General features: G+C 38.1%; 1 protein-coding gene across 1 annotated transcript; it reads left to right on the forward strand.

The window, feature by feature from the left end:
* Positions 1-2,737: 2,737 nt before the first annotated feature.
* Positions 2,738-35,078, forward strand: si:ch1073-358c10.1 (mitochondrial peptide methionine sulfoxide reductase). Its single transcript, XM_027143052.2, has 6 exons — positions 2,738-2,933; positions 13,357-13,425; positions 14,104-14,223; positions 14,794-14,898; positions 28,569-28,675; positions 34,639-35,078. Exons 1-6 carry the CDS (start codon positions 2,780-2,782, stop codon positions 34,810-34,812), a joined length of 729 nt encoding a protein of 242 aa, XP_026998853.2. The 5' UTR covers positions 2,738-2,779; the 3' UTR covers positions 34,813-35,078.
* Positions 35,079-68,588: the final 33,510 nt, after the last annotated feature.

Below are 68,588 nucleotides of genomic sequence, written 5' to 3' on the forward strand. Positions count from 1 at the left end.
CACAATGGAGCAGAATGGTGTGTAAGTATGCGATTTGGGACGCACCTCTAGCCTGGCAAGTATTACCATAAAAAAATTAATTTGACCAGGGGATATGCTCTATAAACACATTTGTTGATGCTTTAGAGGCTTTAGATCAGTGGGTGAGGGAAAGAGACAAAATGAGTGAGACAGAAAGAAGGAGTGTTGTATAGGAATGAAGCGTGATTTATAATTTTAATTAAAGTCCTCACTCAAGTGAGACCACCGCTGTTACAATTACGCTAAAACACAGAGCAGTCCACTGCCTCTTTTTTGTGTCATCCTAATCAAAAATGTGAATATCACAGTAAAAGCTTTTGTAAACAGACCAGCATAAAAAGATCATCAAATTTAATTTCTTTACTTTTTACTTTTAAGCTATAATCAGCACATTTTTAGAAATCAGAGTTATTGGTGTCATGGCCAGAGTCATGACATTTGATGCTTTGAATATAGGTCTGGATTTTACTGCAGGCATTTTAATATAGGTCAAAGACGAGATGTGTCTTTTTTGTGTCTGAAGGCTATTCATTTTCACAGAAAATAATTAATGTGCATAAATAATGTATGGTATAAGTCCACTCTTACTTTTCTGCTGTTTCATAAAAGATTTACAGAAGGAAATGACCCATTATGGGAGAAGTAATGTTCTTCAGGTTAATGGGCTGCATTACAATAATAACATCAAATGTATTATAGAAAACGACATTAAAGGTTCCATTTAAATATTTTTGTTACTTCTAGATTTTTTTTTTTGCCTCTTAATCCATAATACTGTGAACACAGAGTAATGCTGGTTAGTTATTAACAGGGTTGCCAGGGCCACTGTTTTTATGGCACATTAGGCTAGTTTGGGGACAATGCTGTGGGAGGACAAAGCAAGCCCATGTGGTGGAATTAAATGTAATCCATTTCTTCAAACATGGGGTTATAGCAAACAAAGGGAAACTGTAAGTGCAAATACTGTATCTATAAGTTCTGATGTCAAATATATTGCCAAGATTGCAAAAGGGAAAGTGGGATTATGGCGACGATAATGACTGTACAAGGTCCTTTTTTCCCATTTTAATTATTTACAGATACAGACAAATCAGAAGAGAGTGCACACCATCATGGGCATGTTTCCCACACAAAGACTGGGCAAAAGAGGCAAAATCTCTCCCCCAAATAAGACCAGTATTGGGGGATAGTTTCTATTCTTGCTGTGTTGTTTTACACATTTAGTTGAGCAGGAAATTTGCTGAGACCTGGCATCCTGGATAATCAGGACGTCTACAGGGTGTCACAAAAGTCACAATACACAGGGGAAATTAACACCTTTTAGCAATCTGTATTTATTATTATTATTATTATTATTATTATTATTATTATTATTATTATTATTATTATTATTAGTTAGCATTTGCACTTGTTGTATATGATCTTTGTGCTTTATCGCCTTCTTTTCCTATTACACTCATGTGCCCGACAGGTGAAAATAAAAATCTTTTGTCATTCTCAAAGGCTACATATACATATATATATATATGCACAGATACAAACATATATAAAAACACACACACACACGCACACACACACACACACACACACACACACACACACACACACACACACACACACACACACACACACACACATAGTAGAAGTGAATTACTGTATACCAGGGTGTTCCAAAGTCTCCATATACACACACATGTGCTATATGCTATAGCCTCATATATATATATATATATATATATATATATATATATATATATATATATATATATATATATATATATATATATATATATATATGTGTGTGTGTAGACTTTTGGAAAACCCTTGTATAATTCACTTCCACTAAGCTTGGGTTACATCTCAACACACACTCAGCATAATATGCATTTAAATTTCACAGCTGAGTATGTTATATTTTAGAAACCAGAATCACTTCCTAGCCTGCTATAGTGCTCTTTGCTAATAATTTATAGCACCAAAATGGCAACGTGTAGGCCTTCACACACGACTTAAACGCCTACAGAGGCCTAAAAGCTCATTTAGCCTCTTCACGATTTGATGAATATTCTAATATTCTAATTAGCATTAATTCACACACTTGTGCATATATATTAAGTGCTTTGCAGAGCTGCAGTTAAGTGCTGCACAAAATTCTGTTCTGTTTTTGCCTTTTCTGGCATTTTGAGACTTTGATGATAATCTGTTATCGTGTATAGTGCAAACCTTACAGTTTTCCGACTGATGCAAATTAGGAAATGCATGCAAATATTTACATGCAGATAAATAATAATGATTAATTGCCTCTTCATGCAAATTGTCAATGTCTGCAGTCAGTATTATTAATTAAAAATGTTTTTTTTTTTTGATGGGGTGGTGGTCTGCAAGTTAATTTGCATTCTGAACGCCTTTCTTAATGTGGCTATTTATTTTAATTTAATTTCATAGCCGCACCAACAGCAAGGGAGGCTTTTTGTGTCAAAGTCGCATTAACCTCTGCCTGTTTAATATGCAGCTCGCTGCATCGCTCTCGACGTCATGAATATTCATCTTTTCATCATTCCGCTCTTCCCACAATGCAGCGCGTTACATCCATAGCAAAGAACTATAACTATCTGAGTTATTACACACAGAGTGCACTACATAGGGCACTAGATAGGGCGCGTGTGTAATGATCTTTCTGAGGATATAGTGCGCTCGTGCAGGCAGTGTGACGTAATTCGGGACGTAGCAAACGGTTCGCCTTGACAACCAGGAAGTCATGCTTTTTCATCTCGGGAAAAGTGTAAGCAAGACAATTGCGCGTTTTTTTATTCTAAGGATCTCGGTAGCGAGCTTAAGCATGGGAAGCAAGTCGGTTTTGCCCACAAAAGACCAAGCTTTGAAAGGCAGAGAGGAGAAAATGGTGGTGGCAGGTAAATGATTATAGTGTCACAAAAACACAACACTTTATACTGAAATACAAGATAAATACCTTTGCTGATTGAACCAGAAGTTTCTAATTCTAGTTTTTTATTTATTAATATCCTGATTAAGTTGTTTCTACACACCATGCTTTTATAATACATATATAATACAAGTGCCTTACCAAAATAAATAAATAAATAATGCAAAAATATTCACAAAAATATTAACTTAAGCCAAATCATGGTTTATTATCTGACACTAAATTCAGTAGCTAATAAACAATGTCTTATAGAAACTATATAGATAGATAGATAGATAGATACATACATACATACATACATACATACATACATACATACATATATATAAATTTTAATAACCATAAATTTTAATAACCATTATCGTAAACAAGGATAAACAGTCATCTTATCATGAATCTAACTGCAGCATTTTTCAATTCAATTCAAATTTCTATTGCGCTTTTTACGATTGACATTGTCTCAAAGCAGCTTTCCAGAACATAAACATAGAATAAAAGGTTATTATAAGAATAATATAAAGATTAATATAATACAAAATTCAAGATTAATATTATATATATATATATATATATATATATATATATATATATATATATATATATATATATATATATATATATGTTTGTATTTATCCCCAATGAGCAAGTCTAAGGTGACAGGTGATTGTGGTGAGGAAAAACTCCCTTGAATGGTAAAGGAAGAAACCTTGAGAGGAACCAGTCGTGTCTTGTATCACGATACAAGACATTTCTAAAATTTAGACTTGTGTGGTTTAACATGATTGATTTATGTGTTAAGGCTTTCCGCTCTAGTATGAGACGATAGGATTCAGCTTCCTTGTGTTTCAGGTGTCTTTGTCAACTCAGAGGGAGCCTATTAGTTTAAAGGCCTATGAGATTGAATCAGCGACTGTAGACTTGCACCTTCTCAACCTTCTCAATTGCTAAAATAAAAAAAAAAGAATTACACATTTACTTTGCTGTATTTTGGAATTCACGTGACCTGTGCAAAACTTTTGGAATTCGCGTTTCTGTGCAAAACTAAAAAGTTGGCAAACATGTTTGATGACTTCTAGACCATGGACAATGCAAAATTATCTTGTTTTCTCACCAGTGTGGTTCATCTGAGATTCCTTTAGTACTCTTTGAACACAAAATTATGACATATCATTTTTCAATCCAACATCTGTCTTTCTCTGAAAATTCGTATTGCATCATCATGATTAAAGTTTGCATTTCCTAATGGTAAGAAGTAGGACGAGCCAATCAGATCAAACATGAAGACGGTGTAGTGTCTTGTCTCGCTGTCACTGTGACCCTTGTAGTAATTTTTTAATTTGGTCGACAATAAATTGACTTACTCCCAACTCCAGCTAGTTGGAGAACAGTTCCCAGAATGCATCTGGGTGCACACATGCTGTTTTCCCCAGAGATCGCTGTGACTTGTTTTCACAGACACACTGGCACACATCACATGCACTACAGTCTGAATACTGTAAGTAGACTGTTTATATTTTACTAGAGGAAACCTAAAGAATGCAAATTTGTATTGCATTTATTCAAAATGCTTTCATTTTTTTTTTATTATTTATTATTTTTGCTATTAACTATAGCTGTGACAATTTAAAAGCTAACACCTGCTAATGGCTAAGTTACTAAGCTTCTCCATGTGTTGTTCATCATCATTGCTACTGTTTTAGTGAAAATGCACATTTTTAGCATCGTTTCACGTTGTTTAGAGCTGAGCAATGCATTGTGGGAGTTTTAGTACCATGGCACTATTAGAGGACCATCTGTGCATTTTGCGCATGAAAGCTCCACCCACGTCGTAAATTCCTGCTCCGTCTGTCGAAGCAGCTCATTGTCACAGCATGGCGGAAGTTCCCGGGCCTCCACCTCCCATGAGGGGGTGTGGCAGGAGCTCTGGTCTCTGATGGAGGCAGTACCTGCTGTTCTTTTTATGGCTAGCTATTACAGTCTGATTCTGGATAACCCATATGCTTAGTGGCTTTAAAGCTCCAGAACAGTAGTGCAGATTTGTTCGCAGTGGTCAAGGTCTTTAAACCAAGTGCTAACATCATAACGACACAACCCGAGGTTGTGCATTCAGACCTCACCCCAAGACTTTATGCTCTAGTGGTTTGTCTAGAGCACTACATGCTATTCTAAAAGTCTTGCAATAATGAGACAGATATCAGAATATCAGTTTTTATTTGGCTTAATTCTCTGTCCTCCGCATTTTATGCATATAGTTACAAAATCTTGATGTAGCATAGTACAATGGAAGGACAAATCATTTCCCCAGGAGACTGAGACAAGCAGATTTATATTCTGTCTATTCATTTTTGTCATTCACAGTTGTTCGGCTTGTCATATCACCTGTGTGTGTGTTTAGCTTCTCTCAGCTAGCAACTCTAAAAGTCTTGGAATTAAAATATGACCCAAATGTCCCTCAATGCTACGGCACATGATGTGCTAGTTTTACAAATCCGCCCACCTGCTGTACAACACGTATGAAACAAGGATGTGGTGCGGTGTCAGCAGGGAATATTTTTGCTAGGCGTACTAATTACCTCGGACAGATTATATTTCCAATTTTAGGATGTAGGAACAGTTACAAAACTGAAAACACAGTACAGAAAAAAAAAAACACAACCAAAAAAACTGTCATGTAACTAGCCTTCACTTGCCATTTAACACTTCAGGTTGAAGCCACTTGTCGGGTTGATGAAGAACGCCACAGCTCAAAGCTGACATGATGGCTGGAGACCTTCTGTCTCTTTCCTGTCGTCGAGGGTGTAAACACAATGCTTCATCAGCAGAGAGCGGATTATCAGGACAGGATAAAGATAACTACGTAAACTTACCCTAGTGATGGATTTACGTACCTGATTGTTTTCCATCCCGATCACTTATGCTGGTTGTAGTCTTTTTTCTTACTTTTTTTTTTTAATTAGGCAGGAATAGCCTGCATTAAATTAGAGCTTTGAATTGTCTGGTAAGCTAATAGATTTATGATTTTTTTTTTCAAGCCGGACATCGCCTCCACAACCCTTCATATGGTTCTTGTCAGAGCTCAGGAAAAAAGTCTTGATGGTGTTGTTCTTGTCTTGTAATTGGTGGTGCTGAGATGCATCTTCATTGTATTAGGTCCCCAGTTGTGCTTTTTTTAAAATAATCATAAGATAAAATAGTTTCTTAGAGCTGTAATCAAAATTATTTCTCTATAGATTGAACAGGAAAAGACAAAATCGGTCCTGACTTTAAAAAAAAAAAAAACAAGTGGTGGAAATTGAATTCACTCACTCATCACTCAATCATTTTCTACCGCTTATCCGAACTACTCGGGTCACGGGGAGCCTGTGCCTATCTCAGGCGTCATCGGGCATTGAGACAGGATACACCCTGGACAGAGTGCCAACCCATCACAGGGCACACACACACTCATTCATTCACACACACACACTACGGACAAGTTTCCAGAGATGCCAATCAACCTACCATGCATGTCTTTGGACCGGGGGAGGAAACCGGAGTACCCGGAGGAAACCCCCGAGACACGGGGAGAACATGCAAACTCGGCACACACAAGGGAATCAAACCCCCAATCCTGGAGGTGTGAGGCTAAACGCGCTAACTAAGCCACCGTGCCCCCGAAATTGAATTAAAATTAAAAAATATATATATATTGGTTACATTCACAATTATACACAGCGTGACATGCACTGAAATTTCTTTTTGTTTCTTTTTGATGGTCTGTGACATATCATAAATAAAATGCAAACAAACACAACACCATAAATGTACTTATCTAGCATATAGCAGTGTGCACACGATAGTCACGTCTTGATATACCAGTGACATTATTGCACAATCTAGTTTGAGTGCAAAATCGCTGTCGAGACAAGTTCAAATGGATGCATGTCTCCATTCTAGACAGCCTCAGGATAGAAAGACCTGCAAAAGCTTTAGTACTGCAGGAGCATTTTGATGCAGCGCATGCTCCACTGGACATCGATTGTCTCATGGAGCGGATAGGAGGAATTGCTCGTGATGGGGAAGAGCTTGGCCTTTCAGACTCTCAAGGCTGAGCTCCAAAACTGCTCCAGCTTTCTTGATGATCGTTCACCTCGATGCTTCTTTAGCAAACAATGGCATGGAGCAGAACAGATGACTGACTCTATAAAGGCTTTAATGCCAAAGAGCCTTATCAGAAAATGAAGCGGCCTATGTCCCTTTCTGTATAGAATGTCTGGGCTCATCATTGCGGGTGTTAATAATTAATGCATCTCATATACACACATGTGGCACGGTACTAATGTTTTTTTTACTTAATTAAAAAAAGCACTTGTGTTTGAGTTAATAACAGGGTGATATTCCCCAAAAATTATAAGCAGCCATGATGAGCTAAAAAAAAATATTTATTTGGTGTTTAAATTCATACAGATTTTAATTTTATTATGGGTCGCATACATAACCGCAGTGTGAAATTCATGCATTATTTTTTATTTTTTTTGGACATTTTTTATGCATTAAAAATAGAATTTAAACAGTCAAAACACATATACAGCAGTGTTCGTGTACGATAGTCTTGTCAGTTTCCATCCACAGAGCCTTCATTTATTAAAATTGTCATTAGAATCCTCTTGAGGATATGTAAAACTTGGTTTATATAAAAACTTGGTGAGTTAGAATAATTAGTAATAAAGGTGAATTTGAGAGGTAACCAAATGGCTGTCCTCCTGGCTGGACTGCACAAACCATGGATCTACAGTATCTGATAGTGAGAGCAACGGGATCCAGGGTTCAAGGTTTCATCAAGTGGTTGGATAGCTGTACACTGTAATGACACAGATACAAGCCTATTCAGCTAGTAATCAGATAAAGCTAATGGGAATGTTGAACTATATATATAGTACTTAAATCTCAAAAAAAATGTACCTTGTGAAGGAAATTTCACTATTCTCAGGACTCACATATGCTTATAATTATACCTAGACTGTATCTTGGTTATTAATCTTATAAGATTTGAGTTTATTTATTATAATAAAAGACTCTTCATCTGATGGCAGAGTATTTAATTTAGCCTCTGTGTCAAACTATAAAGTGGTAAAGCAACACAATACAAGGCCACATCCTTTCTGTCGTCTTCGTTTATGAAGCTGTGTGTGCTTTGTGGAAGGGTGTAATTGAATGCAAGACTGAGGCCCATCAGAATTCTGCTGCAGTTCCTCCAGACCTGCATGCCTCCATCTTGCCAGCAGTAGCTGAGGATGTTTGTGTTGGCGGGGTGGGGTGATTGGAGAGGGAGGGGGTTCTCTCCATGGCAACCGGAAAGGGTTGCCTGGATACGGGTGTGAACAGAACGTGTGGTGTGTGTGTGTGGCCTGAGAAGGCTGGGATGATCTTTGCTTCATGGTGGAGTAGATGTGGTCGATTGCAGCATCCTGGGCTGCTGTAGATGAGAATGTAGATCACCACTTGGTCAGCCTGTGATATCGATGTCACGTTTTAGAAAAGAAGTCAGTTTTGGCTTGTTGTCATGGCTCTCGACTGCTGTTTGGTTAAATTTTTTGTTTTCACTCTAATACTCGATGGTGGAATAAAAAATGGACCAATCTTCACGTTCGTGTCGAGAGCCGACATTTTATCAAAACCTGCCGGATAAAATCTAGTGGTTGAAGTGTTTGCATTTGACTTTGTCCCTGAGCTAACATTTAACATATGAAAGTAGATTGAATCTCAGGAAGATCAGGGCTAGCACAGACAAACTCTATAGCTATCTACTTGATTGAAAGTGGCCAATTATTCAGAGTGCCTCATTTTAACAAGCACAGTATGTAGGCATGCAAAAAAAAAAAAAAAGATTTTAGATCGTTCCCAACCTGACCAGACCTGCAGTGAACTTAAATCTAGATGACCAAGAAGAAGATTTTTACTTAATGAAAGTTATGGGACAGCTGTGTGTGTGGAATGTTTAATAAATGGTGAATCAAACGTTGGTGAATTTTATAGGTATTGGCTTGCGTGCATGTTGTCAGCTGTTGCTTGCAGATTGGTTGTCAGCCAATCAGAGTGCTGCCATATGCTCAGTTTATAGTTATACGTCAGCGGTATGTTGTGTACATTGACATCATATCATTCAAGCGGCAAAAAGCGGCGGGTGAGACGCAGAAAGAAGGAGTCCCTCGATGACTAAGTCTAGTTAATATTCTGAGAGAAGACCTGAGGGTTTGTTCTTCTCTTCTCCTACCCCTTGGTAGTTTCTTTTTAAGATTTGGTGGCTGGTTACACAAATTCGCAAGTTCTTCACCAGTATCACTCTCCTCAGCTATTTTAATCCACCTCTTCCCAAACCCAGCAGTGCCAGAATGTTCCGGAAGATTCCAACGGACACACGGCGCTGTGCAGGATCTGGACAATGTGAGTGTAGCCAAATTTCCACCTGCGGTAGCAATCCAGCCAATCAGAGCGCCGCCATATGCTCACCTTACATCGCTGTTAGTCTGCAGCATGTTGGCATTTCTCACTAACTTTAGATTGACAACGTGGCACGTGTTCAACTTTAACGTGGTGGACTCCAAGCGAAAAGATGTGTGTGCCATGTGTACCGATAGTCCAATAGTATGTAGTCTCCTTTTGTATTTTTTATGTCTCAGGAAAGTCCTTGTTAGTTGGGGGTAAAAAAAAAAGATGTGGAGTCCTTTTGAGCTCCTTCCATTTGTACATATCTAGCAAAATAGCTCCAAACTCTGATTCGTCCCAGCGTAGCTTTCCCCTCTGAAATTTCAAAAGAAATACAAACGTGGGTAGATCTGTTGTTTTCGGGAAGTTTGTCCGGAAAAAGAGAAGAACTCCCGTTTTCAATTTGCGCCGTCCCCTCCTGCAGTATTCTTTTGTCAGGCTCTCCCACCCTGTTTTTTTTTTTCCTTTCCTTTTTCTCTTTCTTTCTGGGCTTTGGCAGTGCTTGGTAGTGAGGTGTTGTGGTCTGGGTAAAGGCGTTGGCACCGTCTCTAAGCTCATGGTGAAAGGAGCCCGAATGGTATCGCCTGGACTGCTGCCAAAACTCCATGAGAGGAAAACAAAACCCAGTATGGAAGACAACATGTGTGGAGAGAGAGAGTGAGAGTGAGAGAGCGTGTGAGAGAGGCATTATGGGAATGTGAAGGGAGGAGGAGGTTTAGAGAAATGTGTTTGCATGAGAGAGAGCGAGAATGCTTGCGAGATAAATAAAGCCTAAGACAAAGGCATTATGGGAAAGCAAAGGAAGGGTAAAGAAGTTTAATCTGCTAAAATTCTGAAATAACATCACTGGCTTGGTATTAAGCTGTTTTTATTTATTACATTAACGTCGATGTAAAGATTTTGAGGATGAGAACGTCAGTATGCGTTGCTTATTGAAATGGACATTGCCTCTAAAATTCGATTCAATTCAGTTTTATTCGTATAGCAAGTTTATACAGTAAATGGAGATTGTTACAAAGCAGCTGTACATGAATCTTAAAATTCTGAATATCAATTATAAAAGTTTTCATTTTATTGAGTAAACCAAATGGTATGAGGAAGACACCAGGGAGTGTGATTCTAAATCATTTTAGATTTGCTCTTACCATTATAAACTATTTTAAAAAATAATGTCCTGAAGTGATTTGTTCCTTAATGCCTTGGCAAGTCGCTATTACAATTGCTTGTATTTATGAATGACGCATCATACTTTTTAACCCTTTATAGTTACATTTACTCTTTTATTATAAACAGAGCTACAAAATCTCCCTTTCTCTCTCTCTTTCACTCTCTATTTATCTATCTATCTCTTAACACATCTTGTTTAACATCAGAAGTTAACACATCTTATGTTACAGCGAAACCAGCAAGACCCCCAAAAACACCTTGCATGAAGACTTTCCCATGGCGGAAAACTGCGGCTTTATTGTTGACTTTTTAAGCACGGACACCGACGCTTTCTGTAGTACTAAATAAATATCTGCTTGCAAAAAAAACAACAAAAAAACTCTTTTTCGTTGTGCAATAACACATCTTTCATTTGTTTATTATCAGGTGTATATTATGTGGAGTGTCCAGCCCAATTATCAGAGCTGCTGTTCTGTAAACTTAATTAACACCTTATGACCACCGCTGTGGTATCAACACCAGTAAGGAGACTGGTGGACAGAAATAGGATGTGCATGATAACGACTGAAATGATCCTTGTGCTGATTCATTTGCTCAATTTTTCAGCCAATGTAGAAACAAAACAGCCTGGATTTAATTAGATTATTTTTTAAATAATAACTATACTGCAAGCCTACATTCTTACAAGTATTTTCAATTAATTACAAACTGATACAGCCCTTATGTGTATCAGCTGCTTTTATTTTATAAATATGAGCTTGTTATTACCATTTCACAGTATGGAGCTTTGTTAAATTCTTATCTCAGAAGCCTGTAATATGCAAATGAGCATCTTACAGACAAGGGTGTAGTTATTGAGTTCTGTCAGCTTAGAGGATTAAGATATGTCCGTGTTCAACGTTTCAAAGAAAAGTTTATTCATTTATCTGGGGGAAATGAGTCCAGTCAGACCTTTAAGTGAACTTTATTTAGTTTGTTTTAAAGTAGTATAATTTTCGACAACTTAATTTAGATTTTGTCTATGGCACGCTGCTGTAGAATGTGGTAAAGCCTGGTGTGTGTCTGCGTGTGTGTGTGTGCATGCGTGTGTGTTTAGCTTGTGTGTGCGTGGGTGGGTGGTTGTGTGTGTAAGTGTGTGCATGCATGTATGTTTAGATTGTGTTGTGTGTGTGTGTGTGTGTGTGTGTGTGTGTGTGTGTGTGTGTGTGTGTGTGTGTGTGTCTATTTAGCTTGACATCAGACAAACTGGTGAACTGTAGTGTATTGTCTGTCATTCTGTTGTTGTTGGTGCTTGTGTGAACTCGTGAATACAGTAAATATGTTCTCCGATTAGCTCTGTATTGTTTGAGAAAGGGTTTATAGGGTGTGTGTGTGTGTGTGTGTGTGTGTGTGTGTGTGTGTGTGTGTGTGTGTGTGTGGGTTGGGGGTAGGTTGAGGTTGTTATCCATGTGTTCATAGTATTGTGGAATGTGTAGGCCAGTAAGCAGACTGTAGCTTTAGGCGGCAAATCATTTCAGTCTCCTTTGCCTTAATCCATGCCACATCTGTGCCATTTTTCTTGTAGTTCCAGCATGGCACAGTTGGCAGAGTCGACCCAGCCACCCTGAAAAATATGTTAACTACCTCAAGTCCAACATTTACTCTGTAGCGAAGTCTCTGTACGATCGTGTGCGTGTGTGTGTGTGTGTGCGCGTGTGTGTGTGTGTGCGTGTGTGTGTGTGCGTGCGTGTGTGTGCGTGTGTGTGCGTGTGTGTGTGTGTGCGTGTGTGTGCGTGCGTGTGTGCGTGTGTGTGTGCGTGCGTGTGTGCGTGCGTGTGTGTGTGCGTGCGTGTGTGTGTGTGTGTGTGTGTGTGTGTGTGTGTGTGTGTGTGTGTGTGTGTGTGTGTCGGGGTGGGCTGTAGATTTGTTGCAGTAAGTGTGATGAATGAAGATGCTCTAAAATAGGAACTGTAGCCTGTGTGTGTTTTATTGTAATCTGTTAAGTGTCTCTCAGTGTGGAGGCCCAAGCTTTGATCCTGCTTAGCTTGACCAGACTGAGCAAATCTGCACTAATCCTCCCAGTGCTATCCCTTACACACACACACACACACACACACACACACACACACACACACACACACACACACACACACACACACACACACACACACACACACACACACACACACACACACACACACACACACACACAACCTGACCCAGCTACCTACATAGATTTCTACTCCTTTAAGGGTTGAACTGTTTGTTACACGACTTAATTCAGCTCATGTTCCATACTGGTGGAGCTCAAGTTACTGTGTTTGTGGAATTGTGCATGCTCTCCCTGTATCCTTGGAGCTTCCTAGCTTCTCTCATTTCTTTTTACCTCCCAAACAACAATCTAGTCAAGTGGATGAGTGTGTGAAAGGGTTTATATGTAAAGCCTTGCAATAGACAGGTGTTTCATACTCAGTGTTCCGGGACTTGGCTCCGAATTCACTGCAACATCAAGCAGGATAAAGTGTTTACTGAAGGTGGAAGAGTCCAATTGTGTCTTTAGGGTGTAGAAACTTTTGGATGTTGTAGAAACATTACTTTAATTCCATGTAATAATAGTTAAACACTGATCATAAGTGAACGCGCTCAAGCTCCTGATTTCACTGGTTTCTGGCACTGGAAACCAAACCCAGTTGGCTTCTCCATTACTAGCAGTGGTTTTAATCAAAAAATCTTTCTCTCTCTTTCTCTCTCTCTCTCTCTCTCTCTCTCTCTCTCTCTAGCGAAACATGCAGCCACAGGGAAGCCCACAGTGGAGCCATTTCCTGTTGGGACAGAGATGATCATGTTTGGTGTGTTGCACCATCACACTACCACATACTGTACACAATCCACATTAACACACACCTACCATTAGCGTTATCTATTAGCATTTTTGTGGTATTTTTATTGTGTTATTCAGATGCTTCGTAATTTCTTTCTGTTCTGCGTCAGTCGGTGTACAATTTCAGTGATAATAGATATGAACTGAACGGAATAACACAGAACCCCATGCAGTTTTTTCTTTACTGATTGCTGTCTGTGAACTAAGGTTTTAATTCTAGGGAACAAATATTTAAAGATAGACCATGAATTTAGTGGCCACATGAATATGTAAATAAAAATAAAACCTTTATGCCATTACAATTATTTTCACAGTAACATTAATTGTGGTTGCATTATTTTTTTAGGTTAATTTGTTTCTTTCATTTCTTAATGTGATATAGATACACATTGAAGTATAAAAGTCACTCGGAACGATAAGATTAGACAACAAATGATCTCTGAAACAGTGTGGGAATTAGAGATAAACCAAAAAACAAGAAAATAGGAATAATTATTTAATTACAATTTTTTTAATTCTTTGGTTTATTTGTAGATACTTCTGTACCTGTGTACACTGTATTGAGGCATGTATTTCACTGGTGTGTGTGTGTGTCTGTGTGTGTGCGTGCGTGCGTGCGTGTGTGTGTGTGTTTTCTCACTCACAGGTATGGGCTGTTTTTGGGGTGCAGAGAGACGCTTCTGGACTATTTCTGGAGTGTTTTCTACTCAGGTGGGATACGCAGGTGGATTCACCCCCAACCCCACCTACAAGGAAGTGTGTACAGGTAAGATCTCATAAACACAGACAGACACATGCGTAAATACACACAGGCTGAGAAATCTGGGTGTGAGACATACCATATGAGATGCTTATTCATGGCATTTTCTCTTTCCATCTTTGTCCTTGTGTCTCTCTTCTCATCCTAGCAGCTTTCTGCAGTAAAATCCCCCACCCCCTCTTCTTCAACCTTTTTTTTTCTACCCCATGACCTACTTGCATGCAAATTCAGTGTGTGTCCCTGTGTGTGTTTCTGTATGTGTGTATGCATATGTCACGCATGTGTGAGTCTGCAAGTATGTGTGTGTGTGTGTTTGTCTGTGTAAGACTGTATGAGTTTGTTTGTTCTGTATGTGTGAGAGACTGTGTAAGTCTGATATTGTGTGTGTGTTTGACGGTATGTTCGCTGTCTGCTTTTGCATACTGCTTTTGTGTGTGTGTGTGTTTTATGGTATGTTCGCTGTCTGCTTTTGTGTCATTGCATCCTCTACAGATTTTGTAAAAAGCTATTAGGTTGAAAAACTATTTCCTATGAATAGAGATTATGTGAGAAAGCCACATGTGCGCTGCTTTACAGGTCTGACGGGTCACACAGAGGTGGTGCGAGTGATCTACACTCCTAAAGACGTGGGCCTGGAGAAACTGTTGAAGGTGTTCTGGGAGAGCCATGACCCCACTCAAGGTAACCTACACATATACAAATATACACATGCACACTCATGTGCATACACATAAATATGGATAGAACGAATGTGCAAAACAGTCTCATGAGAGATGTATGTACTTTGGGAAGAGTCTCAGGAGGTAGAAGCAGACAACAGATTGTGTTAATGTGTCTGAGTTTGGAGATATGAAATACACCATGGGTATGCGTTATCATGGGTATTCGTGCCCACTGGGTGCATTTAGCATCTTCCATCTGCAGTGTAAGAAGCCATATGACAAAGTGTGTGCATGTGTGTATGTGTGTGTGTGTTACTGCATCTTTGCAGCTGAGACCCAATAATAGATGAAGAATGATAAGCAAAGCAGCCCTCGAAAAAAAACTGCCACTTTCAAACAAAAACACTCTGCATCACAAGTCATAAAATCAAATCTGTCTTTTTAGATTCTCTGTTTACAGCAAAATCACACACACACACACACACGAGACATGGCAAACCCGTCTCTTTTCCACTTTCTTTCTTTTACACCCATGATATATCGATATTTCACCCCATTCTCTGCCGCTTGCACCGTGTTTGCTTTTTTTTTTAATTTTTTTATTTTTTTTTTAAATCTTTTTTATCATGTGACAGGAAGAATATAACGTTCTGCTAGTCATCACCCAGAAACACACAGAGACGAGATATCAAGAACGGAGAGGGGACAAAATGAAGGAAAACGGAAAGGGTTCAGCAGAGGTGCCAGTATCAACAGTTTAGCCATCACAATTATTGTTTCTAAAACACGTACTAAAGGGATTCATTGTTAATGTTTCTTCTTTTTAAAATGAAGCAGCGGTCAGAATGTAATTCGCCTGGAAGGAAAGGAAATTCCCTGAATAGGAACGGACGTGAAAAAAGACACGTTGTGTATAATGGGATTTAATCTGACTCTGTGTGGGTGAACTTGGTCCTTCCTTGGTTTTGTGGGCCAATAGGAAACAAAAACTTGTTACTCTGAGCTCTTTGCTTTGTAAAATTGGAGGTGGTGCTAATAATGAAATGAAATTAAATGAAATAAAATAGTAACACCGGATGCTTGTCTCAGGTTGGCAGCAGTGGTGTATACTGTGAGAGAATCTAATATTTTATTAAATGAGCAAGCAATCCCAAACTTAAATCCAAAATCTATGTTGTTAAGCAAATGAGAGTCAAACACACACACAAACACACACACACATGCACAAACACACACACAAACACACAAATAAAAAAAACTATTTGAACAAGGCATGAATTCAGTGATGTCTACACACAACAGAGACTTGGCCATGAGACACAAGGTGTGTCCCAAATTACATACTTGTGCACTATTCTATCTCATTTTTGGGCACTTCATGCACTCACAGCTTACATACAGTAGTAGAAAAGGGGTGGTGCAACCAGGCACTGATGGTGGACGAGAAAAGGTTTTCAGAATGGCTGCCTACACTCAAGTGGACAAGACCCAATACTAATATCTTATAAATGATCTCACGGCGTGGGATTTATTTTTCAGCGTTTTGCAAACTGAGCTTATTCTGATAAAGCAAGCAGTGTCACATTACGTGCTGGTTGCTAGGTTACAGACTTAGGTTAGCAAGAGCCTAAAACTATTCAGGAAGAGGTAGGTCTTCACTAGGGACATACTGATACATCACGTAACTGGACAGAACGTTGTTGCTTCATTATACTTTATACAGTTTAATTTACATTTACAGCATTTTAGCAGGCAGAGCAACTTATAATTATCTTGTTAATACAGCTGAGCAAGTGACAGTTAAGGGCCTTGCCCAGGGGCTTCAGATTGGTGGACCTGGGATTCAAACTCATGACCTTTTGATCTGTAGTACAACAGCTTAACCACACAGCTTTCCCTTAATTTATTTTAAATAAGTGACGTGACGTGACATGCGGCTAAGTATGGTGAACCATACTCAGAGTTCCTTCTCTGCATTTTGACCCATCCAAAGTGCACACACACACAGCAGTGAACACACACACAGCAGTGAACACACACACACCGTGAATACACACACGGAACACATTTCCATGCCATATAGATTGCAGGTTAAATTTGTCGAAGCAAACCATCACACAACTCCTCCTCCCTTGCACAAAGAGTCGTTGTTGTAGACCAACTGGTTGCCTTTGGGATACTCATTTCAACATACTATGATTTGGGACACACTTATTCTAATCTCGGGTATTATTTAGGACAGACGATATTGGCGAATCGGGACACGGCAACAAGTCCAACATGGTCACTTGGTGAGACAGCTCTGCCGTTAAAGCCTCACTGTTCTGACTGTTTAAAGAAAAAAAAATTATTTTCTCTACTGACGTGCTAGGACCTTTTTAGGTGAAATAATAATAATAAAAAAACTTTAACTACTGGATTTTTCTTTACAGGAGGAGAGTGTTAACACCTCTTGGTTCTGTGAAAGATAAGTAAAATATCTGTGAGTTTGCCCTGCAGGAGTGTTGTGTGAGAACAGGACCAATTTTAGTTCCTTGGCTGTAGTTCCAGGAAACATCGTCTTACTCAAAGTCGGCGATCGGTCAAACACAAGGTTCCCAAACTCCCTACCCACCTTTTTAAAGACCAACGCTTTTGTAACAAATGATTACCAAAGCTTATTTTCTACTAAAGATTGTTTGGTGTGTCAGGAATGCATTTTGTTTGTGCTTCTGTTGGAATGCCATGCTGCTCGAGGCGACGGCAAGAAAAAGCTTGAACTGTGAAATTGCAAGTGCGGCTGGTTTAAAAAAACAAAACAATAAAAAAACACTTTCTTGTTAATATCATATTCCCACAGCAAAGCAAAGGTAATATGAATTAACATCAGAGGTTAAGAATCAGTCTCAAACCCCTCAGCTAAATAGGGAAATGTCTCACAGTGTTTTTCACAGTCACAATGCAAAGGAAACGCAAACTAGGAGCTGTGAATTTCTTAATCAGGACTATAACTTTGTGTGTCGAGCTCACACTTTATCTCACTCCTTCTCTGTCTTAATCTCCCTCTGCTGCGTCACTTCTCAACTTCTCTGCCGTCTGACCGCACGTCCGATAGTCCGCTTGGCGGTGGTGATAAAAGAACCCAAATTATTCTCTCAAGTTAACACTCCGATTTGGACAGCACTTTTTAAATTTAGGATAAAAAAATTAACTTAAATTTTTTTTAAAGCATTTATTGTATTCCTTATTGCCAAGGTTTTTAGGATACTTCTAGAATTTGTCAATTTCCCATTGGGAATAATAAAGTATCTATCTATTTATCTGCCTGCCTGCCTGTCTATCTGTCTGTCTGTATATCTATCTATCTATCTATCTATCTATCTATCTATCTATCTATCTATCTCTGTTCATTCATTCATGTTTATATATTTGTTTGCTTGTTTTGTCTGTTATGTCTGTCTGTCTGTCTGTCTATGTATCTGTCTATCTATCTGCCAATCTATCTAGCTTTCTATCTATTAATCTGTCCATCTATCTGTCGTTCTGGTGCCTCATTCATCATGAAACCAAAGACGTGAGAACCTTAGCTAAAGCTAACTAACAGCTTTAGTCGTAATCCCTCAGATGTTAGCACTAAGAGCCAGCTAGCAGATAGTTTACAGTGATTGCTACTGATTGTTCTTAAATATTTCGAAATATTTAAATATAAAATTTTTTATAAATTTCCTTCTTGAAGATTTCTGAGTTAAAATTAAAAAAAGGAGCCAGACTTTACAAATCAAAGTGGATATGCCTGTTTATTTATAAGCATCTGAAATCTGAAAGTGTTATCTTCAGAGGTCTAGCATCGAAAGCCAACATAAAAAAAATTATTAGTTAAAAAAAAAAAGGTTAAAAACAAGACTGACATCCAGTAACTGAGTAATTCTCCAAAAAATAAATAATTTTTCCCCCTCTAATTTATTTATTTAATTGATTTAAGCATACGATCAAAACAAGACTTCAAACACACAATCTGCAGGCTACGATGTCAAAACTCTTCTACCACGTGCCAGAGTCATAAATGTCAGTGTCGACTCACTGTTCCAAGCTTATTAGTCTCTGGAGATCTGTGCATTGTATATTTCCACTACAAGTATTATCCACGATAATATTCCTCCATAATCTCCAGTTTTTCCCTCAATCTCTTGCCAGGGCTCAAGTATTAAACATTACATGGAGCATTACATTGCGTGTGTACAGTAGATCAGGGATCTTCAGCTAAAAATCGTGAAGCTCCAGTTCTGTAAAATTCCTAGCTCACAAACATCTCGATAAGCAGCAAATGTGATGATTAATGATAAGATCACAACTAAAAATAAGATCATATGAGCAGAAGAGATAAGAGGTGTGTGTGTGTGTGTGTGTGTGTGTGTGTGTGTGTGTGTGTGTGTGTGTGTGTGTGTGTGTGTGTGTGTGTGTCGTCAGTTCCATAATCAGACTAGAGAGGGTAAATGAAATTTTAGAAAATCTACAAAAGTCTTAAAAGCCACCTTGTAGCCTTTAGCTAAATAATTTACATAATGCATTTAATTGGATCAGCAGAGCCCTGCGATGGGTTGGCACTCCGTGCAGGGTGTATCCTGCCTTGATGCCCGATGACGCCTGAGATAGGCACAGGCTCCCCGTGACCCGAGAAGTTCGGATAAGCGGTAGAGAATGAATGAATGAAAGAATGAATGGATTAGCAGATGATCTGCAACAGAAAACGTTCATGTTTTAAAAACTCCAGTCGCTTAACTTCGGACTATTTATTCTTCATACGATGGTTGTGATCTGCGGAATGACATTTCTGAGTTCGTATCCAGACGTCTGTCTTACCTCAGATATAGATAATAAGAGCAAAAAATATACATTTCTGGACACAAACAGAACCAGCAATCAACCATCAGGTAGAATCTCTGTGTGGAGCTGCATGATAAAAGTCTAACATCCAGGTGGTGAGATTAACTTCATGAAAAGTTCCAACTTTCTTTCGGATGTGAATGTAACTGGGTATCTACGGAGCAGAGGGAACAAAGCACAAACAGAGGAGAGGACGATGAGCCTTTGAACCTTTGAATGTTGCACATGGGGCTTGGTGTTAGCACTTGAGCACAGAACCTCAGCAAAGACTTAATATAGATTCTACAAAGGCGTTAAATCAGCTTTGCACTTAAGTTCTAAACATGACGCAGTACTATAGTATAACATCTATTCTACTTGCAGGCACTTGGTGCTCTTTGATGAGATGAAGCCACCCACGCTTATTAATTATTCATTATCCCGGCATATCCTAGAGGGAGAAATATAGCCTGCAGAAAGTTGCTTGAAGTTAGACTCCTGGAGTTCTGCTCCTGCACCGTGTGAAAATCAGAGCCGGCAGAAAATTCCGTCAAGTCAGGCTTCTGAGATGTGACTAGAAAATATGTATTTCCTGGCTCTGAAGGTCATTCAGGTCATTAAATATCTGCTAATATTGATTTAGTTTGAAGATGTTTCAATAGGAATCTGAGTGCTTTCATTAGAACAGACCAAGAGCCTCGTGTGCTGTTTTGTGATTGGCCGATTTTAGTGCAGGGATGTGGAAACATCTCTGTAGGCTGTTTCGCCATGCATGCATAACTTGGGATTCATCTGTCTGCATACACTCACATCATACAGTGTGTGTGTGTTTTCTCTTATATGTTATGCATTAGTCACTACATTTAACCTGCTTGAAATGGAAAAGGCTTACAGGTGTTTGTGTGGGTGTGTGTCTGTGTGCATGTGTCTGTGCACGAGTGCGTATGCATGCACGACTCTGTTAGTATGTATACAGTATGTGAGTGTGTGTTTCTTCTCTTTGCCTTACGAGACCTGAGTATTATGCCGCTGCCTCCCAGTTCAAAGGGTTTTGCTCTCAGCGCGTGACTCGCAAAGCAGCCAATCACGGCTCGGATAGCAACATTGCCAGCCAATCATACGATCCTCACACAGTCTCCTTCGTAACCCCAATCTCATACCCAGCAACACTTACCATGGAAGTGGCTCTAGGCCATACATGACACAAGCACACACGTATCTGCCGTATGTTTAGGACATGCATGGACTCTCATGTCATGGACTGCAGATATACGAAGAATAATACAGGTAGATAAGTACGTGGGGGGTTTAAGAAGCTGTAGCATTTTTGTTGCCTGTAGCACAATATGGATAAGTGCAAAACTGCACACACAAGCAACACACACACTCGCATGACTGTTTCAGCAGATTATTACTTATCTATTTAGAAGGGTACTACCCCAAGCCCCCCGCTCCCACTGGACCCCAAAAGTCTGGCACTTGGTTGGACTAAGATAAGAACATTTATCTTTCTCCTCTCTTCTTGTCTCTCTCCCTCTCCTCCCCTTTTTCTTCGCTTTCCTTGCTACCCCTCCCCAGTCACTGCCACAGCAGTTCTGTCGTTCCAAGATCGTCCGATCCCCGAGGCGGCCTGCTCATCCCAGCGCTCCCCTTTTATCACTTAGTCACTGTGTGCATCTCTTCCATCCCCCTCTCCGTCATTCTTACAGCCTCTGTTGAAAAAAATAGGCACAGTGATGCGCTTCCTCTTGCTTCTGTGTTCCTCTTTTTTCTTTGCCCAATACTTAGCTTCCTTTGCGCTTTTTTTAAGGTCATGCAGTATTTACAGAGAGGTGAGGGAGTGAGAGAGAGAGAGAGAGAGAGAGAGAGAGAGAGAGAGAGAGAGAGTAGAGAAGAAAATGGAGTGCATGCTCTGCTTATCTATCTCCAAGTACAACTGCTGATCTGAAGACAGCTTTATTCAGCAAAATTGAGATATTAATACAAATAATCAGAAACTGCTGAGCTGTTGTCAGCTTTGTATGTTCCAATCAGCCACACACACACACACACACACACACACACACACACACACAAGCTTCTGCTGATCTGGATGCATCTTAATCAGGATTTAGGATTAAGCAGGTTTAATTTCAAAGAATTACTACTGACCTGGAATCAGTGTATATCAGAACTTCATAACTGCTGATCTGAAGTCAGCATCATTCATTCATTATAAACGAACTTTCGCTCATTTATTCCTGTTGATCTGGAGTCCGATTGATTCATAAGAGCTTTAATATGATGAAAGCATTATAACGGTCCCTTTTAGCCATGCGTGTAATTAGAGCTCCATAACAACTTTTCTGAAGTCAGTCATATTTAATGAGGCTTTAATTCCTAACATCTGTAGGTGTAAAAAGTGTTTAGTAGGTGCAATGAGGAATGTTAATCTGCAAACAAGCTAGATTATTTTAAAGGGTTAAACATTAATACAACAAAAACATTAACTTCATCATTTTCAAATGCAGTTTTCTGTGACAGTATTTCAGAGCAAAACAGATCAGCTTCTTCGTCGCTAATCATTGAGCCGGGAAAGAGAGCAGATTATTGGTGAATATTATTTTTTCCTCACAGCTGCACATGCACAGTGAGGTGTTTATATACAGTAAAAGATACAGAATAGATACAGAAGAGAAACTTAGGAATAATGCAATATAAAATCAGAGCTTTCAGTTTGTCCTTAACATCAGTGCACCTGATGACTTGAGTACCGTTCAGACGGCTCGAATTTCTGGACATATGTCTGTTAAAGGATGGACAACGACACCTTTTGTGTTTGGTTGTTTTGTTTAAGGTTACATGACCGTCATCATATTTGCAGGCGTTTATCTCTGCTAAAAGCTTAGCAACCTACCTTAAATCCCCAGAAGCATCCATTTCTAAACATCTATGTTTTATCGTCCATTTTTTCTTGGAGGATATAACAGGGTCTTTACCGGCATGACAGATTCGGACGGGACTAAAATCCCAGAGAGATTAAAAATTTCCAGTTTGAGTCTTACAGTCCAGACTGATCTGGAGTCAGCTTTGTTTAATACGTCATTTCAGATATCTGTGCTGTCTATCTGCAGTCTGTGTAACAGTTATAGGATTTCAATGTTCTTAAACACACTGAGGTCTGGTCATGTGTTAGTTAAGTTTACTTTTATTTTGAGAAATTTCTTCCAATTGGCCATATGTAATATATTTTGTCTATTATATGAAATTTCTTTGATACGTTGCTGTTACAGCTTGTCTTGGAGAACATGAACACAAACATGTTGTAGCATGATTAATTAGTCCTTTTTTAATCACAACACTGCCATGGCTTAGCAAAATAATGGCTCAGAAAAATAATTAAATCGTTTTGTTTTTCTCTCATTTGCATGTTACAGACCTGCAGTATTAGTACTGTGAAGGATCTTGAGTCTAAACAAATAAGATGTATGTTGATGAATATGGATAAGGAATATTGTTATTAATATATCGCATGTAATTTGCAGTCTAAGCATGTGGCAGTATTTTTAATCTTAGTGATATAACATGCGTGTGTTTTGGAGGTAAATTGTGTGGCTTTGTGGGTTTTTTTTTTTTGTTTGTTTTTTTTTCTCTCAACCAAAAGATGTGCTATGCTTTTCGCTACGCTACATCTTCACTGACTTATAACTCAGTAACTGGCTAAATCTTGTTCGTTTTTATCCGGACGTCAGTTTTCATTTCAGTTCAGCAAGTTCAGTTGCAGCATATTGTCTACCAGCACAACCCCCACCGAGTGATACAACAAAAAAAAGGGACGCCCCGTTTCTAAAATAAGAACCCCCCACCTTCAATTTGCCGGGGTGCAGCTTGCAGTCGGCACGTGCCTCATGAGGGATGACCCTCGACCTTTGTCCTCCCCCCTAAAGCAAGGCTGAAAAAGGCGGAGTCATTACGCTGTGTCAGTCACTCAAGCTCAGAGAAGCAGTCAGAGCTAATTTATGGAGATTGGATATGGAGAGAGAGAGTGTGTGTGTTTAAGTGGTAAAGTAATGCATTCAATCAAGCAGCGAGACAAAGAGAGAGGGAAGACGTGATGGAGTAATAGAGCAAATGTTTCAGCCGAAGATGGAGGAAGTCAGATTGAATGAGGGTGGAGGAGGACGGATAGGTGACATGGTAGCTGAGCCAACAACTTTAGTTACTATACGTTAAAGCAACTGTTATGAATGAGAATTGCAGTCTGTGTTTCTCACCCTGAAGGTCATCGTGTGAACAGTGAGACAGATATATTATAATTAGTGGAATAATGCTATTTTTTTCCCCCTGTAATTTGTGAATGCTTCAGTTTTAAAAAACTGACACTCAAAGTTTTGGTATCATTATCGATATTGGAAAAGAAACCGTTATGGTGTCGTCTTATTTCTCTGCATGTTGCCACTGGATGCTTGAATTTCCACCGGAATGAATAAAGTATCTGTCTGTCTGTCTGTCTGTCTGTTTGTCTGTCTGTCTGTCTGGATTCTATAATGATATTTTGTTTTATTGAATAATATACATAATGTTATGTGATGCATGATTAATTTTTACATCATTCTGACCATCAGTTTGGGAGAGAAAGAGAGAGACAGAGAGCGAGAGAGAGAGAAGGAAGACACAGATATAAATACAGCACTGTGTGGTATTGAAGTCTATTCAGAGTGCGATACCATGTGACACTGTAAATAAAGCCAGTGACGGGGATCTAGTCTAAAAAAAACACACACGCACATATATACATACATATATACATACATACACATGTACTCTCTCTCTCTCTTCTCTCTCTCTCTCTCTCTCTCTTTCAATCTTTTCCTCTCTCTCCTTTAGCCCTCTCTATTTTTTGATGAAGTGATTGATATACTATGCAGTGCCATCAGCACTTTTGTCCAGTGTGATGGAGTGTGTGTATTTGTGTGTGTGTGTGTGTGTGAGAGAGAGAGAGAGAGAGAGAGAGAGAGAATGTGTGCGCACGTGTGTGTGTGTGTTATGTAAGAGGAATAAAAATAGCTTCCACTCTGCAGTGCTCCCTCTTAGCTTCATGCTCTCGCATGCACACTCACTGCATCACTGCACCTGCGGGACAGACACACACAAAGGGATATGAATTTTAAAACACACATTCTATGAACAGATACATATGTATACGCACAACAGCAATATATGAAAATACACGCACAAGATTTGTAAAGGATCAGATCATACTGGCATGAACTGAAAGACACACACAGATGGGAAACAGGAAACTAAATGGCACAAACTGACACACAGATAGTCATAAGGCATGACAAAATTATTTAAAAAAAAAAAATTATTAAAGTGTGTGAGCAGATTTTGAATATTTGGATGCTTCCGAGTGCATGTATCTGTTCACCTCAGCATTTATAATTACTGCCACTCGGATGATACTTCATATCATATTCATGCCTGTCTCATACGTAGACCTACAGATACATCACAGCAGAGCTCTGTGTGTGTGTGTGTGTGTGTGTGTGTGTGTGTGTGTGTGTGTGTGTGTGTGTGTGTGTGTGTGTGTGTGTGTGTGTGTGTTGTGGTAGGTTTTGATTTAGATTCAGAGATATTTAATAAAATCTTTGTCATGGGTCAGTTTTCAGAAAAACGTGCGTGTGTGTGTGACTGAAATATGTAATAGTACTTTAAATTACATCATGGGTTGCTTTTTAGACAGAATAATAATAATACAAGAGTATATGCAGGTGTGTGTGTGTGTGTGTGGGGTGTGTTAGGCTTGGATTAAGATTTGGAGAGTGTTTTATAAGTTTTTGGGACTGGGTGATATTAATAAAGTATCATTTATTAACAGAGTGTTCGTGTGTGTGGCGTGTGTGTTGAGAAATGAGTTGTGTGAATTATTCAGCCTGTACAGGGCGGCTCTCATATATAATAACTGAAATCTTTGATGGAGGTTGAAAAAAAGCCCTGCATGAACATGAAGAGAGCGTGCCGATGAAAGAGACGCGGTAATGTCATGAAACATGGCCGTGTCAGCCATCAGTCAGCATATTGCTCTGTAGATCTATGCTTTTGACACTGATGTGTGAAAATGCAATTCAAATTAATAGTCCATTTTATTTTGTAGTCTTTTTTTTTTTTTTTAAACCCAATACATGTTTTCTAATCACATTATAGGGCCACCACTAGGGGGAGACACAACAAACACAGAAGCTAATACTGAAGGAAGAACTTGAATGATAAAACAGAGTTGAATAGAAATCAACCTGATCAGGCCACATTTTCATTATTGTTTTATTATTTGTTTGCTTGTTTGTTTTTTCAATATGTGGTTAACTTAGTTTTGCGTTTGAGAGAGAAAAAACTCACCAGGCTTAACAAAACAATGTGTTTGAAATCATCCTCACGTAATAAAACCGTCTATGTTTGAAAAAGTCCAGCCGTCTTTGTTAACCTCTTACGAAACGTTCTTCTCCTCTTCCATCAATCTCTACTGTTTCAGAACACAGTAATAGTCATTATTTCAATTTTATAAGTAATATCTATTATATATATACTCTTTTAATATTAACGGTTTGTTAATTTAATTAATTAAAATCCTTTTATCAGATACGTGTTTTATGTTTATTTGGGGAACGATGGGCAATGAAACCAAAATTAGAATGAATGTCCTGGCTAACCGATTGCACTCTTTGACCATTTAGTAAAGAGTAAAAGAATGGATTTGATTATCCAGTGTCCCCCAAGATGAGGGTCTTACTCATCATCTCAGGGAGTTTTTCCCTCTCCACCAAGTCAAGTCAAGAAGCTTTCGCTGTCATTTCAACCATATATCTGACACAGTACACAGTGAAATGAAACACCGTTTCTCCAGGACTATTGTGCTACATAAAATGACATAAAGCTACATAAAAGAACACCGAGCTAAGGACTTAAGTCCTGGCCATATAGAGTACAATGTGTGCAACCTAGTGCAACAGTGAGAGATACAAAACAGTGCAAACAGACGATACAAAATAATACAAGGCCGATGTGTGCTACTACCGCGCCATCATCTTCGATATGCATTATCACCTCTGGTTTGCTCATTAGCCATATATTTCAGTTCAATACTTCTCATTTATCTCCTAAATTTATAGAGTTCTTTGAAGTTAACTATTGTTAAAACCACTATATTGAGTTTAATTTAATACCCAAGATACCCAAGCATCAGAAACTCACAGAAGTTAACAGATCTACTTTGTAGCATACAGATGTGGTGGCCTCCATCTATATTTACTGTCACGGTGCCCTTCACCCAGACACTAATCATTATAGTGCAGTGGAAGTGTTCGCTCATCATAGCTTAAGATGTTAAACAACTGATCAGAAGGTTGTGAGCTCAAATACCAGCATTACCACCTGCTACTTTTGGGCCCTTGGGCAAGACTTTTAACCATCAACTGCTCAGATGGATAAAAGAGAGAAATATTTAAGAGTTTCTGAAAAAAATGCTGTGAATGTTACACACACCGGGTTTTAATCACACTCTATAAATACATATAAATAGTCTGGACATTTATCCAAGGTGAAGTATCACTTGGCATATTCTCATCTGACGTGCCAAACTTTTAGCTTGTGATGTTCTGGCTTTTTGACCCGTGCTCATTGTTTTTGGATTTCAGATCTGCGTTGTTGTTTTTTTTTTCTTCAGTTTGTTTATCTCCTGACCTCCCTCTAGTGTGTTGACCACAGTCTTGTCTGATCTTTTGCTTTACTCTGCCAGTTTCTTGAATAAAACCGTTTCCTTCCGAATGCAGTCGACTCTACAGCCAGATTTTTACATTTTCGGGAAATCTGTTACTTTAATAATATTAAGTTAAACTCCATTTTGTTTTAGATATCAAATTAGGTATTATTATTATTAGATAGATTAGTAGATTATTTTTTTTAGAAAACCTTAAGGACCTACTGTATATATACTAAGGTTTTTACCAGAAATATTATTTTCTCACCTATTCCTAATATATACCATAATGATCCCCAAGGATGCGTTCTTTTTGTTCCTACTATCATTGTCCTCCTTCACCTCCTGACTGTTAAAGAAAAAAGAGGGAAAGGAAGACAAGAATCACCTTTCTTGTCACCAAGTGTGTGTCTGCGATATTGAGACAGTGTTGGTTGAAATATCAACCTTTATTTTGTGTATTTTTCATCCTCATGTCGTGCCTAGGAGTTTTTCTTGCTTCCGTTATCTCTAGAACCTCATGTCTGTAAAACTGCTTAGTGACAACGTGTCCTGTTAAAAGCGATACACAAATAAATGTTATTTAAGTGTGTGTGTGTGTGTGTGTGTGTGTGTGTGTGTGTGTGTGTGTGTGTGTGTGTGTGTGTGTGTTTATAAGATGGTTATCATGGTGCATTTGGTTGCTGTGTCAAGCCTGACAAACTCAGGGTCGGATCGGAAGGTCAGTGGCAATCCCTCAGGGTCAGACACAAAATCAGCCAATCAGAGCACAGTGTCGTGGCTTCTGATGAGCAGAGATCCAGAAGGAGCTGGAGGCAACATGGCCACCATCCAGCACCGAAAGAGAAAGACGAGAGAGAGAGAGAGAGAGAGAGAGAGAGAGAGAGTGTGTGTGTGAATGAATGTGAAGTGAAGATAAAATCCTATTATTCAGCAGTCGTTACAGAAGGTCGACCTGAACAATTTATGGGGGTTTTAAGGGACAACACTCTATTCTGTAAATCTGATCATTCTCTCTGTGTGTGTGTGTGTGTGTGTGTGTGTGTGTGTGTGTGTGTGTGTGTGTGTGTGTGTGTGTGTGTGTGTGTGTGTGTGTGTGTGTGTGTATACAGGTATGGCTCAGGGAAATGATAAAGGTACACAGTATCGCTCTGCTATCTACACATACAGTCCAGAACAGCTGGAACAAGCCATGAAGAGTAAGGAGACCTACCAGCAGGTACACACACACACACAATATTTGATAGGCGCATATATATATTATAAATATATATTTAATTTCACACAAACTAAAAGCTTTGTGTTAAAAGCTTTGTGCGAACAGTTTTCACATTTCTTGAATTTTTGTCAATTTTCTCTCTCTCGCTCTCTTGCTCTCTCTCTCTCTCACTCTTGCTCTCTCTCACTCTTGCTTTCTCTCTCTCTCACACACACACACCCTTTAGATGTCTAATTACATGTAAACATTTCTACACAGTTATTGTAGATAGATTTCAGTACATTTATAAAACAGGCCACGTGTGTGCTCTTAAAGAACACTTTTCCCAGATCCCTGTATTTGCACTGCACCATTTTACTGCACTGAACCAGATACTCTGTGTTAAAACCGTGAGAACATGAACAACATTTTCAAAATGATATGATAAGTTTTTGAACTACAAAGAAACTCATTGTATCCATGTGATACAGTCAAATAAACCCTTATAACTACTGTATAATAACTCAATATGGATAAATGACACTCTTGGGGTATGCTATTATAGGGAATGAATAAATAATGAAGGATTCTGTGATGTTGATTTTTCTATAACAGGACATCCTGAAGTGTGTTCTTTCTTACATCATTTTTATGATGTCATACTTTTTATGCCTTTATAACTACATTTAATGACGTGAAACAAGCCAAAACATGTTACTGTTCATTGCTAAATCAGATGAATTTAGCTTTTTCCAAACGCTAAATTTATCATGTGACCTTTAACCGACTCGCTAACCGTTGCTTGCTAACGATCACTATCTTGTTCTTTTGAAATTTGGGGACACAGCGTTTTGTTTTCTTTTTGATTGCTGCAGTGACCTGCTGCTCCCAAGGTCACAGTTTAAGGCTTAAACGTAGTAGTTCACGGTTCAGATGGTCGGGGGGTGTTGCCACAGCAACGACCAGGCTTCATGGCCTTGACCTTGGGTGGAGCATAGGTCAGAGGTTGTGATCGAAGGGAGGGAGGCAGCTGCAGTTTCACAGACACAATCAGATCAGGGACCAAATCTTATGGGCTGCTATCAATGAACACACACAAACAAACCATGTGACTCGCACATTTGGTGTCCTTGCCACTAAATCATAACGAGAGGAATGAAATGAGGAAGGAGAGAGAAAAGACAATAGAGATTGGAGATGTCTCTCTTACGATCGATATATCTATCTGTCTGTCTGTCTGTCTGTGTCTGTCTGTCTGTCTGTCTGTTTGTCTATCCAATTTTTTATTTAGCTGAGACTTTTATGCACCACAACATAAAAGTGAGGCAGATGCCAATGCACTCACAGAAACATGTGACATAATGTCAGTGTGAAATAAGAGCTGCATGAATTTCCACCAAGGGGAACTACAAGAGACCAGAAAAGAAATGATAGCGAGTGTTACTTGGGATGTGTTTTACTGCTCAGGACTCATTTACATTTACTGCGTTTGGCAGACTCCCGTATGCAGTGTGTTACTTACTTTTTTTTTTTTTTTTACACTGAGCATTTGAGGGTTAAGGGCCTTGCTCAGGTGGCAGCTTGGTCTGATCAGTAATCCAACACCTTAACCACTAGGCCAGCACATTTCTCCATAGGCTACAGTACATCTGATACAATCGAATGCCACGTTAATATTAAATCACAGCTGTTATTTAAATTATGTCTATATTTAGATCATTTCAAACGTTTTATATTAAAATGCAGTCAAATATTAAAGAACCTATGATTACATATTGTCTGAGACACTGAACAGCAAGAGAGGGGTTGCTTTGTATAAGGAATTAAACATGAGGAAGGGCAATTAAATCAAGTCATTTCTACTATAAACACTGGAGACTCCTTCCACAAATAATAAATAAACATCATATTATGCAAAACCTCACCGTATCTACAATATCAACAATCAACATTTCTTTTTGTTAAAGAAAACGCACTTCTCTTTTATTATTAGACTTCGATTATGTGGCATGTTCTTTACTATAGAAACGATGAGCTATTATTAAAGCGAAGACATTAATACTGTGATTTACAGCCGTCACTACTGCCAGAGCTGCCGGAAAAGGAAATGAAACAACAGAGCTGCTTTTTCTAGAAAATCAATCCGATCAGATTTGAGAATTCAACGTCTCTGTGGTTAAAGTCGCATAAATCAATGTCACTTGTCACCTATTTAAGTCACAATAGAGGCAACACATGTTTCAATGTTTCTTTTATTTTTCTTATTTTTATTTGTGAGATCCCTCAAAAAATTCTGTTGTCTTCACCACCAGCAGAACTCTAATGGCTTTCTATTCACTTTATGAAGTAGGCTCACTACATAGAAGGGAATATTAACATTCTATATTATAAATATTATTATATATTATAATTATTATAGTAATAATAATAATAAGAAGAATAATACCCTTTATGCTAAATAGAAATCTGACATAAGTGCTTCTTAAAAATAAACTAAAATCTATTGACATGTGCTATCACTTTAGCGCGCACACACACACACAGGGTTTTTACATGTCATATAAATTCCATTTAAAAGCTTGTTTAAGGACAGAATCCTGCTAAAATAGACAACATACAGAATTTAATTTTCTTGTGAAAATCCTGTCATCAGTTTCACGTTTTCCACAATGTTCCCATCATCTGAGCAGGGAGAAGCTGTCATCTGCACCCTTCACATTCATCTGTCCAGTTGTTCTTCTTTCCTCTCTTGGCTGCCCCCACTCCACCCTACCACCCAGCCCCTTGCCCTTCTCTTTTTTTGGTCCGGATCACAAGTGCTTCATTGTGGGTTCGAGGGACACTTGTGCTGAATGGGTAGAAGTGACACTCACAGACCGACCGGAACAGGGGAATGTATTCATGATGGAGAAACGGGATGATTTGGTGCTTTAGATCTTTAGAGCTGATGTTTCTCAGACAGCCTTGAGCGTGATAATGCACACACACATACACACAAACACACACACACACAAGAACACCTACACACAGATTTAGTTATAGATAAATAAATTATTAACCCGTAACAAGCTTGTCTTTATCTCTCCACACTTCATCATTTAAAACGGAGAGTGACAGAGCGAATAAGAGTAAAGGGCAGAAAAGCTTATTTAAAGGCCAGAGAGAAGAGGACTAATGAAATGTAGAAATTTGCAAAACATCAAAGGGTTTTTATTCAGAAGCAAGAGACAGGAGAGAGAGATGGAGCAGACGAGAAAGATCATGAGATCGGTTTTCCACAGCGAAGCTCTACTTGTCGAGGGGGTGGTTCATTGGAGATGGAGGTTTGACCTCCAATTAATTTCCTTTTTTACTTTGTGAGGTGGGTTTGAAGGTTGGACTGCGCCAATTTCGGAGAGTAGCTCTGTAACTTGGAGGTTTCTTTGTTTTCTGGCCCAGTGTCATGGGTTTAATACATGTGGATATAATGTGTGTTAGGATTATTTGATGACTGCTTTATGTTAATAGTGCAGAGGACATGGTGCATGGGGTTTTTTAAGGCTAGAGTAAAAAATTACAGCAGTTTTGTATGTATTCAAGTGTGTGTTCTGGTCTTGTGTGTGGGTGCTTGGATGTACACCTGAGGTGTGTGTGTGTGTGTGTGTGTGTTTGTGTGTCTGTGTCGGGTGCATGCATATGTGCGTGTGTTTGTGTGCTGATAAGAATGATGCTCGAAACAATCTGGTGTGTGAGGTGGGGGTGTTTGGCTTGAAAAGGGGGAGCCATGATCATTTCCAGCATCTGTGAGTGTCCAATATTGATATACAGAAAATTACCACTAACCAAATACACTGTCTTCCTACACTGAAAGTCCTTGCTGGCTGAATCATTTAGTCTGGTCTTCATATAGTATTGGAATTACTACTAACTGATTCATTTTTGTCTAGAATTTTTATACAGACTACTTAGTAAATGAATCTTTTGGTCTACTTTCTGAGTACAGATTCACTGTTAACTGAATCATTCAGTCTGATCTTCATATAGTATGTGAGTCACCACAAATCGATTCATTTTTGTCTAGTATTTTTATACAGACTACTTAGTAAATGAAATATTTTGTCTAGTCCCTGTGTACAGATTCATTATTAAGTGAATCTTTTAGTCCAATATTCATGAATTTTATAAATATATTAAATATGATCCTGTTATCATCCTGTTAAAGGAATCATATATAATTAAATCATTATAGTTTAAAATCTATGCTCAGTTACTGCTCTGTTATTATTATATATAATTATTATAATATTATAATACTTGCTAACTGAATCAATGTGCTCGATCTATATATATATAGTCCAGTGTTCATACACAGAGTCCTTGCTACTGAATCATTTAGTCTAGTCTTGCTGTTCAGGAAATCATAAACAGCAAAAACACTTTTGCTAAAATTTTTCAACCAGAAATCGAAACTCGACATTACTAGTTATTGTGTTCCAAAACAACATTCGAACATATTTGATTCAGCTTGTTTTGAATTGAATCAGCTCTATACTGTACAGTACTTTGTGTCCTGCAGGCCTGGAGAGATCTTCTATTAGACAATTGGGAGATAAAAATTAAATGATTTTAGAGTCTGCAAAATAATTTTGCCACACTGTGGCAGTGTGCTTGTTTACAATCTTGTCCTGTGTATAAAATTCTACAATTTAGAGCTGATCATTTTTTGGGTTTTTATTTCAACACAAAATCACTGTGTTTTCCACGAAAACAGACGCAGTACAGTTGTTTTTCCCTGTTTTGTAAAATTGATGTACATATCTTAATAATGCTCTTTAGTTTTCTTATTCTAATGGCATTCTAAATTGTGAGCTTCTGCATATTTTATTCTTAAATATTAATGGATGTCCACACTGACACCTAGTGGAAATTAGCGGAACTACAATGCACTTGGTTACATTAAAGTTTTTCTTGAAAAGGGCCGTCAGTTCTTGTACTGTAGAAATACTTCTGTATTACGCCTTTTAAAAGCTGCTCTCTGTATATTTGTGTGTGTGTGTGTGTGTGTGTGTGTGTGTGTGTGTGTGTGTGTGTGTGTGTGTGTGTGTGTGTGTGTGTGTGTGTGTGTGTGTGTGTGTGTGTGTGTGTGTGTGTCTGGTTTTCAAAGCTACACAGAGTGTTTGAAGCTCCTGTGGTGTTCCTCCCTGTGCAGACTAAGCACTCCCGGTGGACATCGTTTGATGTGACCCCTTGAGGGAGCTAGTGCTCTACACATTTTATGCTTTTTAAGAGTTCAGATTGCACTCTGTACCTTTGAGCAAGTAGACACACACGTGTACACCCCAGAGAGTATAAACCTGTTCATCTTTGAGTTGAATGCGAAATGTCTCTCCAAGTCACATTTGTTCTATTGATTTGTTCCCTTTTTTGTTTGTTTAGCATATTATTTCCTATCTTTTCTCCTTGGTACTCATTGAATAATTCTATGATGTTAATGCTAATGAAACTAATTATATTAATGATTTCCTTAAAAGACTGCCAACTCATTTGTTGGTTGATGCACAGAATAAATGTGCGGTAATTATATGACAAGTCTAATACAGCTCACATTATCACGTTATTGTTATTATTAGTAAACAGACATACAGCACTTTAGCTTACAATGCATTAACTTACAGAATATTAAATAAGTAGGTATGTGGTATTTACATGGAATTACTAGTACTTTGCGTTTTGAACTCTAAGGTAAGTTATGGGAAATATGCAAGGTTTGGATAGCAGCAACTGGTGCCACTGTGCACCAAAAATATTTAATAATTTTGCCGTTATTTGTGATATTTGTTTGCTTTTTAACTTATTTACTATATTCAAGCTAGAGATAAAGTGGTACGTCAGACATATATATTTAAAGAGAGTTTAATAACTATTTCTCTTTATTTCTCTCTCTTGCTCTCTCTCTCTCTCTCTCTCTCTCTCTCTCTCTCTCTCTCTCTCTCTCTCTCTCTCAGGCTCTGAAGCAGAAAGGGCTGGGTGAGATCACAACAGAAATCAGACAGAACACTGTCTTCTACTATGCTGAGGATGACCATCAGCAGTACCTGCACAAAGTGCCTAATGGTTACTGCGGGTTAAAGGGCACCGGGGTCTCCTGCCCTTTCAGCTCCAAAAAGGACGATCTTTGACTCAGAGGCCACTGGGAAGCATGTACGCTTTTCTAACTCGGGTGTTTAATTCAGGCGTGAGTGAGAGGTAGTGTGTGTGTGAAAATCAATACAGGCTGATGGTAATTAATTATATACAGGGAATTTATAATGCATGAATAATTGAAAATATAATAATAATTATTATTGTTGTTGTTGTTATTATTATTATAAATTATATTTTTATGCAAAACATTTGGAATCTTTTGTGCTTTGTGCTCTAAACAAATAAAGTCAGTTTTAAGGGATATCCCAGTCTTTTTCAAGCTCTCTCTCTCTCTCTCTCTCTCTCTCTCTCTCTCTCTCTCTCTCTCTCTCTCTCTCTCTCTCTCTCATATTCTCAGATTTTACCATTTTCAGCTACATACTGTGTGGTTTTTGGTTTCTCTACAGGATTTAATCCAGCTTAGTCCTAAAAGTGGGGGTGAAAAAAGAAAAATTGCATATGAAGGTTTTCAGACCTGCCTCTGTGTTTATAACATAATTTACTTAAAAAATTACCTCTAAGGTCTAAAGAATTCTGATCTTCCAGTGTAAAATAATGTCTCTCTTTTTGATGTAGACATTACTTATGGCTTTTAAACATCCTCCTCATCCTCATGTGTTCAGTCAGCTGACCACTATTCTTGCTGAACAGTAATTTCACTATCATTTCCGTAATGGCACATAGCTATCTAAAATACTGACTGTGAGGAAATTACACTTTCCCCTTGCAACATTTTAGATGGGTTTACAGCATGGTTGGATTACAGCCTTAATACTATCAGGTCAGTACAGTAGAGATGTCCAGTACATATACAGTAGTATATGATTGGCAGAAAATTTCTCTTTCGTTCTATCGTTCTTGGATAAAATGTAATCCTTTCATGTCTATGCCTTAGACATATATATTACACAGTTATGTGAAACAATTATCAGTTCTTTATTAAGAAATGTCAACATGTCAATTTCTGATCATGTTTTAATTTATACCTATAGATAAAAGTGATGTAATTGCATGTAAACAACAACAAATCACTTTTTCCTTTTTCACTTAATAAACAAAAAAAATAATAATAAAAAAACAAAAATTATATTTTAACTGAGAAAAAATTAGGACACCCCATGGCCTGAAAGCTAGCATTTCCCCCTTTGGCTGAAATAACCTCAATGAGATGTTTCTTGTAGCAGTAGCTAAATAATCTTCTAAATATTTTGCTGACTTCCACTTTTTTGTTCTTTTATTTATTTATTTTTTTGAGTATGTCTTCATGATAATGATATTTGCAAAAGAAATATACTAAACTGGAAAATGTTCTGACTTAATTTTTTTATTTTTAATAATATTATGTGGAATAATAGACCTGATTCCTTTAAAATGTGCCTTGAAAAAGAGTATGTTCGGCCTCAGAATTGTATCTAAGCCATCGAAGCCAGAATGTATCCCTCATCATAACATTTTCTTTAACATTAATTTAGATTGAATTCCATTTTGTACTATTTTTCTTGTCTGCGTGCGTGTCATCTTTTATATTGTCCACTAGATGGCAGCAGATCCCAATATTCCCAATATTATACATAATTTGCATGAGTTCCTCTCGGACATTTTTTTTTTTCTTGACTTCCAATCCGTGTTCCAGACCACTTACTGACTACTGCCTTGTACTAATCGGCATTATTATATATGCTTAATAATATTCACAGATAGTGAGTCTTTAATCAGTTGCCATTTGGTTAGTTGCCCCTACCACTTACATATAGGTCACTTTGTAAGTATTGATTACTGGCAAAATAAAAGACATTTGAACACTATGTCATGATTAAAATCGCATTAACCTGTGGTATATGAAACTCATGTCTGATACTTGGGTTACAGCAGAATATCTGCACGGCTGTGTTTGGAAAGTGAACGACCAAATATGACGCCCTCTAGTGACTGACTGCAGTATGATGTTCTTTTTAACAGTCTAAGTTTATACATGTATGTATACTGTTTCTTAATGTATTGTTTGTTTATGCATTTACCTCTGTCAGTCTCTACTTTTCAGTCTATACCTTTAACCATCTCTACTGCTCAGTCTCCACCTCTAACAGACTTTTATGCTTATTCTCCACCTCTAACAGACTATACTGCTCAGACTCTACCTCTAATAAACTTTAATGCTCAGACTCTACCTCTAACAGACTCTACTGCTCAGACTCTACTTCAAACTTTCTCTACTGCTCAGTCTCTACCTCTAACAGACTCTACTGCTCAGTCTCCACCTCTAACAGACTCTACTGCTCAGTCTCCACCTCTAACAGACTCTACTGCTCAGTCTCCACCTCTAACAGACTCTACTGCTCAGACTCTACTTCAAACTTTCTCTACTGCTCAGACTCTACCTCTAATGCCCCTTTTCCACCAAGCCAGTTTGAGTGCTGGTTCAGAGCCTAATTTAAAATCAGTTGGGTTTTTTTTTTTTTTTCGCCACCCGAAGCACTGGCTCTGAACCAGGAAAAGTGGTTCTTAAGTAGCACCAAATCATTGCTGGTCTTGACTTAAGAACCGCTTGTGTCAGTGGCTGGGGCGGGGTTACTGTCAGCACCTTTGATAATGTATCTTAAGTATACTAATGTTTAATACATTTTTACTTTAACGCAATATGATCCATTTTTAGCACACATAATAGTAGGTAGCTACATGCTAAAGCTAACTTTTTTCTGCGTTAATGATAAAATACTGTTATGTGTTTTCCGTTATTCTCGATTGCAACCTCCGTTTATACAAATTACATTGAGTTGCACATACAGTACATGTTGGATTCGCCACGTTTGGATGCCAATGTAGGCTCGCAAAGCCATGAGCATTAACAGTAAAGCAACATCCGCCGTTGTTGATGTTGTGTTGGAAAGGCAAACCGGTTCTAAGAAGGCTCGTCAGTGGAACCAACTTCGAACCAGCACCAGCACCCGGTTCTTTCTGGTGGAAAAGGGGTATAACAGATCTATTGCTCAGATTCTACCTCTAACAGACTCTACAGCTCAGACTCCACCTCTAACAGACTTTAATGTTCAGATTCTACCTCTAACACTACTGCTCAGACTCTACCTCTAATGTTGCATTTGTTGCAATTCCCAACCTACAACAGATAAAAAAAAACACAGAAAATCCCCCTCAACAGTTTCTTCCCTGTTTAAGAAGTGATGTCATATCAATATAGTTGCACACACTGTGATCAGTGTAAAGTCCCCCTCCTCTGCTTTTAATTAGTTTATAGCAATATTGCCTTTTGATCATATACAGACACAGTACTTGGGTAAACCTAAAACATTCTATACAATACTAATCACTGTTTTGGGAAGGTAACCATTAACATCAGTGGGCTTCAAACAGACACCCTGTCGCACTCTCCAGCTCTGCAACACTGAAAACATGACATTTGAATACACACTGAATGCTCATCACCATGTTGTCCATCACACATCTCGTCACCTATAGACTTCTCTTGAAACCAAGTAAACTCTTCCAATTCAAGTCACAGTGGTTTGAATATGATGACATCATCATCATGAGACAATATCTGTCAACTCTGATAATGTCTGTACAATCAAACACAGACTGTCTTGCAAACGCTACTCAATTCACACAGCACCTGCGAGAGCAGACAGATTTCTGGGAAACAACACGCATACTTATACATACACCCACACATACTTACTCACTCACATGTAAGACTCACACATAGGAAAGAATTACACTTGTCTTCAAAATCAGCATGTATGCTTTCACACATTTTTCATACATGCTTCTTTTTATTTTGTGAAATATCCAGCATTCAATGTATCCTGAGATCATGACTAAAGCACTCAACATTAGGCCCAAGGTTTTTCCTTACATGAGCAAATTCATACCCAAACACACAATAAGTGTTAGTCTGTTCGTTTTTTGTATACAAAGCTGGTAAAATACACCTTCACCTTCGTTCTGCCCAGGAGTACTGTATATTAGGTTACTGTACAGCTAAACACACACACACACACACACACACACAGGTGGAGTCAAATCTAGAAAAAGCTTTTTTGTCAACCGCAGTCTGATTTCCCTCACTCTATTTTTTCTCTTTTCTTTCTTTTCTTTGTGTCTGTCTCTTCCTGACACCTGTGTGTAGGTGTGGACCACACTGCAGGTGCTCTCTCTCTCTCTCTCTCTCTCTCTCTCTCCCTCTCTCTATCTCTCTCTCTTTGAGGTTATTTTTGTATCTGTAAGATATCAGATAGCTTGCGTTTCTCATTTGCCTGTGTATGCTTGACTTGCATGGTTACATGCCTTATAAGTTCAGGTTTGATCCTGTAGTAGTCTTGCTGCCTTGCACTTAAATTGGTTTCTCTCTCACTGATAAATATCTTTTCCACTTTGCGTTGATATTAAAGACTTAAGAGTTTTGAATCTTTTTATAGTCTCCTGTATATTTCAGTTTGACTTTTTTTGAATGAAGTACTTTAAAGATTTTCCACTAGTCTTTCATATTTTGCTCCTTTCCATTGACATGGCGGTTTTTGGCAACTGAAGATATAAAAATAAAAAATAACATCTTTGGATGTAGTGTTTTAGGCTCAATGTCAAATCCTGTAGCATTTATACACGATACAAACATATAGCCAATTATGGATTTTTTAAAAATGTATTTATTGTACTTTGTTGTGTACAGTATGATCGCTGAAAGGTTTATTTCTTGGACCACCATCTTAAGCAAATCTCTTTTTTGAACAAAACCTCAGCACTTTTCATGTCATAGTTTAATGTTTAATTTGTAGTAAATAATCTTGAGTTGCTAAGGTTGCCATAATGGTGAAATGTCAACACCCCCAGGTCTCTGACCTTCTCAGTTTTCTGTTCCACACCAGTGGAAAAGTGTAGAATACTTCTATATTAGACTACAATAAATAATATCACCACTCCATAGCCTTCAAAAAAACTCCTCCAACTTTCACAAACCAGAAAATAAACTCAATTACAGGGTACCTGTAATATGCAATGTCAATAGTTGTCTGTCTATCTATCTATCTATCTATCTATCTATCTATCTATCTATCTATCTATCTATCTATCTATCAATCTATCTATCGAATGAAGTTAGGATTTGTAACATAACATAATCCTATCAAAGAAAAATATATTCTTATATTAATAAATCATTTTAGCTAGCTAATATCTAGTTATATTTGGCTTCATTGTTGCTAGCATAATATTGAAGCTGATGTCTTGCAAAATAAGAAAAAGATAATCATACAGTATAGCAGTAGGGTTTCATGTCAGGCCAGATTTCTCTGGGCAAAGATAGATCGCTTTGTTTGTCTCTCTCTTTCTCTGTCACCCTCCTTCATTCTTCAGGCTGCTCTCTTTATTATTTTTCCACTCCCTCTCCTTCTCCATTCCTATTGCGCTCTCTCTCTCTCTCTCTCTCTCTCTCTCTCTCTCTCTCTCTCTCTCTCTCTCTCTCTCTCTCTCTCTCTCTAATGGTACTGGTGGCTGGGTGTCACAGTGTGAAGGCAGTGAGTGTGACAGAGCCAAACTGTCCAGGTGCAAGTGTCTCTCCCATCGCTATACACACACACACACACACACACACACACACACACAGTGACGCATGTGGCACGGGATGAAGACAGTCAGCAGTTATTTCTGTGTTTCCTGTCTCTCTATCACAGGTGCAGGGGGAGAGAGAGAAAGAGAAAGAGAGAGAGAGTCACACACATGCAGTGCAACCGGACACGATGACACACTCCAGCTTACCAAAGGAGAGGAGTGAGTGTGTGTGAGAAAGATTGAGGAGGGGAGGGGTGGTGCTGACTCTATTAAAGTGGAGGTCAAATGGCCCTAAAAGGAAACACTTATAAGAGAGAAAGAGAGACAGAGAAGAAGGGAGGTGGAGAGACCAACTGGTGCTACCCACCGCCCACAGTTCGCAGATGTTCTGTCCAGAAAACAGTAGCTTCAGTGGGCAACACAGAGAAAGCTGTGTGTGTGTGTGTGTGTGTGTGTGTGTGTGTGTGTGTGTGTGTGTGTGTGTGTGTGTGTGTGTGTGTGTGTGTGTGTGTGTGTGTGTGTGTGTGTACGTATGTATGTATGCTTTTACCACCAGTACAGAACAAGGAATCATGACAATATGCACTCTCAGACTTTTTATCACATTTACATCTAGTGTTCTTCAGTTGTTTATTGGCTGACTTTGTCACACACACACACACACACACACACACACACACACAAACCTGCTCACTACCCTTCTCACACAGAAAAAGTAATTCAGAACTAATCCAGAACTATACACATCCTAGTATAGTACACAAGTCCATTTCTATCAGCATCATGTTAAGTGAATGAGTACCAGACATTACAGGAGACTTTACAGGAGTTTCAGTACCAAATATCAGGAACCTGCCATTTTATTGATTATGATCTAAAGCGAAGTGTTGACTTGAATGGCAGGTGTTCTGTTGGATGATTTCATGTAGTCATTTACACACTGTAGTCCCTGGGCTTTATCATACTGATGTTTATTATCATCCTTTACGACGGCATTTCCATCACTAGTGTTAAAACGTTTATTCAAAGTGCTTCATTTTAATCATATTTCTGTGCCTAGTTTTGACACATTTTGGATTTTTTTAATATTTTGTCATCACATATTAAAGCACAATGCAAAATGGTTCCTCAGAAAGTTTATTTGGATAGCTGATGGTTCTCAGATTCATACAGGGGATCTGAAGAAACCATCTTATCAAGAAAACTCTGTTGTATGGTTCTGTATATAGAAGCTTTAGGGTTTCGAATAGATTGACAAACTGAGAAAAGGTTCATTTAAATTGGCTAGATAGATGTTCTACTCGCATACGTGCAACATGAGTCCAGCTGTCATAGCAAGTTACACCAGTATTACATATGTCTTTACTGGTAGGAGATTAAAAGATAAATCCTGTGCCTGCAAATTCATCAATTCCAGATGTTTTCCACTAAAAAAAAACACAAGTTGCATCATAAATCTTAGGAGGAAAAAAGTGACGCATCACAAAACAAAATCAGTAACAAAAGAAACAAATTAAACATAAAAAAAAGGGAGTAAAAGTATGTAGTGCTGTAGGACTCAAGTCCAATCTCATGGCATTAATTAAGCAGTCGATTTGTATAAATTTTGTCTCTGAGTTATCAATTGTAACTTGTAAATTGCAATTTGTAAAAGTGACGCTCGTGTTGTCTTTTCTTTTCGCATGCATGACGTTTGAAGTAATCCTTTCTACAAAAAAACCTAATCATTGGCGAATAAATCGACGGTTTGTGGCTTCGATCTTGACTTGGTCAGAGCTGTCGTTTGGACTTAACTTCCTTTGAACTCTGGATTTGGCCTTGACACTGGTGGACATGACTAGAACCCTATCTTTAAGCCACTGTTCTCAATTCAGTTTATTTGTATAACGCTTTTAACAATTGACTCAAAGCAGATTCACAGAAGCATAGAAACAGAATTAAGTTACTATTTATCTCTAACATCTATCCCTGATGAGCAAGAATGAGGCGACAGTTGAAAGAAAAAACTCCCTGAGATGATATGAGGAAGAAACCTTGAGAGGAAGCAGACTCAGAAGTGAACCTCATCGTCATTTGGGTGACACTGGACAGGAAATAATGTCAATGTAAATAATGTCTTTTCTACAACAGTTTGAAGTTGAGTGGAAAATTGTAAAGAATATCTAAACAATACTCTATTATTTGTCGCTTATCATCCAAATTTTACTGTTAACAATCTACCTTATAAAATAATTAAAAAAGCATTAGGCCACTCAAGGACGTGTTTTACAATGTTTTTGTTTTTCAAGCAGTAAAATACATGTGCACGTGTGTTTACAATATTTCAGAGATTGTTGGTGAATCCTCACCGATAACTCGTTATGGTTTTCTCTCTGTACCTTTGCCCTATTTCTTTGTTAAGAGATATCAAAGTGGAACACCCTGCTACCTAGAGAACAATACAACCAGATATCAGCACAATGAGATGTTGTTTTGATGTGTGGTTACACAAGATTGAGTCGCAAATCTCACGAAAAAACACACAGACTTTGCAGCGGGCTGCATTGTGCAGGCTGCAGAGGTGCGTGGGCGAATTGCACTGCGTGGGATGTGTGTATGCATGTATTAGTGTGTATCTGTGTGTATGTGGGATGTGTGTGTGTCAAACAAATCATTACTAGGTTTAGGTGGCCTATTGTTAAAACACACACACACACACACACACACACACACACACACACACACACACACACACACACACACACACACACACACACACACACACACAGTGTCTGAGTCCACCACTCAGTATAAACTCTATCTAATTACATCCAAATTTGTTGTTTACACACCATTTCATTTTGTGTCGTCTTTTTAGTGTTTCAACAGCTTGAACATTTTTCCAACATAACATCGACACGTTTTCCTACACTGAGACAAGAGCAGAAACGCTGTAAACCCAAAACTGTCGGTTCTTTACAACAACACATCTAAATGTTCAGAGTTTATTCATAAATCAACTATTATACTCAAACAGAAAGCTACAGGTATGAGAGAAAGTCTTACTATAAAAAACTGAATGGCATAGATCGCAATCATGTACATATCACACGTAATAAAATGTCTGGTTTATTAGCAAACAAATTTACATTTAGTTTTTTTTTAGAACGAGGAGCCTTTAAAACGTATCAAACACAATTATAGAATATGAAGCCTGAATATCCATCTAAAAATGTCAATTAAAAAAGTGAAGCATCCTATATTCATAGGAAAAAAAAAAAAAGAAGAAGAAAGAAATGACTAAATGTATTCCAGTATTTCAGTACTTTAGGTGCACTTACAGTTACTTATCTTCTTTATTCCTCTATTGTGTCGATCAAAAACATGCAAGATTTAATTAATCTATTCACCTGGGAATGCTTTATACTTCATATTTCACAATAAAATAACACATAAAATAAGTATTTTTAGGTTTGTAGTTGTTTTTTTTATCTCAAACCCATAACCTGTCATTTCTTATTCTATATTGTTAAATTCTTAAATTCTAAGATCGCCACAATAAATTCTTTTCTTTGGAAAATGTCCCATTTTTGACAGCATGTATCCTACACAGTTTGAGCTTGCTTTACAGATACCTTTGACTGAAGAAATGTTTTTCATATCAAGGTGCAATGACAAAGTTTGCGCTTTGTTTTTCTGTTCTTCTCTCAGTACAGGGAAATGATGAAATTCTCATTCATACACTAAATATATATATATATATATTGCAATGTACATTAGTTTAAATACATGGAGGTATTATTTTAATTTTTAAATGCCTTGTAAATGTTTAACAGAATAGTGTGATTGCGTGAGTGAATGAGAGTGTGTGTGTGCCCTGCGATGGGTTGGCACTCCGTCCAGGGTGTATCCTGCCTTGATGCCCGATGATACCCCGTGACCCGAGGTAGTTTGGATAAGCGGTAGAAAATGAGTGAGTGAGAGAGAGTGTAACAGAATAAAATAGAACAAAATTCATTTTTTTAATAAGATCTTTTTTAAAATCATCATCATGCATTGAAACTGATTTTTTTGGATGTGACCGTGTATCATATAAAATCTTCTTTTGATATAAAATGATGGAAAAAAACTATAACGATACAGAATAATATAGAAATATTATAAAATTTCCTTAAAATTGCGTTTTTCTTCAAGGTTTGTGTGGTAATTTAAACAGTCCATAAATTAGTGTGCTATAAAGTTGCCATGTGCATTAAGGCACTTATATCCATATGCACATACACAGACCTACAGAAACACCAGCACAGACACTCCAGCAGGAAGAGAGTGGGTGTTCAGGAGCAGCTGCACAGGAGATACATTGAATTTGGTTTCCTCCATATGAACACACACACATACATACACAAATGTATAGGAGCAGCCTCGCATGTTCGTATTCTCACCTGCATCTGTCTCTAATCTTCATCTCTAGGTATCTCATCTAAGTTACAAGAGGAAGACAAATGAAGCAGAGTCTTAAACCATGCTATTTTGAGCTAAAAAAGGAGGGGGGGCTGAACAAAAATAATGAATAAAAAACTTTTAATATAACTTAAACATTAACGATACGGGCCATGGATAACCTCAGCAGGTAATAACTGCTCTAAAGAGAAAATACATTGATACACTGCAATGATACACTGTGTGTTTGATGGAAGGAAATGGAGTGAAGTGCCCTATTAATAGAAGGAGGAGGAACTATTTGAGGAACTAAATAAGTAGGTTAATAAAAAGACCGGTCGGAATGCTTACTATCAGGAGCGTTCACTCAAATTAAAATTGAAGAGTTGAAACATTCTCGTAATCTGAATATTGTAGTTGTTAATGTCTACATACAAAGTGCACTAGTGTCTATTGGTAGGATTTTTATAATAAAATAGATGTTGGGTAGCTTTATAAAGTTGTATTATACTGTATATAAACTACATATCTCTCAATTTCTCTCTCGCTCTCTCTCTCTCTTTGTATCTGCTTGTGTATATATACACATATATACACTGTATCAGGGCTGCCAAGTGTCACACATTGAGAGTGACAGTCACGCATTTTGGTCTTTTCTCATGTTCTCTCGCCATACATCGTATTTCTCACGCAGAAAAACTTTTTGACTATTTATCATATATTTAATAAGCCGCAGCACCCAAAATGTATCAGTCCACACCGCTGTCTCTATGGAATCGGGCAGGAATCAAGTCTCCCCTGGAGTTCTTAGTCGAGCCTGACACTTATTAGCCAATCAAAAAAAAAAAAAAAAAAAGAGGCTACACAATATCCAATAGCCAATCAGAAAATAGCACTATCTGGGTAAGATTTAACGCAACGACCAATGAAAATTGGGGTGGGGGTGGGGGGTTAAGGGGGGGTTGGAGATGTCACCCTTGCCTGTCTTCAAAACTTGAGAGCCCTGCTGTATATAAATTTGTGGCAGACCCTACCTGTCTGTCAGAACAGAGATGCTGAGATGGATGCAAGTGCAGTTTAGCGTGGTTTATTAAAACTGAATCTAAAAAAAGTCAAAAGTCAGTAAGGTACCAGGAAAGCTTGGAAAGATGCTTGATATGGACAGAACACAGAGGAAGTTGATTGTAGGTCGCTGCATAAAGGGAAATGGATTGTCTGTGTGGCACCTGACATAAACCTGATGCCACTGTGGCCAAATTTTGGAAAGAATCAAACAGATTATGAAAAGTCTGTTTTTATTCTGTCTGTAATATAAGTTGGCATCTTTACATTATTTAGCCAAAATGACAGAATTGTTTTTATTTCAGTCATTGTTGTACCTTGCGACGGGGTCTGCCTGCTTAGATCATGTTAGGAGACAGTTTATCAAACAAAGTAGATACTAGATGTGAAAACATCCACAATGCCCAAACCAGAGAAAATCAGTGAAATACTCTGTACATTATAATAATTAAGATTTAATCATGTTTTATTAAGTCCACATGCCTTACGAGCTAATGCAGCTAGGCCGATATCACCCTGTTTAGTAAAGTACTTGTGTAATTGTTGTAGTGATGCTAGGTTGAAGCTCTGAGTCCACACTATCTCCAGTAGCTGTATGAATATGTATACAATGCTGAGCAAAATCCCCAATAGTTCATTCACGTGTTCACTCATTCATGTTGGTGCAAACTGCAGCACAGCTGAAACCACACTGGTAACTGTCAAAAAGTTACAAACTCAGAATGAATTTCTGCCCCTGAAGTCTGATTTACAGGTGCTTGATTTCTCTGAACTGTTTCATAGCAGAAGTATAGCTCACCACTGCCCTCACACCCAGATAAAGAGATACACACACATCAGATAAGAGAGGATCTTTAGTACCAAGCTATTTTTTCCCTCTGACCTCAAAAAACATCCGGTGAGATCTGCTGGTCTGACATCTTTCAAATGGAAAAGTTAGAGGTGAGCGTGTGACCGCACGTGGCAAAGTTTGAAGAGCACATCACACAAACACACACCTCTGCATTCTCTGTTGTGGTCGGCTTCGCTTAAGTTTCCATTACGTCAAGACGACATTTGGCCAAACGGCTTACTTTGCAGGCAATCGCTTCGATCTGATTGGCCAGTTGCCTGTATAATAACCAGCTGCCTTTCTCCATTTGTACTTTACTTACAAACCAGGAAACATACTCAGTCTTATACACATACATATCTTACATTATCAATATCTTCCCAATATCTATTTATGTAAGACTCAGCATCAACTTCTGGTGTATTTTTGGTAATGTATGTATGTGTACTGGGCTGCTATGTGAAACAAGCAAGAGTGTGAGTACTGTGGTAAGCCACTGACAGAAATAGCTAATGTACATGTGTGCACATGTGTGTGCACACACACACACACACACACACACATACTGGCCCGGCTTTCATGTTTGATGTGGGTGAGAATTAGAGATAGTTTGCGGAAATTCTGTTGCTTGAAACTTAATGCAGTTAGCGAGTACACACTTTCATCACTTTTCCGACCATGTTCTCATGATGAATCATATTTCCCATATCATATGTTGAAATGATATCGCTATCGCACTGTGTTAATGCTAATGTTTGCACTTTAACAGTGAATGATTTTCAGCCTGATTTTCCTATCACACACAAATTTCACTCAAAAGAACAGTTTAACTGTAATGTCTTCACCGGAGGCTGATTTGATACCCCTGCAACTAAAAATACATGACAACAACATACTGGAGCATCAGAAATTTTGTACTAAAATCCATAGATTGGGGCTACTGATTGGAAGGTTGCAAGCTTGAAGCCCCAGGTCCATTAAGGCCCCTAACCCTCAACTTCTCAGCTGTGTAAAATGAGATAAAACATAAGTTGCTCTGCATAAGGGTGTCTGCCAAAATGATGTGAATGCACAACATTACACAGAGTTAATAAGACATATACAGATACAGCATGAGCAATGGTGAAATGTAAAAAAAAAAAAATCACTAACATGAGTGCAGATCACACTGATTGATGATGTAAGAAGAAGACGGTCATGTTTCACCAATCCACTTAAAGGATCATAATCTGACAGGGACAACACCTGGACAGGTATCTCACAACCTGGTATAGGATTTGGCCAAGATTTTGGATGAATCATCTAAATAGCACTTTTTTTTTTTAACAATGCACATGTTCACAGAGCTTTATCTGGATATACAGTAGTTATGCAGTAGTTGAAGACCTACTTATTCATGAAACACTTCAAATAGCACGTCCTTCCTTGTTTGTTGCATATATGTATATATTAAAAAAAAAGACTTCAACGATGTTTTAGACTCGTGGTATCTTAAGTATGTAACCTAGTGAACCAGAGTTATTCAATGATAGAGCTGGCAATGGGATGAAGTGAAGTTCCATTTAATGAATATAATGTAATAAATACAAAAAAATTATTTGTTGCATCTTTGTCTTTATTTGTGCCTGCAGTTGCTGTTGCCAGGCGTTGGCCTCCTGGTGATAGTCTCCGTGGCGACAGTCTCCAGGCCTTGGTCCCCACGGGGATGGGCACCCTGTCACGCTGGCACAGTGGCATCATTCTAAAATGGGTATTAGGCATTTCCTGCTGGGGCCGTTGGTGGGTGGAAGTGTGTGTGTGTGTTTGTGTGTGTGTGTGTGCGTGTGTGTGTGTGTGTGTGTGTGTGTGTGTGTGTGTGTGTGTGTGTGTGTGTGTGTGTGTGTGTGTGTTGGGGTGGAACGCACCTGGCTTGCGCAGCTGTGGGTCCCCTAGCAGGGGGGAAAGGGAGGAGGCGAATGAGGCTCAGCACTGTTACATTCGATGAGTGTGTGTGTGTACGTGTACGTGTGTGTGTCTTTATATCATCGTTTCTTTTTTCATTAACTAAGCTATAATCCTCCTAATGTGTTTTTTTTTTAAATAAATTTCTAACAGATACATGTTGGCCCAAATGTTTCTGAGGACATTGAGGAAATGATGCACATCAGGTTCTTGAAAAGAAGAATTGGGACTTAGTAAAGAGGCAATCTGGCATAAAACTACTATTTTCTACTTTTTCATTTGTCAGGGTTTTTAGCATCATGCAGCATAGTAATCCACTGCATCATATTTAGCCTTAGCATTTCATTGTTTTTTTTTTCTTTGTTACATTATTGTTTAATAAAATGATTTTTAATTGTGGCTCAATTTAAACCCTCCAGGGCTCGTGTTATTATTCGGATACTCATCCTAAAGAATATTATTTTGTAGCTACTATGAATTATTCACCAACTACAGTCCAATTGTCCAGAGTACAGTCAGTCCGGAGTCTGTGGTTTTTTGTTTTTTTTTTGGAAGAAGCATCATTTAATAATAATAATCTTTTTCCACCATTTTAAAAAAAGATTTCTATTTAAAATCTCCTTGCTGTTCTCAGTGTCACAGTTTTCCTTCCATGCACTTCACCTTGAACAGGATGTCACTGCACAGTCATAAATTAAATACACTCATCCAAGTCATCAGCCTTCTAGCAGTTTTCTGTATCATTCATCTCTGAGCAAAACTAGCAAATAAAATAGAAACCTTTTTTGTAAGTCACATAAACATTACAGCACAGTAAAATTCCTGTCTTTGCATATCCCAGTTTAGGATGTTGGGGTCAGAGCACAGGGTCAGCTCTGATTCAGCATCCCTGAAGCAGAGAGGGTTAAGGGCCTTGCTCAAGGACCCAATATTGGCAGCTTGGTGGTGATTAGGCTTGAACCATCGACCTTCCAATCAGTAAACCCAGAGCCATCATTTCCCTTAGAATTAATATACAACATCGTGATCTAGTAAATCCTACACCATGTCATTCTTTAATTCTTACAAACGAGTTGTAATCATTGGAAAATTGTTGTGATAGAAGAGAAAGAAAACACTTCAGGATGTGCTGTTATAAATTTGGAATAAACTTCCGAGTTTCAACAGTGTAGAGTTCACACATACAGAGATTTTCTTGCTGCACCTCTTCGGTACATCAGTAGGTGTTCCTACTATGGTTGCCATGGTAATAATGTGTAGCAGTGGATGGACGACTAGTATTACAAATCAATTTTCTTTGAACGATTCCAGTGTTTATCTTCATTGTATCATATGAGACAAAGGAGAAGTAGTGTGTGATCTTTGCCATGGATCACATGACCTCTACTGTCTTAACTCCCTCTGTATTTACATAAACCTTTCTCAACATGCAATACTTTTTAACTATTTAATTCCAAATTTAATGTTGTTGGAACATCCTCCAAATAAATTAGTTTCTATTAGCACCTACAGCTTAAAGCAATAGAATAATAGAAAAGTAAATGGTGATATCAAACTCATTTACGCCCCAACTGCTTGATAAAAAGTATTGACATTTTGGTGTTATCTTCAACCATGAAGCAAAATTCTGTGTCAGGTTATAGGTCTGTGTCTGTAAGGATCCTGAGGCATCTAGAGATGTACCAGCTCCTGTATTTTTATAGATTTCGGACAGTCAAAGAGAAGATGGCATCTACATGTGGTCTCTGAAATCAACAACCTCCTAATCAATGCACAATTCTCAGTCTGTGTCTGACTATAGAAAGGACATTATTCATTATAACACACTTTGGTGTTTATAACAGTTTATAATCACACCGTCCAGTGTCACCCAAATGAGGATAAGGTTCACCTTTGATTCTGGTTCCTCTCAAGGTTTCTTCCTCTTCCATTTAAGGGAGTTTTTCCTCACCACAGTCACCTCAGTCACCTCAGGCTTGTTCATTAGTGATAAATACAAACTTTTTGTGCTATATTTCTTGTGTTCTGTAAAGCTGATTTAAGACAATGTCCATTTGTTAAAAATGCTATACAAATCAAATTGAATTGAATTGAATTGTATCTCACACTGTAATCCAGCCGTGTCCTGATTAATTTTACATCAGTCTTGCGGCAGTAGAATAATTAGTTTTTGTCATTGAATTACAGATGGAACTACTGTCAGAGCTGCTGCTTTTGACAATGACTCAACACTTTCTGACCAATCAGAATCAAACATTCAACAGCGCTGTGGTATAATTTTTTGTTATACCACTTCAATGGAGTCTTCATCAGTAGGATGAAGAAGGAAAAACCTGAGAAATTTGAATTCTAGACATCTAGAATCCTGTGCTATTTTGTCTGACTTCTATGGGAGCTGATTCTTCGAGCGCGTCCCGCTGACTGCCATTATCAGAGCAGATGTTCTTATCTTAACACGTTAGCCTACACTTTCCCTCATCAGCCCCGCTAGCTCTGAGTCAATTGCCCTGCTGGGAGCTTGAAAAAAAGGTCTCTCACCACAACCACATGGCTGCCTATTCATGCCCTCGACGGATTATTTAAACATATTCGGCTGTAGAGAGAGTGCACATGTGCACAGTGTTGAACGTGGGCATAATCGCAGTATTCGCTTGCCCTGTGTATAATTACTTATCTGCAATTATTGCGTCTCAACACACAGTTCCTTCCAGTGTGCCTTTTTTTTTAAATGCTACACACAGCTATTGCTTTATCTGAATTAACCAGCTGAATCCTTGTTTTGGGAAATTGTCATTTTTAACCTTTTGACATTTGTGTGTGTGTGTGTGTGTGTGTGTGTGTGTATGTGTGTGTGTGTGTGTATATGTGTGTGCAGTTCCCAGGTATCTCTACAGAGGGAGCTTTGTATCCGAAAGTCTGGAGTTGCCTGGAAAACTGCTGCCTCAGGCTTTGTGTGTGTGTGTGTGTATGTGTGTGTGTGAAATGCAGATATACAATCCTATACAGTTCACAACCTCCTCCTCCTTTCCATCACCACACCAAGCTCTCATTTCATACATGGGCGAACACCTAATGAAACATCCTCGAGATCGCATCACATGACTGGGTCACAGGTCGAAGGTCAAGCCTGACTGTCAGCTTGTCACATGTCCCTTGTGACTTTATTTGTGTAGCACTGTTTTACTGGTTTATCAGAGGTTACATACTATCAGATATCATAGACAGTAGAAGAGAAGCACGCTTCGGTGGCCATGTTTAAACAATCCTCATCAGTGAACCACATCCAAATGTCCTAGATTAACTGGGATTGTTTAGGGGAAGGGAAGCGAGGGTCAGACCCAAGGCTAATGCTGCACTATTGAGTTGGCCCAGCCACCTTGAAAGGGTTTATTTCTGGAGTCATATTGGCTGAGCGAGTGAGAGTGAATTCTTCATATAGAGTAATGATATTATATTAATGAGGCGCTTCTTGCTCTGGAACTTGTTCATTTGGCTGGAGCTTTCACTCATAGATTCATTTAGAGGCTAAAAAACGAAGAATAGCGTGTCAGAACAAACAGGCTGAGCCTTTCCCTGACCTCAAAGAATGACCCGTTGTTAGAGAGAGAGAGAGAGAGAGAGAGAGAGAGAGAGAGAGAGAGAGAGAGAGAGAGAGAGAGAGAGAGAGAGAGAGAGAGGATGCGTTCTTTTTAGGAAAAATGTAAACCAATTTGCAAATTTAAAATACTTGAACTATACAAATATAAACTAAGACATATTTTTTTAGTATGTATTTGTTTAGCTTTCATCTTAGCTATTAAACAAAACAAACTGACTAAATATCTTGTCCTACACTCATTTATCTTTAAGTAAAGTGGTGTGTGAAATTTCGAAGGTCAACCTGAATGAACCCCGTGTTCATCCAAATCAAGATTTCAATAATATTAATTAATATTCAATAACAGGGTATGACTGTTTTTTGTTTTGTTTTTTTACAAAAACTTTATTGTTGTAATTGTGTGTAATTAAATAGGTAAGTTGTTTAAACTTGATGCCGTGTGTTGACCATCTACGTAAAATCTCACACACACAAAAAAAAACATTTGAGATGAACATTTGAGATTTGCATTAATGAGTCCATATACGTAAACTCAGTTAAGATGCAAATGTTTTACAGAATTAAACAGGATTTTCATGAAAGCCACATTTTCAAAAAATATCTTTAAGAAAAATATAAAAATAAAATTGCTTCTGTCTAGAAATAAATATTTGATAGTCTTTTTGCATATATAAATATAGATTTAGAGAGAGAGAGAGAGAGAGAGAGAGAGAGAGAGAGAAAGAATAAAAATGGAAAAATGTGTTTTATAAAAAAAAAATTATTATCTTATATATGGTTTAATCATTATTAGTAGGAAGCACCAGGGAACTTTGAATAAATTCGATATTTGCATTGTTTTCTGTCGTGTTTGCATTTTTATGAAGGTATGAATCAATCAGAAACAAAGCATTTATTTACCTAAATACATTTTTGTATTTAAGGAGACAGCGAAGTCTTTTTATATATATTTTATGTGTTTCTTAGATGAAATTTGATTGAAATAACTCCTAGGTTCTCTTGGACCTTTAAAAAAATTCTGTAGAAAAAAAAACATACGGATAAATCTGGATGATTTCACAAGTATTTCACACCCAGCATGTTTGCTTCCTACTACAGAGATTTGTTGCACTTGCTGTGGTTGAGTAAAGTTTTCTTACTCTGATCTAAACAACTCTCTCTTCCCTTATCAGCAGAACCCTGCCGGGCCTCCTCAAGCCTCACTAGACTGTAACTCGTATCCATTCATCCATGTATAGAGCCCCGTTTCACGGCGGGCAATTACAACAGCCAAATGTCCCCGTATTCCCTCCCCCTGATCCCTTTGAAGAGAGGGAGAGACGGAGACAGAAAGGAGGGCCGGCTTACGATGACGGATGGGGCATTAAGATAGAGAGATAATAAGAATTACTCAGCAGCTCTTGACCTTTAGGAAAGTCAGCTCCATTGGGGTGAGAAGAGCATGTTTCCTGCAATGGAAGGGGGCATATATTTAGCTCGCATGACAATTTTGACATTATGTGGACAAGGCTCGTCATCATGATGAAAGTCATTTGATTTAATCCTCAGGAAGAGCTTTATCCTGGTCAGTGCCATGATGGATATGGAGCCTGTCTTAGGGACACAATAAACAAGCTGGTATTATAAAGTAGGCAGGTCATTACAGGGTATCACACACACACACACACACACTCACACACACACACGCACGCGCACACACACACATACATACGATCACTTACGGGTAATTTAGAGTAGCCAATCTTCCTACTAGAATGTAGGTGTTAGGAGGAAGATTGAACATACAGACAGACTCCAGGAAAAAACTCCATACTGAGAGTTCCTTGTGTGTGTGTGTGTGTGTGTGTGTGTGTGTGTGTGTGTGTGTGTGTGTGTGTGTGTGTGTGTGTGTGTGTGTGTGTGTGTGTGTGTGTGTGTGTGTGTTTGGTGTTTGTGCGTGTGTCTTTGTGTATGTCTGTGGGTCATGTGAGTTTGTGTGTGTGTGTGTGTGTGTGTGCGTGTGCGTGTGCGTGTGCGTGTGTGTGTGTGTGTGCGTCATGTGAGTCTGTGTGTCTCTGTGTGTTTGTGTGTGTCGTGAGACTGAGTGCATGTGTGTGTGTTCCAGCATTGGTTCCAGTGCTCCTGAATCTGTATAGCAGTTTTTTAAGAACCCCAAATGTCATTTTAATGAATGGCACTTTGCATTATTTTTTATAACTTCTTATTCATTTTAATAAATTAGTTAAGAATAATTTTTTTATTTATTTTGTAAATGTATTCTGTAATCAAATTTTCTGCCGGATTTTCAAAAAAAATTCAAATTGCAGGGCATCAGCTACCACACAGACATATTAATCTTCATTCTGTTAGTGCGATATTCCTTTTGTCCTAATTGAATGGCTAGTCTGATTTATCCAATAAAATAATTTTATATTCCTGAGCTTAATAAATACATTTAAGTCAAAAATATATTTAAGGCAAAATTAACAATAATCAAAATTTGTGTGCCATAACTAGTCACTAGTCATATGTTTCCTAGTTAATCAATCTGTTTACGTTAGTCATAAGTTGTCCAGAAAAGCAAGTGTTCATCACAGGATAGAAATGTTTTTCAATGTTAACTGTTTTTTCTAGAACAGAAAATTTGCTGTAAAAAAGGCTGCAAAGGATTGATAAGAGTTCAGTTGTTCGTATCAATTTTAATAAACAAGGCCCATTGTGTGGACATTTAGCTGGTTAAAGAAAGGGTTTTTTTGTGTGTGTGTTTTTTGTTTGCTTGTTTGTTTGTTTGTTTGTTTGTTTATATGTCTATAAAATGCCTGTTTTTGTGTTTTCTTGACAATGGCTCATTTTGAGAGAAAAATTAGGTGGCATTTCATTGCTAGCAGCACATAATTTGCTAGGTAATGTTAGCAAGGCTAAAGATTTCTAATTCTAAAAGCATGACACTTCATATCCTAAAATAATTAAGGATTTCCCACAACTCATTGCAGTGTGACATTACATCATGATTCCACTCCTCTTCAAGACAGTACTGTGACATTAGAATATGGTTAGAACTGTGTTACATGAAAAAAAAGCAGATATGGGGTGTAAAGAAATCATCTGTTCAATGAAATCAATATTTCAGTTTTTCTGTGTGTGTGTGTGTGTGTGTGTGTGTGTGTGTGTGTATGTTTCTGTGTGTGTGTGCGTGTGTGTGTGTGTGTATGTGTGTGTGTGTGTGTGTGTGTGTGTGTGTGTGTGTGTGTGTGTGTGTGTGTGTGTGTGTGTGTGTGTGTGTATGTTTCTGTGTGTGTGTGCGTGTGTGTGAGGTTTCCTGATTGCTGAGATTAGCAACTTTCCTCTCTCTCTCTCTCTCTCTCTCTCTCTCTCTCTCTCTCTCTCTCTCTCTCTCTCTCTCTCTCTCTCTCTCTCTCAGCCCCCCTGCCCTCTCTGTCTCCTCATAGTCTGCCTTCACATCTGGATCTGCCATCAGTGATGGAAGGAGAGAGGGTGGAGGCTCTTGTACCATCACTGCCAGACTGCCTGGGTCAAACAAACACTGCAACTCCCATTTATCATGCTAACAAAACACACACACACACACACACACACACACACACACACACACACACACACACACACACACACACACACACACACACACTCAAAAAATGTACACACATACATACTTACATTAAAACTGACAGTAACAATTCCATTGGAGGTTTGTTTGTGGGGGAATATATCATGTGTTTTATCAAGTGTGAGTTAGCAAGTGTGAGTTAAAGTACACACACACAGAGAGAGAGAGAGAGAGAGAGAGAGAGAGAGAGAGAGAGAGAGAGAGAGAGAGAGAGAGAGAGAGAGAGAGAGAGAGAGAGAAGCACATAAAGATATCTTTATGTGCTTCAGATATCAGAAATCTTGAAGATTAGCACTCAACCTTTGGATTTACACATCACTGAACATTGTGTGTGTGTTAAGCTGGAAATTTTTGACTGCAGTGTTGACATCTGTGCACTCTGTGTGTGTGTGTGTGTGTGTGTGTGTGTGTGTGTGTGTGTGTGTGTGTGTGTGGGTGTGTGTGATGGCCCTGTCAGATATTTCTATCATCGTGTTGACATTTTGTCCCCACTAAGATCTAAAAACATGCCCACATACATAATCTATCTAACTCTCTATCTCTCTTTCTCTCTCACTCTCTTTTTCTCTCTCACACACACTTACAACCATACATGCAAAGACATATATAATCTCTCTCTCTCTCTCTCTCTCTCTCTCTCTCACACACACACACACACACACACACACACACACACACACACACACACACACACTCACACACACACACTGCTGCAGCTGCTTAGTCAAAAGAGAGAGGAAGAGAGGGGAAAAAAGTTATTTTGATAGATATTAAGATATTACACACATACTCTGCTTAGCCAGATAAGAACAGGATGTTCAGAAACACCCAAGAATATGCAAATCAATTTTAAACCCAAAACCTTATATATATATATATATATATATATATATATATATATATATATATATATATATATATATATATAGATAAATAGATAGATAGATAGATAGATAGATAGATAGATAGATAGATAGATAGATAGATAGATAGATAGATAGATAGATAGATAGATAGATAGATAGATAGATCTTTTGTAAAATAAAGCAGTGCTTAATATATGTATATATGCAAAAGAAAAATATGTTGCAAATGGCTGGAATACATGAATATGCATGAATATGCACATTAGGAATGCCTTCTAGCTGGGTAGTTAACCTCTATACCTTCCAGAACTTGTGAGCTTTTTGTGTGGCTTCATCCTTACTAACTGATCTCGCAAAATCAGTAAGGATGAATGAGTTGTAAATCTCTCTCTCTCTCTCTCTCTCTCTCTCTCTCTCTGTTCTTATGAGTTCCTCGAAAGTTTCTTCTCATCCCCAACTGCTGTTTGAACAGACACAGACATATGAGCAAAAGGTCACATGACTTGAAAGATCTAAAGTCAAAAACACTGCACCTTCATTGCAAGCATGGAAAAACAAGACCAAAGTTCTCACTGGTGCTGAGGTGTGTGTGTGTGCGTGTGTGCATGCGTGTGTGCGTGTGCATGTGTGTGTGTGTGTGTGTGTGTGTGTGTGTGTGTGTGTGTGAGTGTGTGTGTGTGTGTGTGTGTTTGTGTGTGTGTTATTAATGCTTCACTCTGAACTGAAGCTGAGTTACTGGTTAGCTGCTGTGGTTGTGCTTTTGCAGTGGCAGGAAGTAACGCATGCTCTATCTTTGCAAACGCTAATGGAAAATTCAGCCGAACAGAAAAAAATGTGTGTGTGTGTGTGAAAATGTGTAACATGCATTGCACATCATCTTAAAGTCAAGTTCTGCTATAGCTGTGTGTGTGTGTTTGTGTGTGTGTGTGTGTGTGTGTGTGTGTGTGTGTGTGTGTGTGTGTGTGTGTGTGTGTGTGTGTGTGTGTGTGTGTGTGTGTGTGTGTTTATGTCAACTTGAGGTTGCTAAGCTTCATGCCAATTATAGCTGTTTCATCTAAATTTACTCACATTCAGTCACAAACATATCAATGATTTTAAAGTGAAGAATAATTTCATAAACTGAGTATTATGGAATGTGTAATAAAAACTGAAAGACTGATATGAGTGTATATTTAATGTGTATGAAAACATGAAAAACTGGATTGCAGTTGTTGTTGTTGTTTTTTTCAGCTAAAAATTAAACAGTATTCAGAATGTTTTATTTATTTATTTATTTATTTTTAAAGACGTTTTAAACCAGTGAAGGTTTATAAGTCACCAGCACCTAAATCCAGGATCCCTTAAAATACTCCATGCTGCAGGATCAAACCAGTCCTGATGCTTCTTTAACTCTTTTCCTTCTTTAACACAAACTATCATAATATATTCCTGCCCCTGCTCACCAGCGTGGCACAGCATGGCAGTGGTTTGCATCATATCTGGATATGTGCTCGTATCCCTAACATGCTACAGACAAAATTACAGAAAGACTGAAAAAGATTCATATCTTCTCCATGCAAACTTTACTGGAGTTCCACAAGCTTCTATCTTGGTATAAGAAAGCAACAGGGTTAGCAGTTTAATAGTTTAGAGTAGCCTGAGATTATACTAGCATTAGTAGAACCTAGAAGTTTGCTAGATTTTGATAGAACTAGACTAAGAGTATACAGTACTAGCGATGCTAAACTCAAGTTAAAAGAATGCTATAGTTGCTAAAACAAGCTAGACTTGCTAAAACCAGGATAGGAGTATGTATGCTAGAACCAGATACAGAATATGCTAGTCGCTAGAACCAGGTTAAGAGTATGCTAGAGCTGCCAGAACCAGATACAGAGTTTTCATTCATTTGTAATTTTGAAAATAAACTACTAGCTACAAGCAGATTTTTTTATGTACCAGATACAAAATGCAGGAATTCTTCTTGTCAACAATGTCACTTCACTGCTGCCTTTCCTCCACTAGCTTTCTGAAGATATCTATGTTGGACTTAAAACCCTGAGGCTCAACTACAAATCCAAAAAAGGCACAATCTCCACTTTTTGATAATTATAGACAGATTCACTCATCACCTGGTAGATCTCTGTCCAGATATGGAGCCAGAAAAGTATTTCATCAGACCAGAAAAAGGTACTTAAAGAATACTATAGCAGTGCTAATAATTAAATGAAAATACCTGCTGTTATTCAGTGACTCTAAACATGAACAAGTGCAGCTTTTACAACAGATCCTGTGTTGAATCTTATCCATCACAGAGTTTGTGAAAATACTTAACAAATTTCATGCATGTAGTTATATGTAGTCTCATGTAGTTATATGCAGTCTCATGTAGTCCTGTGTAGTCTCATGTAGTCATATGTAGTCTCATGTAGTTCTGCGTAGTCTCATGTAGTTATATGTAGTCTCATGTAGTCATATGTAGTCTCATGTAGTCCTGTGTAGTCTCATGTAGTCATATGTAGTCTCATGTAGTTCTGCGTAGTCTCATGTAGTTGTATGTAGTCTCATGTAGTCATATGTAGTCTCATGTAGTTATATGTAGTCTCGTGTAGTCATATGTGGTCTCATGTAGTTCTGCGTAGTCTCATGTAGTTGTATGTAGTCTCATGTAGTCATATGTAGTCTCATGTAGTTATATGTAGTCTCGTGTAGTCATATGTGGTCTCATGTAGTTATATGTAGTCTCATGTAGTTGTATGTAGTCTCATGTAGTCATATGTAGTCTCATGCAATTATATGTAGTCTCATGTAGTCATATGTAGTCTCATGTAGTTCTGTGTAGTCTCATGTAGTTGTATGTAGTCTCATGTAGTCATATGTAGTCTCATGTAGTTCTGTGTAGTCTCATGTAGTTATATGTAGTCTCATGTAGTCATATGTGGTCTCATGTAGTCCTGTGTAGTCTCATGTAGTTATATGTGGTCTCATTTAGTCATATGTAGTCTCATGTAGTCATATGTAGTCTCATGTAGTTCTGTGTAGTCTCATGTAGTTGTATGTAGTCTCATGTAGTCATATGTAGTCTCATGTAGTTCTGTGTAGTCTCATGTAGTCATATGTGGTCTCATGTAGTCCTGTGTAGTCTCATGTAGTTATATGTGGTCTCATTTAGTCATATGTAGTCTCATGTAGTCATATGTAGTCTCATGTAGTTCTGTGTAGTCTCATGTAGTTGTATGTAGTCTCATGTAGTCATATGTAGTCTCATGTAGTTCTGTGTAGTCTCATGTAGTTATATGTAGTCTCATGTAGTCATATGTGGTCTCATGTAGTTCTGTGTAGTCTCATGTAGTCTCATGTAGTCATATGTAGTCTCATGTAGTTATATGTAGTCTCATGTAGTCCTGTGTAGTCTCATGTAGTTATATGCAGTCTCATGTAGTCATATGTAGTCTCATGTAGTTCTGTGTAGTCTCATGTAGTTGTATGTAGTCTCATGTAGTCATATGTAGTCTCATGTAGTTCTGTGTAGTCTCATGTAGTTATATGTAGTCTCATGTAGTCATATGTGGTCTCATGTAGTCCTGTGTAGTCTCATGTAGTTATATATAGTCTCATGTAGTCATATGTAGTCTCATGTAGTCATATGTAGTCTCATGTAGTTCTGTGTAGTCTCATGTAGTTGTATGTAGTCTCATGTAGTCATATGTAGTCTCATGTAGTTCTGTGTAGTCTCATGTAGTTGTATGTAGTCTCATGTAGTCATATTTGGTCTCATGTAGTTCTGTGTAGTCTCATGTAGTCGTATGTAGTCTCATGTAGTCATATGTAGTCTCATGTAGTTATATGTAGTCTCATGTAGTCCTGTGTAGTCTCATGTAGTTATATGTAGTCTCATGTAGTCATATGTAGTCTCATGTAGTTCTGTGTAGTCTCATGTAGTTCTTTGTAGTCTCATGTAGTCATATGTGGTCTCATGTAGCCCTGTGTAGTCTCATGTAGTTATATGTAGTCTCATGTAGTCATATGTAGTCTCAAGTTGTTCTGTGTAGTCTCATGTAGTCATATGTAGTCTCATGTAGTTCTGTGTAGTCTCATGTAGTTATATGTAGTCTCATGTAGTCATATGTGGTCTCATGTAGTACTGTGTAGTCTCATGTAGTTATATGTAGTCTCATGTAGTCATATGTAGTCTCATGTAGTAGTCTCATGCAGTCATGTATAGTCTCATGTAGTCATGTGTAGTTTCATGTAGTCATGTGTAGTCTCATGTAGTCCTGTTTAGTCTCATGTATTCATGTATAGTCTCATGTAGTTCTGTGTTGTTTCATGTAGTTCTGTGTAGTCTCATGTATTCATGTATAGTCTCATGTACTTCTGTGTTGTCTCATGTAGTCCTGTGTAGTCTCATGTAGTTCTGTGTAGTCTCATGTAGTTGTATGTAGTCTCATGTAGTCATATGTAGTCTCATGTAGTTCTGTGTAGTCTCATGTAGTTATATGTAGTCTCATGTAGTCATATGTGGTCTCATGTAGTCCTGTGTAGTCTCATGTAGTTATATATAGTCTCATGTAGTCATATGTAGTCTCATGTAGTCATATGTAGTCTCATGTAGTTCTGTGTAGTCTCATGTAGTTGTATGTAGTCTCATGTAGTCATATGTAGTCTCATGTAGTTCTGTGTAGTCTCATGTAGTTGTATGTAGTCTCATGTAGTCATATGTAGTCTCATGTAGTTCTGTGTAGTCTCATGTAGTTATATGTAGTCTCATGTAGTCATATGTGGTCTCATGTAGTCCTGTGTAGTCTCATGTAGTTATATATAGTCTCATGTAGTCATATGTAGTCTCATGTAGTCATATGTAGTCTCATGTAGTTCTGTGTAGTCTCATGTAGTTGTATGTAGTCTCATGTAGTCATATGTAGTCTCATGTAGTTCTGTGTAGTCTCATGTAGTTGTATGTAGTCTCATGTAGTCATATTTGGTCTCATGTAGTTCTGTGTAGTCTCATGTAGTCGTATGTAGTCTCATGTAGTCATATGTAGTCTCATGTAGTTATATGTAGTCTCATGTAGTCCTGTGTAGTCTCATGTAGTTATATGTAGTCTCATGTAGTCATATGTAGTCTCATGTAGTTCTGTGTAGTCTCATGTAGTTCTTTGTAGTCTCATGTAGTCATATGTGGTCTCATGTAGTCATATGTAGTCTCATGTAGTTATATGTAGTCTCATGTAGTCATATGTAGTCTCAAGTAGTTCTGTGTAGTCTCATGTAGTCATATGTAGTCTCATGTAGTTCTGTGTAGTCTCATGTAGTTATATGTAGTCTCATGTAGTCATATGTGGTCTCATGTAGTACTGTGTAGTCTCATGTAGTTATATGTAGTCTCATGTAGTCATATGTAGTCTCATGTAGTAGTCTCATGCAGTCATGTATAGTCTCATGTAGTCATGTGTAGTTTCATGTAGTCATGTGTAGTCTCATGTAGTCCTGTTTAGTCTCATGTATTCATGTATAGTCTCATGTAGTTCTGTGTTGTTTCATGTAGTTCTGTGTAGTCTCATGTATTCATGTATAGTCTCATGTACTTCTGTGTTGTCTCATGTAGTCCTGTGTAGTCTCATGTAGTCCTGTGTAGTCTCATGTAGTCTTGTGTAGTCTCATGTAGTCTTTTGTAGTCTCATGTAGTCCTGTGTAGTCTCATGTAGTCCTGGTTAGTCTCATGTATTCATGTATAGTCTCATGTAGTTCTGTGTTGTCTCATGTAGTTCTGTGTAATCTCATGGAATCATGTGTAGTCTCATGTTGAATTGCATAGTCCTATGTAGTCTCATGTAGTCATGTACATTCTATTGTAGTTCTGTGTAGTCTCATGTAGTCATGTACATTCTCATGTAGTCCTGTGCAGACTTACAGTATGTGGTTCTGTGTAGTCTCACGTCGTCCTGTGTAATCTCATGTCGTCCTGTGCAGTGTTTAGTTTCTTGTAGTCCTGTGTAGTCTCATGTTGAAATGTATAGCACTATGTAGTCTCATGTAGTCCTGTGTAATCTCTTTCAGTCCTGTGTAGCTTCTTGTAGTCCTTTGTAGTGTCTTGTAGTCTTGTGTAGTCCTATGTAGTCTCGTGTAGTCCTGTGTAGTTTCTTGTAATTCTGTGTACTCTCATATAGTTTTGTGTATTATAATGCAGTCCTGCCTACTTTCATGTAGTCCTGTGTTGTTTTACGGTAACTGTATATGGTGGAAATGACAATAAAACCACTTGGAAATTAGGAACAGGAAACTGACATCAGAGGCCCAATGTATAGTGAGCTAGAGTCCTTAACAGCACCTAAACATGTGTTCACTATATACTGATTCATGACCTAGGAAGCTAAAGAATGGATTAAAACACACCCTTAATCTTTGTTGGACCATAGACCAGCTGCTGATTTGTGCACTGGGGGAATTTCCATAGATTTTTCATTTTATATACCAATATTTATGGCAATATTGCTTATTGAAGAAAAAGTCAACAAATGTAACAGAATGACAGAACAATGTTTTAAGGCTACTGGGCCAAGAAGTAATAATTCTATGGTGCTAGCAAACAATTGTAACATGAAACATTACCACAAATCAATCTTCAAAAGTTTTTATTAATTCTTTGGTATTTCATGTTAAGGCAACATTCAGTTTCCTGTGTGTTCCTAGGAGACATGTAAGTATACCTTGATGCAAACTGTGAGAGGATTACTGTGTAGAAGCCAAATAGACACTAAAATGCTACCATCTTTTGATTAAATTTGACAGAAAAGCATTTTGCTTTTATTTCCTTATCATAAATAACTTGGCTTATGCAAATCAGGTGGTGGTGTTCTTAATGTTGGATTACAGCAGATGTTTCTTACCCCACCCCACACGCATATCCTGTCTCCTGCACAATGGCACTTATACAAAAGGACAGGAAGTGTCAGTCTCTCATAACCATCCAATCAAAGCCATCATTATTCCCCAGTGGATCCCTCCCACAGGAAGTGGCATCTGCAGTGTTCAGCAGCTGTGCATGCGTTAGGGTTATTATGGAGTGCTTTTAGATTTTAGTCACTCATACACACTGCTGGGCCATTGTGCACACACTGAATGGAGATCCCCTGCTGAGCGTGAGCTCCTTTATATGGCTCTGCCGCAAGTGAAGATCACATCTGGGGAACGATTGAGATTAAATGAAAGTTAAGTTTAGAGTGAGGTTAAGGTTACTGCAAGGATTTAGTCCATTAGTCAGAGTGGCTTTCATGCAGATTAGGCCTAACACAGACTTATGACTAGGTATAAGCGTAAATTAAAACTAATTACATTAATTAATAAATTATTGACTTAAGTTATGTTTAATATTGACTCCGAACTTTATTCTTAATGTAAAAACTGTCATTTACCTTAAACTAATCCCAACCAGAATTACTTTAAACCAGGAGAAACAAATAAACAAATACTCCATAAGTCTTTTCTTAGTACAGGAAATGGATGTCATTCTTGTCTATGGAAATCACACTCACACACTATAGATACTGTAGCTTGTAGAGAGGAATCAATGCTCATATTCATGTGCTAATTATAAAATTACAGCTTCTGATACTATGTGGTGTGAGTCTTGTGAAATTAGTTGACCATAAAACACAAAATAAATGAAATATCCTGATATGTTTTAAAGTAAGTCTCATATCAAGCAAGTCAAATATCTGGATATGTTTTAAAGCAAATCAAGCTGCACTATGTGAAAATAATAAAAGGAGGAACTACAGCATAAGCTTGAAATAGAGGAAAACTACACAAGGAGTTCACTGTTGCACCAAACGCTCACTAGGCTTAAAATGTCTACAGACAATGCTAGTTGATAGGCAATAATAGCATTTAGACAGAATTATGACAATCAAGCCACTTTTCTTTGAAACAACTGACCTGTGTAGGTCGATGTAATGTACTTAGCTCTGTATTGTCTCCTGTAGTTATGTGTTTCATGTAGCACCATGGTCCTGGAGGAACGTTCCTTCGTTTTACTGTGTACTTCACCAGCTATATGTAGTTGTAAGGATAATAACACACACAATTTCTGGACTTGACTCTTGACTCTTCTGGACTTGACTCTTGATTAATGCATTTCATTTCAAATCAGCTAGTAGCTTTTAGTAAACCAGGTTAACATAAAGAGTTTTATTTAGTACTAATGATTAAAAAAATCATGTGCATTCATGTTTGGACTAAAAATCACACAATATATCCCAAGTAAAAACAATTACATCTTCCTTAAATGTTATTTAACATATCAATCTGTAGGACAAACAATCCCCATAATCTGTTAGTGGCATCAGTTGAATTTAGCATTCTTCATCTCAGTCAAAAGAGATTAAATTAGATTAAATTAGCCAAGCTGAATCTGTGCCATAACTAATGCTGTTTAGACTGAAGATTCTAGATTTTATTTGCTACATACACAGTTATGTACAGTATATTATGAAACCTGCCTTGAAATCAGAACCCATGTGTACGATTAGAATTATAATTTGAGAATCAAATTTTGTTCAGAATTTACAAAAAGTGCTGTATAAAGTGTGCATTGTCTTATATGTGGTAACAGTTACAGTGTAGTGTACAGTATGGAATTGCTGTATAGCTATCTAGACTTTTCCAGCCTTTGCTGTCTCTTCTACATTTCTCATAGCTTTCTCAAAAGAAGCTCATGCTTCAAGCTTTTATGAGCAAAACCTGATCATTATCCTTTATGTCTGAGATTGTTTATTTTCTCCTATTAAACAGCAGTATAATCAGGCGAGCATGACATCAGCATGGCAGATGACCACAAACATCTCACTGGAATAACACACTTCAGCAACAGCCTACAAATTATCCCCAGAAACAATAAATATATCACAAATATTTCAATTCAAACATATGTAATGTGTATTATGGTGGGGTTTTCCTAGATTCCAACGTTAATTTTATGACTAAGCCTACAACTAACCCTGCTTATTCATTGTAATAAGAAAACAAAAGACACCCAGATTTCTTAATAAGTCCCAGACATAATGATTTGAAAATTCTTTGCTGTTTCACTGTGGTGTCCAAATGATCCAAAATTTGATTAATTGGGTGAAAGATGTGCAGCAAGCAAGAAGCAAAAAAAACCCCAAAAATGTTTCCCCCAAAAGAAGAACCTTCAATGTGATTGTGATCCACAATAATGTAACAAGACCTGTATTTGAGAAGCAAGCAATGCTCTTTTAATTTGCTCTTTCCACAGCTTTCTATTTCTATATATTTCATTTTATATGGCTATATTTCTGAAAGTATCTGTAAATTCTATGTATAACAGAGAAAACCTTTATCATTCTTCATCATTTATCTCTTCACTGTGCTGAATACTCACCACTTCCTAAAATCATGTTTAATTTTTGGCAGATATATTATTGTAGTATTTGATTTAGTGTCTTATCTTGAATGTTTGGTTAGGCACACACACACATACACTTATCAGTGTGTTGCAGACGTCTGTAGGCTGATAATTAACTCAACACGTTGACACAGGTGAGCAACACTGAAAATTGAAGCCCCCCACACACACACACAGAGGAGACAGTTTTGTTTGCTGAAGTTGCCCTTCTCTGTGAATCTTATCTTAACTACTCAAGGTTCTTAATTCTTCCTTTGTCTTTCTCTCTGTCTGTCTGTGAGATGCATGTTTCACAGAATCCAGAAATACCTTTGATAAAAATGTACTTGGAAATGACTTTAACATCATTTGCTTCACTGAAACATAATATACCATAAATGCCTCATTTATGAAATTGAAAATTTGGCAATACTTTGTAGTGTATTAGCTACAGTTAGCTACACACACCACATCGATACAGCCTGATACAAAGTCCTAATCATCCGTTTAAAATCAATGTGTTGTTTTCTTGTCTAAAAACAGATACAACTGTGTTTTTATAGCAAAAATGGCACCTAACAATCTGAACAATGGTCTCTGCTCTCTCTTGCGGTCAGGGGAGAGTTTCTGCTCCTTGAAGGACAACACCGAGAGAAGGAGCTTGCAGGCCATTAAATCCTTCATTCAGGAAAATACAGAGAACTTGGACACTTGGTCTGCATAACAGCCTCAACCTCTATATATATACTATATACATTGCACTTCATTCATATACTCTATTGTATAGAGCAATACCATTCTATTGTATAGAAGCCTTTATTTTGTCACATACAATACATACATTACAGTGAAATATATTCTTCACAGGTTGGGGTCAGAGTGCAGGGTCAGCCATGATACAGCACCCCTGGAGCAGTGAGGGTTAAGAACCTTGATCAGGGGCCCAACATTGGCAGCACTGGGGCTAATCCTGATCCTCTAATCAACAACTCAGAGCCATAACTGTTTGGGCCACCACTGCACCACTGCACTGCACCCTGTATTCGTATATCATATAATTATTTTATACATTTTATACATTATGTCTTCCTGATCATTAAGTGTGCGATTAGAATTAAACTTCTTAAACATTTTGTCATGCAGTGAATATTTTAGATTTTGTTTTTATTGTTGACAAGTCCTGATTCATCAACATGCTTTATATACATATCAATATGAGCTGGTTAACCACGTTTTTCTAATGTCAGTCCATTTAATGAATGATGTTGCTTAACTAGTCACTTTTACTGTATCAGTTGAAGAACCCTGAAAACCACAGACTCCTGTTCAGTTTAGTTCATATTTTACTGTGCAAAAGAAAAGCAGATCTAATAAACTGTCATTTACACTTCTTATTTAAGCATTCTTCTCCTTCTGGAGCTTTCCCCTTTGTCCCTTTGTTTCTGATTCACAGATGAAACAATCTGACGGTTGCTGTGCTCATTGTACTAAGCAGTTTTTCTGTATGTGTGCGCGCACACACGTGTGTGAGGTATTGCCCAAGGCCTTTCTTCGATCTCACAGGAACCATTCATATGTGTGTGTGTGTGTGTGTGTGTGTGTGTGTGTGTGTGTGTGTGTGTGTGTGTGTGTGTGTGTGTGTGTGTGTGTGTGTGTGTGTGTGTGTGTGTGTGTGTGTGTGTGTGTGTGTGTGGGTCAATTAGCAACCTCTTATTCCCACCTGGATAGATGTGTTTGCCAGTTAATTTATCCGTATTGGTGTGTGTGTGTGTGTTTGGGTTTGCGTGTGTGAGTGTATGTGCGTGTGTGTGTATGTGTATGTGTATGTGTGTGAGTACACTGGGATAGTAGGCAAACGCTGATGGCTTGAGTAAGGTAGAGGGGTGCACACGTCTGTCCATACTGTGGTCTGTAATCAGGTCAGACTGTGTGTGTGCTTGTGTCTGTGTGTGTGATTGTGTGTGTGTGTGTGTGTGTGTGTGTGTGTGTGTGTGTGTGTGTGTGTGTGTGTGTGTGTGTGTGTGTAGCATCTTGAGGTGAAAGGAGCAGTGACCCATATCTGCTATATGGCTGAGAGCATGTATAGAAATCAGCTGTTGGCTTCTCAACGGAAATTTTACCTCATTAGTGAATTATTAATGGACTAACATTTTATATATATATAAAAGAGAGAGAGAGAGAGAGAGAGAGAGAGAGAGAGAGAGAGAGAGAGAGAGAGAGAGAGAGAGAGAGAGAGAGAGAATGACTGGAGGCAGAAAGTCTACAACTAAGAGCTATACACATGACATCAGACAGAATTTGATAATGGGCATCATCTCCAGTGACCCGGAACAGGACGAATGTGTATAACTCTCTCACTAACTCTCACGCTTTGTAGAGCTCTTACTTTCCCCATGAGTCTTTTCTGCAATTTAACTTTTTATGAGTATGAATTTAGTATTGGTTTCTGTTAAGAATGTACCTGCGAATATTTTTGTCGAATACGGTATGTAACAACAAACTA

This window comes from Tachysurus fulvidraco, chromosome 12, assembly GCF_022655615.1.
Source record: "Tachysurus fulvidraco isolate hzauxx_2018 chromosome 12, HZAU_PFXX_2.0, whole genome shotgun sequence".
NCBI classification, from domain to species: Eukaryota; Metazoa; Chordata; class Actinopteri; order Siluriformes; family Bagridae; genus Tachysurus; species Tachysurus fulvidraco.

What these genes read in the sequence shown, in the direction of transcription:
- si:ch1073-358c10.1 (XM_027143052.2), top strand. Translation starts at nt 2,780, where the DNA reads ATGCTTTTTCATCTCGGGAAAAGTGTAAGCAAGACAATTGCGCGTTTT. An exon ending in GGAGAAAATGGTGGTGGCAG is followed by an intron (nt 2,934 to 13,356) that starts GTAAATGATTAT and finishes CTCTCTCTCTAG; the next exon opens with CGAAACATGCAGCCACAGGG. An exon ending in GAGCCATGACCCCACTCAAG is followed by an intron (nt 14,899 to 28,568) that starts GTAACCTACACA and finishes GTGTGTATACAG; the next exon opens with GTATGGCTCAGGGAAATGAT.